This window comes from Ursus maritimus, unplaced genomic scaffold, assembly GCF_017311325.1.
Source record: "Ursus maritimus isolate PB19 unplaced genomic scaffold, ASM1731132v1 scaffold_30, whole genome shotgun sequence".
NCBI classification, from domain to species: Eukaryota; Metazoa; Chordata; class Mammalia; order Carnivora; family Ursidae; genus Ursus; species Ursus maritimus.
This window is the reverse complement of record NW_024425564.1, coordinates 15202127-15274215: the sequence shown is the minus strand read 5'-3', so window position 1 is coordinate 15274215 and position 72089 is coordinate 15202127. Positions and strand designations below refer to the sequence as shown.

At 46.1% G+C, this 72089-nt stretch overlaps 1 long non-coding RNA gene across 1 annotated transcript; it reads left to right on the top strand.

Moving 5' to 3' along the window:
• The first annotated feature begins 38144 nt into the window (after positions 1 to 38144).
• On the top strand, positions 38145 to 52983 carry LOC103664959. Its single transcript, XR_569186.2, has 4 exons — positions 38145 to 39496; positions 39699 to 39819; positions 42978 to 43063; positions 52711 to 52983. It is a non-coding gene; the product is annotated as an uncharacterized LOC103664959 (long non-coding RNA).
• Positions 52984 to 72089: the final 19106 nt, after the last annotated feature.

Here is a 72089-nt window from a genome sequence, read left to right as displayed (position 1 = left end):
GTTGGGAAAACTGGACAGGAACATGCAAAAGAATGAAATGGGACCACTTTCTTACACCATACACAATTACTCAAAATAAATGGAAGATCTAAATGTGAGATCTGAAACCATAAAAATCCTAGAAGAGAACACAGGCAGTAATTTCTCGGACTTCTGCAGTAGCAACACTTCTTTAGATATGTGTCCCGAGGCAAGGGAAATAAAAGCAAAAATAAACTGTTAGAACTACATCAAAATAAGAACCTTCTGCACAGTGAAGAAAACAATCAACACAACTAAAAGGCAACCCACTGAATGGGAGAAGATATTTACAAATGACATATCCAATAAAGGGTTTGTATCCAGAATATATGAAGAACTTATACAACTCAACACCCAAAAAACAACTAATCCAATTTAAAAATGGGCAGAAGACATGAACAGACATTTGTCCAAAGAAGACATCCAGATGGCCAACGGGCACATGAAAAGATGCTCAGCATCACTCATCATCAGGGAAATGGGAATCAATACCACAATGAGATACCACCTCATACCGTCAGAATGGCTCAAATTAAAAACACAAGGAACAACAGGAGTTAGCAAGGATATAGAGGAAAATGGAACCCTTGTGTACTATCAGTGGGAATGCAGACTGCTGCAGCCACTGTGGAAAACAGTACGGAGGTTCCTCAAAAAATTAAAAATAGAACTACCCTACGGTCCAGCAATTGCACTGCTGCACATTTACCCAAAGAATAAGAAAACACTAATTCAAAGGGATACATGCACCCCGATTTTATTGCAGCATTATTTATAATAACCAAATTATGGAAGCAGCCTGTGTATCCATCAAGAGATGAATAAATAAAGAAGAAGTGGTATATTCATACAACAAAATATTATTCAGCCTTAAAAAAAAAAAGAATGAAACCTTGCCATTTGCAATAACATGGATGGAGTTAGAGAGTATAATGCTAAGAGAAATAAGTCAGTCAGAGAAAGACAAATACCATATGATTTCACTCATATGTGAAATTTAAGAAACAAAAGCCATAAGCAAAGGAGAAAAAGAGAGAGAAAGAGAGAAATCAAGAAACAGACTCTGTAGAGAACAATGTGTTGGTTACCAAAGGGGAGGTCAATGGGGGGATGAGTGAAACAGGTGAAGGGGATTAAGAGGACACTTGTCATGATGAGCATTGAGTAATGTTAGAATTGTTGAATCACTATATTGTACACCTGAAACTAATATAACACTGTAAATATGCTGGAATTAAAATTAGAAAAATTTTAATTAAAAAAAAAAAAGAAGAGTTAATATCTAGTCTTCTCAAACTATTCCAAAAAATAGAAGAGAACAGAAAGCTTCCAAATTCATTCTATGGGACCAGTGTTACCCTGATACCAAAACCAGGAAAGACACTACAAAAAAAGAAAACTATAGACCAACATCTCTGATGAACATAGATGCAAAAATCCTCAATAAAATATTAGTAAACTGAATTCAACAATACATTAAAAAAATTATTCACCATGAACAAGCAGAATTTATGCCAGAAACGCAAGGATGGTTCAATATTGCAAACCAATCAATTTGATATATCAATTTGATATATATCTCATTTGGAGACATGCCGATTCATGTCCTTGACCTATTTTTTAATGGGCCTTTTGAACTTTTGTTGTTGAGTTGTAAGAGTTCTTGATATATTCTGGACACTAGACACTTATTAAATATAAAGTTTGCAAATATTTTCTCTTCTCACCTTCTTGATAATGTCCTTTAATGAACTGTATTGTTAATTTTGATAAAGTCCAGTTTATCTATATTTAAAACTTTTTGCTCATGCTTTTGCTGTCCTATCTAGAAAACCATTGTCAAATCCAAGGTCATAAAGATTTACTCCTGTTTCCTTTTAAGAGTTTTATAGTTTTAGTTTTTATATTCCAATAGTCGATCCATTTGGAATTAATTTTTGTAAATGGTGTGAGGAAGGGGTCAAATTTCACTCTTTTTCATGCAGATTTCCAGTTGTCCTAGCACTGTTGTCCTGTTGGAAAGACTCTTCCCTCACAAATGAATGGTCTTGGTACCCTAGTCAAAATCAACTGGCTATGGACACATAGGTTTATTTCTGGACACAATTTGATTCCATTGATCTATAGTCTATTACATCAGTACCACACTGTTTTGGTTACTGTAGCTTTGTAGTAAGCTTTCAAATTGGGAAACATAAATTTTCCAACTTTGTTCTTTTTTTGATATTGTTTTGGCTATTCGGGACCCCTTGCAATTTAATCTGAGGATTAGTTTTTCTAATTCTGCAAAAGCCTGTTGGAATTTTGATAGGATTGTTTGAATCTGTAAATTGTTTAACGTAGTTTTGCCATCTTGAAAATATTAAATCTTCCAATTCATGAACATGGAATGTTTTTCCATTTTTTTAGGTCTTCTTCAATTTCTTTCAGCAAGGCTGCATAGTTTTCAGTGTACAATTTCTACACTTCCTCGATTAAATTTATTCCTAAGTATTTTATTATCTTAAATGCTATCGTAATTGAAATTGTTCTCTTAATTTTTTTACATCGTTTATTGCTGGTGATTTTTGTATATTGATCTTGTGCCCTGCAACTCTGCAGACTTCACTGGCTCAAGTAGTTGTGTGTGTATTCTTCAGCAATTTCTACATATAGGATAATGTCATCAGCATATAGAGATTATTTTACTTCCTCCCTCCTAATTTAGATGCCTCTTATTTGTTTGTTTGTTTCTTTCTTTCCTTCTTTGTTTTCCTTGCCTAATTTTTCTGGCTACAACTTTCAATACACTGTTGAATAGCAGTGATGAAAGCAGGAATCCTTGTCTTCATCTTGGAAGATAAAATTCATTCTTTACCATTGAGTATGATGTTAGCTGTGAGTTTTTCATAAATATATTATTTTGTCAAGGAGGTTTCATTCTATTCTTGATTTTTTATATGTTTTTATCATGAAAAGTATTGGATTTTGTTAGATGCCTTTTCTCTAACAACTAAGATAGCCATGTAGGTTTTTTTCATTTATTCTATTAACATGGTATGTTATAATAACTGATTTCAACATGCTAAGCCAGCATTGCTTTCTTAGGATAAATACCATTTGGTCATGATGTATAACCCTATTAATAAGCTACTGAATTTGGTTTGCTAGTATCTTGTTGAGAATTTTTGCATCTACATTCATAAAGGATACTGGTCTGTAATTTACTTTTTTTGTAGAGTCTTTGTATAGCTTTGATATCTGGGTAATGCTGTCCTCATAGAATGAGTTAGGAACTAGTCTCTTCTATTTTTTTGGAAGAGTTTGAGAAAAACTGGTATTAATTCTTCAAATGCTTGGTAGAAATCACCTGTGAAGCCATCTGGCCCTGTGCTTTCCTTTGAGGGAAATTTTAAATTACTGATTCAATGTCTTATTTGTTATGCAAATCCTCAGATTATATATTTCTTCTTGAATCTATCCAGGAGATTTTAACAGAAACTAGAGCCTTATAATGTAATATTCAAAATGTCCAGGATTCAATCCAAAATTAAGTGACACAGAAAGATACAGAAAAATGTGTCCAGTTCCCTGGGGAAAAGACAATCAATAGCAGCAACCCTAAGATGACCCAAATATTAGAATTACCAAAGTCTTTAAAACAGCTATTGTAACTATACTTGGTGAGGTAAAAATGAACACTCTACACAAATGGGAAAATAGAAAATCTCAGCAATAAACAGAGATCAAAGAAGAACCAAATGGAATTTTTAAAACTGAAAAAATTATAACGTCTCCAATTAATATATCCTGTGTGGGCTCAATGGCAGAATGCATATGACAAATGAAAAAGTCAGTGACATTGAACATAAACAGAAATTATACAGTCTGAAAAATAGAGAAGAATATTGAAGAAAATGAACAAAGCATCAGGGACCTGTGGGACAACATTAAGTGATCTAACATTTGTGTTATTGTCCCAGGGGCGATGAGAAAAAGATTGAAGGAAAAAAAATGTTTTAAGGAAATATTAGCAAATTTTCCAAATTTGTAGAAGACATAAATTTTAAGATTCAAGAAGTGCAGCAAAATGCAATATGAAGGAAACCATACCCAGACTCATCTAATGAAATTCTGAAACCCAACAATAAAGAAAATGTCTTGAACACAGCCAAAGGAAAGCAACACATTACGTGCAAAAGAACAACAATTTGAATTACTCTGGATTTTTCATCAAAAAATCATGGAGGCTAGAAGACATTGGAGCATATCTTTAGAGTGCTAAAATTAGATATTCATCAATCGAGAATTCTATATCAAGTGCAATATCTTCAGGGATTAATATGAAATATATTCCCAGTGACTAAAAACTAAAACGATTTGTCATCAAGAAGCATCAACTAGAAGGATGCTAAGTTAAGTTCTATAGGCTGGATGAAAAGTCTGAACTTAAGGAAGCAAGGAAAGGCAATCAGGTTGGCAAAGATCTAGATAAATATTAAATTACTTTTCTCTCAAACGCGCGACATCCCTGGGCATCAGGGAAATACAAATCAAATCAATGAGATACCACCTCACACCTGTCAGAATGGCTAAAATTAACAACACATGAAACAACAGATGTTAGGGAGGATGCAGAGAAAGGGGAACCCTCTTACGCTATTGGTGGGAATGCAAACTGGTGCAGTCACTGTGGAAAACAGTATGGAGTTTCCTCAGAAAGTTAAAAATAGAGCTACCCTATGACCCAGCAATTGTACTACTAGGTATTTATTGAAAGGATACAAACATAGCCATTCAAAGGGACACATGCACCCCAATGTTTATAGCATCAATGTCCACAATAGCCAAAATATGGAAAGAGCCCAGAGGTCCATCAACAGATGAATGGATAAAGAAGATGTGGTCTATATGCACAATGGAATATGACTCAGCCACCAAAAAAAATGAAACCTTTCCATTTGCAATGACATGGATGGAACTAGAGGGTATTATGCTAAGCAAAACACGTCAGTCAGAGAAAGACAAATACCATATGATTTCACTCATATGTGCAATTTAAGAAACAAAACAGATGAACATAGGGGAAGGGAAGGGAAGGAAAAATAAAATAAGATGAAAACAGAGAGGGAGCCAAACCATAAGAGACTCTTAACTCCAGTAAAGAAACTGAGGGCTGCTAGAGGGGAGGTAGGTGTGGGGATGGGGTAACTGGGTGATGGGCATTGAAGAGGGTACTTGATGTAATGAGCACTGGGTGTTATATGCAACTGATGAATCACTAAATTCTACCCTTACACTAATTTTTAAAAATAAAAATAAATAAATAAAATAAGATAAGATAAAATAAAATAAAATAGCTTCCTGAGGTGCCTGGCTGGCTCAGTTGGTAGAACATGAGACTCTTGATCTTGGGGTTCTGAGGTTTGAGCCTCACATTGGAGTAGAGATTGCAAAAATAAGAATAAAAATAAATAAATAAATCATCAAAATAACCAAAGTAAGTAAATAAATAAAATAAATTACTTTTCTCTCCTTATAGTCTTAAAATACGTATGACTACTGAAAACAAAAAATAGGACAATGTAAGGTGGGGTTTCCAGTTATAGAAAGGGTAATATGAACTATATAATTGTAAAGCTTCTATGTTATATTTTTAATAGTAAAAGTTGGTAATGGTAAATTGAATATTTTAAAAACGGTATGTATATTGTAATACCCAGAACAACCACTTAAAAATGCATAGATTAGGGCACCTGGGTGGGTCAGTCCATTCAGCATCCGACTCTTGATTTCAGTTCAGGTCATGATCTCTGGTCATGAGATCGAGCCCCGTGTCAGGCTCTGTGCTTAGTGCAAATGGAGACAGCTTAGGAGTCTCTCTCCCTCTCCCTCTGCCCCTCCCCTCTTCCTCTCTCTCTCACTCTCTCCTTTTTCCTGTCCTTCAAAAAGAAAAAATAAAAATAATAAAAATTCAAAGCAAGAGATAAACAAAAATGGAATACTGAAAAAAATTTCCGGTAGTCCAACGAAGCCAAGAAAAGGAGAACAGAAGAACAAAACAGGGCAGAGAGAAGACAAACCAGAAACAAATAACATAGTAAATAAAATAAAATGGCTCTCAAATGCACTCTGTGAAATGTAGAAAGCCTGACTAATGAGGTTACATACTACGTAATTCCATTTACATGACATTCTGGAAAAGGCAAAACCATAGGTATGGAGAAGAGATCAGTGCTTGCCAGCAACAGGGGTAGAGTTTGGTTTGTTTACAAAATGGCAAGACAAGGAATGTTTTCGGCGTGATGGAAGGGCTCTGCGTCTTCATTACGGTGGTGATTACAGAGATGTAAACATTTGTCAAAACCCAGAAACATTTTTAAAGATTTTATTTATTTATTTTTGTGAAAGACAGATCTAGAGAGAGAGAGAGGGAGGGAGGGAGAGAACACAAGCAGAGGCTAGGGGAAGAAGGAGAAGCAGACTCCCCGCTGAGCAGGGAGCCTGGCTCGGGGCTCAATCCCAGGACCCTGGGATCATGACCTGAGCTGAAGGTGATGCTTAACCAACTGAGCCATCGAGGTGCCCTAAAACTCATAAATTTTGCTATATGTAAATTTAAACTTTTTTTTTTTTTTAATCCTGAGAATGTGACTGTCCAAAACTGCATGCCTGCCTCTTTCCTATAGTCTGGATGTCTCCACCAGAGTCTGACTCGAGAGCTCCCTTATAAGGCAGCTACTGAAAAATTCTAACACTGTAATAAGCACTCATTATGTACACAGGATAGCCTATTTGAGGGGAAAAAATCTGTTTAGCCCATTAATTAGCAGGCCTATATTACTGATTATTCCAGAAAACCAAATCACTCTTTCTAAACACTGTTTTGAAAATCTACTATCCCTGGGACTTGGGATGCCAGGAATACACTTATCTTAGCACGGCCTTGGCAGTAAACCCTGAAGTCTTCTTACCCACTGCCCTCCTGGGAACCCAGACCTGGAGGTGTTCTAGGAGTTGCCAAGAGGACAAGGGATTTGCACTGACTGGGCTGCTGCTCCTAAGTGGTAGTAGCTTGTTCCAAATGCCTCTAGAGGATTTGGGGAAGCCTATATAAAGTAAGCAGAGTAACAAAATGTAGAGGAGAACAGCCATAGCAGGAAAAAATAACATGTGTTTACTTTCTAGATGGAGTCTGAGAATACAGGACTGTGTACATAGTAACATAGCTTATTTTTAACAGCATCCACAATGTACTGACTCTATAATAGTAATGTCATCCTCCTGCCTGTCTTGCCGTGAGTCTTCCCTGAATAAGTCTGTGCCTTGACTTGAATGCTCTCCCAGCCTGGGCATGACACCATCTTGAATGTCCTCCATGTGAAATACAGTGGAACTGTCCATTGACACTGCTTGGAAATATTGTTCCTGCTTGCACAATTAGAAATACATGACAATTAGCTTCTGAAGGCCATGTGTTGTTATCCGCTCCATTTTCAGTGGGTAATTTTTATCAAGGGCAATTCATTGGTAGAGATTTGTAGATACCATTGCCACCAATTGCCAGTGAGGAACCAGCAGGAGTGGCCATGGCATGACCAGGAAGAGGACAGGATGACCACTCAGGCTAATGAAGGGCAGCAACAAGCAGGCTGCCATTAAATTAGAACGACTGCTTGGACCGGCCATTAACTTAATTAAAATCTCTATTGTGCCTTTAAATGTAAATATCATACTTCTGACGAATTATTAAGCAGGACTTCTTGCCAATTACTGGCTTCCCTCTGTCTTCATGTTGTAAAACAGCCCAGCCCGTTATGACAGTGACAGCTGAGACTAACTGACCCTCCATTCCTTATCATCCCCATTATCTTCTCCCTCTGCTGGGAGCCCTGTGGGCCACCTGTCCTCCCGGTGCTGCCATCCCCAAGCAACTACCCCAACTTCTATCCACTTGATATGACACTATTTCCATATTCCCTACCCCCTCTTTGGGACCCTCTGGATTTTTGTCTCCTGAGATGTTTTAAACCCTCATCAAATGCTCGTTCCCTACTAAAATCTAGCTCTGTCCTGAGGACTTTGCCTCTCCAGCCCCTCCATCCACTTCTCCTAGCCCTCCTCATCCTCAGGGCAGTCCAAGCACTCCCATTACTCTCTGCAAACCAACACTCTTCCCCCGATGGCTCGTGCCACCAGCTCTGCTATACACCTCCCAGGTAAGTTCTACCCCCCTTTCCTGGGCTCCAGACAGTCTCCCGCTGTGTTCGCAGGGGCCCCTCATCCTCGGCAGGTCGCAGGGACTCTTCGCCTGTGTCCCAGACCCACCGCCCCTCCCAGCCTCTCCTTACCCAGTCTCCAGCCAACCGACTCATGCTGGTCCTTCCTCCTGGCTGCTCACTCATCCCTGTGACAAACTCCTGGTCAGCCTTTGAATCCAAGTTTGAGTCACCTCTATAAAAGAAACTCTATTCTCTACCTTCCAGGAGGTGTGAAGACCTCCCCCCTCTCTTCTATTAAACACTATACATTGTTGTAGTACAGTTATTGAATTGGTTAATGTAGTCTCTCTTGATTGACCCAGGACATACTGAGAGCATTCTTTTCCTCCTCCTCCTGTTCTTCCTCTTCCTCTACCTCCCTCTCTTCCTCCTTCTTATCTTTCTTCCCTTTTATATTTTATTTTTGTGCAGAGTTCTATATCTGGCTATGAGCCCTTGCTGAATAAAGAAATGAATAATTTGGTAGGATGCACAATGTCTGAATAATCTGCCTTCATTTAACAGATGAGAAAATCGAAAGTGAAGCCCGAAGAGCGGATATGATTTCTCAGAGTCACACAGCTTGTGTCCAACCCATGCTAGAACCCAGATGTTCTGAATCCTGGCCCTAGGGATAGCGTGCTACACTGCCATTCTGTACGTAGAGGTATTTCAGGTTTTTAGTTAGTGCTTTTGATCATTAAAAATTATAAATTTATACAGAAAGATACCTTTACTCTGTTAAAATATTTTGAAACACTTCTAAAAATGGTAATGATATCTATAATTTTTAAGAAAAGAAAAGAAAAAAACCTGCCAGACACATACAAAAAGGAATCATAAGAATCGTAACCACACTGAAACTAAGGAAACCTGTCATTTTTACCAATTTAAAAGACTATCAGTGAAAGGAGATGCAGTTTGGATTCAATTAAATCCATCTTTATTCACCAAAACACAACAATGTAATAAAAACGTTGAATGAATCATCTGGTGGAGAGGTGGGCTGGGCAGGGAGCCACTGGGATACCTCACAGACTCTCAAGCAAAGTAACTGGTTGCCCTCTTTGACTCTAGAACATTCTCCAGTTAGCGTCTTCACCAGGGTGGGAGGGGTGGTAAATCAGGATGCTCTTTTTTTTTTTTAAATGTTATTTATTTATTTGAGAGGGAGACAGAGAGTGCAAAAGCAAGCAGGGGTGGGGGGAGACAGAGGGAGAGAGAGAAGCAGACTCCCCACTGAGCAGGGAGCCAGGACCCCAGGATCGTGACCTGAGCCAAAGGCAGATGCTTAACCAACTGAGCCACCCAGCTGCCCCGATCTGGATGATCTTGAGAGAGAATTACACATTAACTTATCCTAAGTGCTGAGACAGTCCTACCAGCCCAGACTATAATTTAAAAATATGATAAAGCAAAGGTAATTTACTAGACTCTTGAGGAGAATGAGCAACGAGAAAAAATGACACTAAACTAGGCAACCAGCCCAAATGGCTCCCAATTAAAAAGATTTAATGCAAAGAATAGAAGATAATCCTTTATAAATTCTGAACAGTATTCACGGTAACATCCAAAGTCTCCTCTGAAAAAGAACGCACCAGAGACATAAAAAATAATTGTAGAAAAAACAATAATCAAATAAATATAACGTTTAATCAAGGAACTGAACCACAGAAAGAGCACCGTTAAAAATAAAATTTTACAACTGGTAAATGAGTGGAATAAACCCCCCCCCCAAACGTGATAAAACAGTAACGGGGATAGAAATTACAAAGCGAAGAAAGATAAAGAACTCAGAAGATAAGTCTGAGAGAGTCAATATCAACATCTTTTTAATAGCAGTTTCATAAATTGAAAGTGGACACACACAATGGCAAGACAATTACTAAGAAATACTAGATTATTGACCGTAAAAACTTTTATTTTCTTCTGAGTTGCCCCAACTCAACCCAAAACATTTGGTCCCATTCCAACGGGCCAGTGAGGATAATTCTAACTACCCACAATACTCTCTCCCAAACACTTGGGCATTCCACCCTGAAGCGCCCGCGTCGGGACACCACTGGTCCAAAACAGTCAGATCTGTGCCAAACCCACTTAATCCTTCTGCGTGAGGTGGAGAAAAATCAGCCTTGCATAAAACCCAGGTTATAGACCAACTTGATTCCTGAGTTAATGACTTGTAAGAAGAAGTACACACCAACAGTGATTTCCACCACAGGTGAGTCTTAATGCAGATTAAGAAATACCTACTGAACAAAATACTTCACATCTCAGTCTGAGTCAGCTGCCCTTGGATTAACTCAACCTTTCCCGTAATGAGTACTTTCTTACATGATCAAAGGGGTTCACAGAAATATACTTCACAGAATAAGGAGGGGTATACACTCCAAAATGATTTTCTTCTCCATCCTAAAATATTAAAACTACTGCAACTCCATAGTGCAATCACCACTATGCGTAACATTGCAAATTAATGAGTTCTAAACTGTTTTCTGAGGAATGAATGGGAGAAGGAGAAATAGGAATAAAATTCCAGATTATTTAATAAAAACCAGGTGATAAGGGGAAGAAAAGGAAAGTAAACGCATGTTAAAATTCTTGGCTGTATGAAGGTTATGAATAATGTTTAATTCCTAACTTTGATAGAGGAATGTAGGAAAAAATATGTTGGTGATAATTTAAGGGTAATCACTCTTAGAATAACATTTAGATGTAATATTTTATATCCCTGGAGCAGAGAAAAAAAAAAGACCACAAAAAATGATCAAACAAGGAAGAGGGAGGAAAGGTGAAAAAAGGAAGCAATAAGAAATCACAATGAACATAAAACATAAAATAAGATGGCAAGAGAAAGATTAAGTATATCATTCATTGCAATAAGTAACAATGTACATGGATAAAATTATTCTCCTTGCCATGTCTTATATTCAAAGAAAAAGCAGATTAAATTAAAAAGCAAAAAAAAAAAAAAAAACCCAGATAAATGCTATTTTTAAGGTGCTTATCTACAAAAAAATGATAAAGAATAAAGGTAGAAAATAAAGAAGTGAGCGAGAATAGCTCAGAACACTGTTAACAATTGCAAATGGCAAACATATCACACAGAGTACACTTTAAGGTCAAAGCATCAAATAAGGCTGAGAAGAATTTTCTTGATAAAAGCTACTATCTCTAAAGAAATTGTAAAACAGATGCACGCTAAACTATATTGTATGGAAATACTTGAAGCAAAAAATTTAGGAATTCAAGTTTATTTTAATAAGATCACAATCAGATTTATAAATTTATATCAAATCCAGTAGAAAAAGAATTAATATGATGAAAGCATATGATTTGCATGATATGCTTTATTTAATAGACAGATTATTTTGGTATAAAACAGAAAATCTTTTCAAGACATTCTTTGACTATTTACAGAAATTGTTTATAAACCGTGTCATAAAGAAAATCTTAACAAGTTCATATAGATAGATGATAGACAGACAGACAGATAGATAGCAATCAGACATACCCTGTTCTCTGACAACAAAACTAAAATAACCCACCAAAATACAGCCCCCCAAACTACCTACCTAGATATTTGAAAGTACTCATAAGTAACTCATGAATTAAAGATGAAATAATTATAGTAACAGATTAATTAGAAAATAACCACAAAAAGAACTCTACATTTCAAAACCTATAGAATGGGGTGAAGACACTCATCAAAAAAGGAAACATGCAAAAATACTCGAAAAGTGGTCTACTTATTGCTTAAGAGCATGGATTCTAGAGTCCAGTGATACAGGTTCAAATCCTGGCTCTTCTACTTACTTAATTTGTGTGATCGTGGAATCAGAATCTCACTCAATTTCCTCATTTGTAAAATGGGAAGAATAATAATACCTCTCTGCTAGGGTGTTGCAAAAAATGAAATGAAGTACTCCATGTGGTCTCCTTCCATAGGGGTGTCTGGGGAGATAGATAGATGATGGTGATAGATAGATAGATGATGATAGATAGATAGATAGATAGATAGATAGATAGATGATAGATAGATGATAGATACATAGATACATAGATATGGAGAGGGAGAGAGATTGAGAGGGAGAAAGGTTGAGATTGATTGGTTGAATGATTGATTAATTGATAGCGATTTCAACAGTGTCATGGGCTGAGTTTTATCCCCCTTCCCAAAACTCACACGTTGAAGTTCCGACCCCCAAGTATCTCGGAATGAGACTGTATTTAAAGATTGGCCCTTTAAGTGGTAATTAAAGCTAGTGAGGGTGGGCCTTAGTCCCATCTGACTGGTGACCTTATAAGAAGAGAAATTTGGACACACAAAGAAACTCCCTAGGGAAGACCAGGTCACATGTTAGCATCAGGAAGCCCATCGACAAGTCAAGGAGAGGAGCCGCTGAAGAAATCAACCTGCTGACACCTTGATCTTGGACTTCTAGCCTCCAGAACTCTGAGGACATAAATGTGTGTTGTGTCAGCCCCCCAGCCTGGGTGCTTTGTTATGGCCGCCCTAGCCGACTGATACAGGCGGTGCCAACAAGCCCGCCCACCGCAGGATGGGAAGGGGCAGGAGACAGAGTTCTGCCGTTCCCGAAAGTCTCAGCTGCAGGTTTCTGGTGGTGTGAGCCTCTCACTGAACTGTGTGTGGGTCTGCTGTTGAAGGTGTGTGTATCTCTTACCACACCACTCCTAAAGAAACCCATCCTCCTCCCGCAGTACCCAAGTGAGAGGAAAAGATTAGATCCAACAATGGAGGGAAAACTGTCTGTGTGGAGAGCTTGCTGCGCCCAGCACTCTGTCCCCTGCACTTTACAGTCAATTCAAGGGATTTTCCGCAGCAATTGTGTCTATGTGCAATTTTAGCCCCCACGGGCTCCTGTAGAGCTTAACCCTTAGCTAAGCAGTCCCTCCACAGGACAGCATGGTATCAAGTCTGGTGCTGACAGAGGCACAAAAAGATCACCAAAAGCAGAAGTGTGTGTGTGTGTGTGTGTGTGTGTGTGTGTGTGTAAGTGTGTGTGTGTGTATGTGAGTATGTGTGTGTGTGTGTTCACTGTGTGGAATGGGAGTTCCTAGCCCCATAACTCAACCCTCCTACTTGGAGTTTCCTCCCCAAAGAAGTTTGCATCCAACAGCTAAAGTGGCAACACAAAACAGCTCTTGGTAAATGAACAAGACTGAGGAATGAGTTGCCCCTTCTTGCCAGTGCACCATCAGTAGAGTCTTCTGGATGGAGTCTATGCAACCAGGGTCTGCTTCAGTGACTCACACACCTAGACCCTTTAGGACCACCTGTGAGCTGTTGGCCCATCCCCAGCAATCCTGACCCGCACGGTCAGAGGGGAGGCAGGGAGGAGAAGAGAAGAGAGAAAAGGCTGATTCAGCCCAGGCCGCTGCCCACAGGGGGCAGGAAGCCCAGAAGGGGAGGTGGGTCTGCGGGGTGGGCTGATCCCAGCAACAGAGCAAAGGGATGCCCATACATGAGCTCACCCGGCCTCAGATGTCACCCTATCAGCGTTTCCGGTGTCAAATCCTGTCCAATCATAAAACAAGACTTTTCCTCTTTGGAGGAGGAGCTACGAAGGGCAGTGAGGAGGGCAGGAGAATGAATGGAAATGAAGATGTCACCCACAGTGGTCTGCAGGAGTTCAGTCATGTGGTAGACGTGGCGTTTCACATAAGTGAGGGAAAGGTAGGGGCCTCATAAATGATGCTGGCACAATATGGAAAGTGGGAGGAAGAAATGTTAGATCCCCTCCTCCACTCCCAAACTTGCTACCATGAGGAAAATAAATTCCAGATAGCCACAGACTTAAATATTACCAAAAATAAATGAAATTATTTAAAAAATAAAAAACTCTTGGGGCGCCTGGGTGGCTCAGTCAGTTATGTGTCCAACTTCTGGTTTTAGCTCAGGTCATGATCTCCTGGGTCGTGGGATCAAGCCCTGCATCAGGCTCTGCACTCAGCGGGGAGTCTGCTTGAGATTCTCTCCCTCTGCCCCTCCCTCCACTCATGCACTTGCTCTCTCTCTCAAATAAATAAATCTTTAAAAAAATTAAATATAAAAAACGCTTTAATTATGTGGGGGGAAATTCTTTCTAAGCATGAGACAAAACCCACAAGTCATAAAAGAAAAAGAATTAAACTCACTGATAAAAACTGCATAGCTGCTAAAGTATTAGAGACTTAAAAATGAAATTAAATATTATCTGACGAACTAAAAAAATTTGCAACCTACATGACAGATGGGGGTAAAACAGTATTTTCAATATGTAACGAATTCTTGCAAATCTATAATGAAAAGACAAAATAATTGTTTTAATGAGCATGTGATGGGAAAAGAAAATCCACAGTAGAACAGAAATGGCCGCAGCGGCTCTTTCTGCCCACAGCTCCCGCCCCCATGCTTTAATAAAAATACCTTCAAAAAAAAAAAAAGAGAGAGAGAAATGGCCAAGAAGCATATGAAAAGAGACTTCACTATAAATAAGAAAAGACAAATTAGCACAGCAGGGAAATTCATTCATCCGAATTGCTAGACAACATTCAGTATCTGTGAAGGTGTGGGAGCTAGGCCTCTCACTCCTGGTGGGAGGTCAGTGGGTACTATTTGTCAGGAGGTATTAAAATTTGAAAGAAACTCCAGGAGAACACAGCTAGCCCAGGCTTGGGGCTCAGGTTAACAGGTGCCAGAGACACCCCCAGCTACTTCCTCCACTAAATCCCCTGGACCCTTTCACCCTGGGCCCAGGTGGGGGCAGGAACCAACAGAGGCTCCGAGGGTGGTGCTGGCTTCTCAGGACGCGGGTTTCCTTGTGCGCAGCAGGTGACATACCGGAGGGCAAGGAGCCAACTCCTCACTCCCCTGGCTCCTCCCTGGGCTTTGGGAATATTGCCAAGTCTCGGGCTTGTACCTTCCTTCCCCTCCTGCCCTCTACCCTCCGACCCCAAACTAGGCCCATCAATGTTAAGGCCCCATCACACTGGGGACCAGACACTTCCCGGGGTCAGGCCCTCAGCTACTCACCAAGCCACATCACCCATGTAGGGAAGCCATCTTGACTCTGACAACCCACTGTCCACACCTTTAAGGTCCCTGCCCTCCCACCTCCACACCCCACACTTGCAGACAGGCATGGCCTAACAGCTGTGTTGGGTCTAGATCTGGATCCCCTCAGTAGCCCCTGCATTGCATGGTCCCAGCACCTCAGCCTCAAGTCACCCAGTGGTGTCCTAAGACCCTTACACTCCACTCAGGCAGGCGGTCTTGGCATGCAGTCATCTGTGCCAGAGTAAGCCATTATGGTGTTTTGCAGATCAGTATTAAAAATGCTGTTAAAAGTTCAAGCTAGTGTGGGGCGCCTGGGTGGCGCAGCCGTTAAGCGTCTGCCTTCGGCTCAGGGCGTGATCCCGGCGTTATGGGATCGAGCCCCACATCGGGCTCCTCCGCTATGAGCCTGCTTCTTCTTCTCCCACTCCCCCTGCTTGTGTTCCCTCTCTCGCTGGCTGCCTCTGTCAAATAAATAAATAAAATCTTTAAAAAAAAAAAAAAGTTCAAGCTAGTGGACCCCCTTTGGGGTACCTACCCCAGAAAAAGCCAACACACCTGCAAAAGGAAGGGTGCTCATCTCAGCGTCGTTTGTAATGGCAATCTATCATAAACAACCTGAAATAGTCATCTGCAGGGGTGGTGTGCTGTGTCCATATTCTAAAGATTTTTTATTTATTTATTTGACAGAGAGAGAGACAGCCAGCGAGAGAGGGAACACAAGCAGGGGGAGTGGGAGAGGAAGAAGCAGGCTCCTAGAAGAGGAGCCTGACGTGGGGCTCAAACCCGGAACGCCGGGATCACGCCCTGAGCCGAAGGCAGACACTTTAACCGCTGTGCCACCCAGGCGCCCCCTGTGTCCATATTCTAAAACAGCGCCCTGTGTTTTAAAAGAAGAAAGCAACTCCATATGCACGATATGAAGGATAACCATATTTTTGAGTTAATCAATGACCTTCGGAATAATACATATAATATCATTCACTTACGAATATAAGTACACACGGATGCCCGCGGGTGTATTTATGTCTGTGCATGCCTGTGTGTGTGTGCGTGTGTGTGTGTGTGTGTAGGTAAAGCCACAGAACTATGTACTTATACAGAAACATATGTCTATGCAAGAGCATAGCTTACAAATCTGAAAGAACCCTCTGAGGAAAGGGTGGGTGGTCACAATAACATCTTGATTTTTCACAAGAAGAGAGTCCTTAATTTATTCATGCGTGTGTGTGTGTGTGTGTGTGTATACACACACATATATACGTATAAATAATTACATATATGGAAGTCACAGAATAAATAAAATCAGCCACGAAGCTTGTGAAAAGATGTTTAGCCTCACCCATAATTAAAGAATACTCTCATTTGTCAGTCTGGCAAAAAGTAAGCAGTCTGAGGACTTCAGCTGTGAGCAAAGGGATGGGTGCGAAGGGCACGTGAGACATCGTCATCCCCCCACACCCAGGGCCCCCCTTCAGTCCAACCGTTGCTATAGCAACCAGCAGCGAGGCGCAGCCCTCCGGCCCCCTCCCCTGTGCGCTTCAGTCTCTTGCTCTCTATTCTGGCCCCACCTCACCCCCCAGCTTCCTGGGCCGTTCTGGGCCTATGAGCCACACAATAAAAGTCCAGAGACAAGGTAAAGGTCCAGGGGTAACCCATCCTGGGGGCACCCTTGAGAGGAATTGAGACTATATGGACTCTCCTCTCCATTTCTCAGGGAGCGATTCTGAGCACATTCCACACGGTTCCTCAGAGGATCCCAAGAGCGAAGGCACCCTCGATGCCCACGCAGTGACCAGCTCGGTAATTGACCGCTGAATCGGCTTCCCTGTCCCCGGAATTGCTTCGCTAAGTTAACGACCCGCACACAGCCCCATCAGCTCCGCCTTCTGAGGAACTCTAGGACCGTCTGGGATTTGCGGGAGGACAGACCGATTAGTGCAACGTACTTGGAGCACAGTTTGGTGATTCGGAGTAAGGGTAAGTGTGCATAGCCCTGCTCCGCAGGTCCACCTACAGAAATTTACTCTGCAGCGAGCCTGTGACAAGAGCCAAAAGATACTTTCATTCATCCATTTATGATGAATCCACGTATTGCGTGTTCATCCATTTCTGTTCATCTGCTTATTCTGTTCTGTTCCAGGCACAGGGTGACTAAGGCAAACTCTTACTCTCCTGTTAGAAAGAGTTAGGCAGTAAGCAAGAGACAAACCCATAAATGTATCCTCACCTTCATTGTTCTTAATAGGAAAGAAAAAAATCACGGGAAAGGGGTTAAATAAATGCCACTGCCTCCATCCATACAATGGGTTAGTGTGGCATCAGTAAAAGAAACCGTTCTGTAGGTCCTGACAGGCGTGATGCAAAAGACCTACCTGTGAATAAAGCAGGTTGCAAGACTGCGTGGCTAGAGTGATTCTACTATTTTTTAAAGAATTTATTTATTTATTTATTTGACAGAGAGAGGGAGAGAGAGCACAAGCAGGAGGAAGGCAGGCAGAGGAGGGAGAAGCCGACTCCCCGCTGAGCAGGGAGCCCGATGCGATGCAGGACTTGATCCCAGGTCCCCGGGACCCTGAGCGGAAGGCAGACGCTTAACCCACTGAGCCACCCAAGTGTCCCTAGAGTGAGTCTACTTTTTAAAAGAGCTATTTATGTACACACTAATGCTCACACACACACACCAGGATTCAATCTCAAATATTACTAATGGATTTTCCACTTTTACCTAAGTACATAATCCATTAGCATCCTATCTGCCCAGAGATGATTCGCGTTCGGCGCAGGGAGAATCAAAAGAGAAAAGGTGGGCTCCCATGCAAAATAAGGCTCCGTGGTTGGACAGCTGGTAAACCTGGGTACTGTCTTGAAAGAGGATCTTCCGAACTGTTACTCCCCTCAGAGTTCTCTTACGTTGTATGGAGGAGGTACCTTTTCGCCCCTACGACGGCCTGAGTTCAGTGGCCAAGAAGGACTCGCTGCAGGAGAGGGGGCGGGAGGACAGGGAAGGATGACACCAGGCCCCAGGGTTAGCAGGGCAGGTCTTAACGCTGATTTGCTTCCGTCTTGGCTTCAGCCCAGAAAGAAGTGCCTGAGAGAAGCGAAGGAGCACTGAGAGCAGGGGGGGGTGCTTCTGCTCCCTGTCTTAGGCTCTGGAAAGCTCTCCTTGCGCCCCCAGCGGCTTCAGATGTGGCCACACCCACCTGGTGGCAGAGCCTCGCCAGGCAGAGGCAGCCCCAGGCTGGCCCCGTGTCAGCGGGGCGTGCACACTGCACTGACCCCCAAGGGCCAGCCGCGGGCCGGTTGTGTCGGTGCGCAGTGACCCCGCAGCAGAGGCCAGGATGAGCAAGGGAGCGGCCTGAGTGGAGGCCAAGGCAGGGAGAAGCTCAGGAGTCCACCCACAGTGGTGGCAGGCGATTCCGTCCGCCAGAGGCAGCCACGTGGGAGACCAGATCATGAGTGTCATGAAGCACGGTGTTCACTGCAAAGGCCAGAGAGAAACAGCAGTGCGGGCCTGGGACATTTCCAGTGGATGACCCGCCCGGCCTGCTAGGCCTTCCATGGGGCCAAGGCCACTGCCCACCCCCACTTTTCCACCCATTCAACAAGGAGGAAGGCAGGAAGGGGGAGGGGAGGGCAACCTGAAAGTCTGCACATACTTGCCTAGACAAAGTGAAATGATCTGCAGAAACTGTTTACATCTTCGGATCAAAACTTGAGCCCCTTTGGACATTAATTTATATTTTTGTCAGTTAAAAAATATAGCACGATGAAATATGGTCCCCCGGCTGAGCAGCCGGTAGGACTCAGAAGGAAGGCCGGATTCGACGTAGATACAGCCAAGAACCTTATTTTCTCTGCACTTCTGACTAGCAGTGTGAGTTCGGGGTCTAGGCAGATGCCCCCACCTCTAATTCTGGGAAGGGGCATGGGGCTGATGGAGATTTGCCCCCCGACTTCCATTCCTTAGCCTTGTGGGGTCATTTTACAAATCTGGAGGGTATAAAAAACAACACCTGACAAATATGTAGAAAGACAGCTTCTAAATCGTGGAAGGAGCCGAGATGCCCTGCAACAGATGACTGGATTAAGAAGTTGTGGTCCATATATACAATGGAATATTACTCAGCAATCAGAAAGAATGAGTTCTCAACATTTGCTACAACGTGGACGGCACTGGAGGAGATAATGCTAAGTGAAATAAGTCAAGCAGAGAAAGACAACTATCATATGATTTCTCTCATCTATGGAACATAAGAACTAGAATGATCAGTAGGGGAAGAAAGGGATAAAGAAAGGGGGGTAATCAGAAGGGGGAATGAAACATGAGAGACTATGGACTATGAGAAACAAACTGAGGGCTACAGAGGGGAGGGAGGTGGGGGAATGGGATAGGCTGGTGATGGGTAGTAAGGAGGGCACATATTGCATGGTGCACGGGGTGTTATACACAACTAATGAATCATCGAGCCTTACATCGGAAACCAGGGATGTACTGTATGGTGACTAACATAATATAATAAAAAATCATTATTAAAAAAAAAAAAAAAAGACAGCTTCTCTTTCCTACAGTGCCTCCACTCCCTACTTCCCAGAGTGCGGAGACCTCTCCCTGTTCTGCGCCCTTCCATTACTGCCCGCATTCGGCTTCTAGCTTTTCTCTCCGCGACTGGTCAGACCAGAAACTGCGACTTCTGTTTTCTTTTCGTTCTCTTTAAACTTTAATCTCCCTTCTGTTATAGTTTCAAAGTTTCTTTTAAAGTTTCTTTTGCCCAAGAAACATTACTTTGGCTTTCTTTTCCCACGACATTTCCTAAGGTCTATCAACCCCCCCCAAGTGGCAGCTGGGGGGGGGGCAGCAAGGCAGCAGCGTTGCCTTGTTTGCTCCCCACAGGTTTTTGCTCCTGGCGATCATTCACTTGGGGAGAAATCATATTTAAAAGATATTCTGGGAAAAGGACAAAAATAAATAAGCAGCAACTCCCTCCCCCCCAGCCTCCCTGCCCGGCCGCCTTGCCCTTCCCAGCAGCAACACCCCATTGTGGGGTTGAGGGTTCACTTCTTCATTGCAGCTTTGAGCAGGGTTCCCAGTTGCTGCTCATCTGGGGGCTTTGGGGTTCGCCTGGGGAATCACCCCAAGTAGAGCTGAGCAGGCTTCACCCGCCCCACAATGGGCACCTGAGGGACGGTGGAAACCTGTGGGCCCCGGGGGAAAAGGTGGGAAGGGAAGAGAGCCAGGAGAAGGGGAAAGAAGAGAAAGACACGTTTACTTCTCCCCTTCTGTGTGCAAGGTATTATGCTAGCTAAGTGCTTTCCCACAACGTATCTCAGCGCCTCACTAGGTCATGGATTCATCTACTCAACGTTTGGAACACTTCATTCACTCAACACAGATTTCCCGAGCTTCTGTTATACAGCAAAGTGCTCTTCTAGGCTCTTCATTCTGTGCATTCCACTAGATATTGTTTCAACAGAGAGGGTAGATATTAGGGAGACAAGATAGAGAAAATAAGACAACATATTTCCTCAAAAAGGCCAGGTAAGACTTCCGCACTAACCACTTGTATACACCCCGTAGTAAGAATGAGGAATGCTCTCCTGCTCTTGCCTTTGAAACAGGGAGCCAAGACCAAGACCTGAGGTTAGAACACGATCTTCCAGCCTAGCCCCTGAGTCTCCGGGCTGTGAGCAGTCAAGTTCACCGGCCACCGCTAATCGTGTGCGGGCAGCTTGTTCAGGGCTCTGGACCCCCCGGGTACAGTTAAAAGGGAAGCCTGCCACACAGCCCCTCTTCTGAAACACCCACTGAATACTACATGGGACCCTTCCGTGGTGGCTGGGCGCAGGAGCCCCATTTGTTACTACAGTTGTAAAAATCTCACGTTGAAAATAAGAAAATGTCATTAACATAACCACCAGCTCAAGCGCATGGTCTTTTCTACAGCTATTGTGTGCCATCGGTACTGATCTTGTAGCAACTCCCCTGCTCCTGGGACACCTCCACCCCCCAGAGAGGAGGGAGATAATAGTAACTTTGTGGGCTCCTTACCGCATGCCGGTCACGAGGTACTCAGCAACGACTAATTCATCGAATACTGAAACAACTTCCTGAGCTAGAAGCCACCACCATTCCCACATGAAACAGGATGAATCTGAGGCACAGAGAGGTTTGTTAACTTGCCTATGGGACCACAGCAGAGTCAGGATTCTAAGCCAGGTTGTGGAGCCCTGGCATTCTAGATGTGCCTCTAGAAAAGGAAAAAGAACACTTTATTCCCAGCCTTAGGCCCCTGCTAGGATCCTCATTGTGCCCCAATGACCTGGGAAGTTAGGTTAATGATAGAGTAAGGGGGTATATTTTGCAATTCAGCCTGTCGTTCTGACCTAAGAATTCAAAAAGTAGGTACTTTTCCTTAAATTCACTTCCCAACTAAATGGAGCCAAATTTCCTGTGATGCTACAACTTTGATATTTTATTCTAATTAATAAATTATAATCTCTTAGTATCGTACTGATGAGGTTGTGGGATACAGGTGAGGTTCAGTGGGGTGGAGTCCTGAGCCGACGACCAAGAAAGAATTCTCGAGACGTCTTGGTGCAAAATGGTGGTTTATGAAAGCACGGGGACAGGACCCGTGGGCAGAAAGAGCTGCTGCCCCGGGTTGTGAGGGGTGGCTGGTTATATACGATGGGGTTGGGGGAGGTGAGGAAAAAGGGAGGTTGAGAAAGAAGACTTGCAGGAGACTGGAGGCCTTGCTATTGTCAAGTTAAGGGTGTTTCCCCCTGTAAAGGTGTTAACAGTAAGGTAGTTGGGGGCTTCCTGGGAGAATGTTACTTTCCTCCTATCACATGTCCTCATCAACAGGCTGCAGGTTTAAAAGAAATTCCATTTTATTTACATTTCCTTCTGCCTCAGCCTCCCTCAATTTTATGGAGGGGATGGTCATGTTAGGGCTTCAGGAAACTGAATTATGGGTCTCTGGAAGTTAGGCTATTGATAAGAAAGCTTCTTCCTTGTAAATCACTAGGACGCGTAAACTGAGGGAGACTCAGGTCTTGCAGGATTGTGATCTCTGTTAACTATTTGTTTTTCCTTTCCTTAGCTTTAGGGCAGCCAGGGGTGCCTGAGGAATGTCACGTACATCCCATGAGGGGTGCGGGGTGTCAGTTTCTGCTTTGTCCTCAGCATGCCTTCTGTTCCCTCATCAATGCCACTTGAAATACTGTTTCACCCTCCCCACCCTTAAGAAATATAACATGGTTACTGACTAGATAGACTTTGCTGGGTCCTTTCTTGGGTCTCTGAAAGCTGGACAATTTCTGGGGACACTGATGATGGGCATATGTTTTGGGATATCCTACACCAAAGGTGGAGACAGCCTTGGGAATATTTCAGTCATCCCCTTCAAGGCTCTCCTTAACGTCTATTTGTCAATTTATTTAATCTGGAAAAAAAAAAAAAAAAAAAGATGGTGCAGGGTAATAACTCTACAGGCTGAGTGTCCCGGCTCAGAAACAGGGCTGGGCCTTCCACGAGGCACAGGTATACTCTCCGTGCACTGAGAAAAGGAAAGGAGGGTCCTGTGTGTGACCTAAGCCCCCCAGATCCGAACAAACGCAGCTTCCCCGCGCACTGGGGCCTCCTGCAGCTGGGTGAAGTGAGCGTCAAAGTTTGGTTCTTTACGCTCCAAACGGCGGTTGGCTTTTCTTCTGGGATTAGAATAATCAGAAAAGAAATGGTTCCCATTGAGCTCCACATTCATGCTTGTACAATGAAAGCTGAAAACAAAGCAAAACAGAACAAAACAAAAACCTTTCCTGCACTTAGTGGTTGGTCCGGACGAGCGTTGCTGTCATAACTTCTGGATGACTGGTAAGATCCCACAAGATGATGAAAGATCAGCAAAGAGGGCTCGCCTCTCCCTGCTTGGCACAGGGGGGACTGCATCCTGTTGCTAGAATAAAAATCCCTGGGGATTATTCATCCCTTTATCAAGATCCACGCTGAGGAAAAGCGGGACACACCTGCAGTCTAATTGCCTCTCTAAGTCCTCGCCACCATGAGGAAGGTTCGGAACCAACGTGGGGAAGGCCTAGTTCCTCTGAGATAAAACAAATGAAGACTATAAATGTAAGATGATTGAGTGTGGTGCCTGCCGATAGAACTGGGACCCCACGGGGCGGGGGCAGCAAACCCACAATGCTCACGGAAGCCGAGCGAACGCACTGCGGCTCCATTGGCCTTCTGTGCCTTTGCTGGCCTCCCATCCCTGTTGATACTGACCATGAAATGAACGAACTCTTGAAGCCTCTCAGCTGCCACGGCTTTGCAGCCATTGTTGTGTTCAGATCTTGCCACCTGGCCGCAAGAATTGGCTTCTCGCCCTTACCGAGCTGCCTTCCCGGTGGTGGGGAGCGTGGCAGCTGGTGGCTGTCCGTGGAGAGGAATTGCCTCTGCAGAGAGAGCGACCGTGCCCTGAGGTCACACCCCTGTGCAGACAGCACACCCGGTGCTGGTCACAAGAGCGGGTGGCCTCCCCTCCGAGGCAATGGCTCTGAAGGCCCCTTCTGCTCTAGAGGTCCCTGTTAGAATGAATCATTCTGTTGGCCAAACTAGCCAGGCTCCTCTGACCCCACTTCTCAACTAGGCTTCCACCTTGGCCTAGAACAAAACGCTGACATGGTTTCTAACAGCTCAAGGCCACATTCCTCTGATAACCCTAGCGCCCCTCAAAGTGCTTACCTGAGAAAACTCGAGGCTGCCAAAGGAATTGAATCGTTTGCTCCAGCTGACACCGGAAGACAGGGTCCCCTCTCCCAGCCTCTGTGGAAGGGTAGGAACCTAACATGGACCAGAGCCTCCTCAACCCTGCCTCTTGGAATTTTGCTCTTCTCTGACTCTAATGAACCTCACTCATCCCTCCTCTCTCCCCTCATTCTCCCTTTGAAACACCTGGTTGCCTCTGTACAAACCAAAGTTGAGTTCACAATGAACCCTTTCTCAAGATCCAGGAAGAACTGGTGTTTCAGTTCGAGTCTGAAAGCAGGAAAAAGCTGATGTCCCAGTTCAAAGGCAGCCAGGGAGGAGGAATTTTCTCGTGCTCAGGGGAGGTCAGCCTTTTTGTTCTATGCAGGCCTTCGACTGATTGGATGAGGCCCACCCACACTAGGGTGGGCAATCTGCTTTACTTGGTTTACCAGCTTAAATGGTAACCTCATCTAACATGGTAATCCTGCAGGATAACGTGAGACCAAATATCTTGGCCTTCCATGGCCCAGTCAAAGTGACACAGAAAATTATCCATCACAGATGGTTAAAACTAAGTAAGACTCAGTAAGGCTGTTGTTTGAGCTGCCTGGTCTGTGGTAAACACAAGGCACACCTAGCAAACTAATACAGATTTGGGTACTGGGAAATGGGGTGCTACTGTACCAAATACCTAAAAATGGGGAAGTATCTTTAGAATCGGGGAATGGGTAGAAGCGTGGAGAAGTTTTGAGGTACATGTTAGAAAAACCGAGATTGCCTTGAGAAATTGTTGGTAGAAATATGGGTGTTAAAGACAGTGCTGGTGAAGGTCTAGAAAGAAAAGAGGAGAGCTGTAGAGAAAATGCCCATTGTCTTAGAGAAGACATACAGCATCATGAACAGGATGTTGCTAGAAACATGAGTATACTCGTGCTTCTGGTGAGCTCTCAACCAGAAATGAGGAACGGATTATAAGGAACGGTCAGAAAGGTGACCCTTATTATGAAGTAGCAGAGGGCTTGGCCCGATTGTGTTCTACTGCTCTGTGGAAAGTAGAACGTGGGGCGCCTGGGTGGCGCAGTCGTTAAGCGTCTGCCTTCGGCTCAGGGCGTGATCCTGGCATTATGGGATCGAGCCCCACATCAGGCTCCTCCGCTAAGAGCCTGCTTCTTCCTCTCACACTCCTCCTGCTGTGTTCCCTCTCTCGCTGGCTGTCTCTCTGTCAAATAAATAAATAAAATCTTAAAAAAAAAAAAAAAAGTAGAACGTGTAAGCAATGAACTTGGATAGCTAGCTGAGGAGATTACCAAGCCTTGGGTCGAAGGTGCATCCTGTTTTCTATTGTCTAAGCCACCCGGTCTATGGTCCATGTTATGATAACCCTAGAGAAGTAATACAGTAGGGAAACACCTGGCTGGACCAGGAAACACCTTTGCTCACCTGTCAGTGAGAGCATGAGGCCTTTTGGAGGGGAAGCAGGAGCAGGGAAAGTCAGATCCCAAAGCAGGGTTGGGCTGTGGAGGGCTTTCACTGTCTGGTGTCTGTGAACCAGAACCAGGAGGCACAGTGATGGCTCCCACCCTACCTCATGGCATGGATTCCATGGCTTCTGGTCAGGCCCGGGCCCACGTGGCCTCCAAGGCTGAGCTTCTGTCTAGAACCTAACCTCTGTGCAGAAGGAGAACTTGGTAGAGAAATGGGGGGGGGGGGTGGATTTCAGCCAAGCGAAACTGCCTTTCACTCACCTTGCCTTCCCTCGATGGACAAACAGTTCCCCCAAGAATGCAATGGGGCCGCCATGCTAAGAAGCCATGTTGTTGGTCAGTGGCAACGTTGAGTGGCCAGGACTGCCCTGGGAGAAGTGCCTCATCAAGAATTCTATCTGCAGAGAGAGGAAGGAAGAATGTGCAGGGCGCATTTGCCCCCCTCCTTTGGAGTTTTGAACAGTGGGGCTCCGTGTCCGGGACCTGCCAAACACACAATTTACTAGCATTGCACGGAGGTGAGGCGGGCCACAAAGCCTGACACGCGTCCTCCTCTATCACTGGCCGAGAGGAATGTGGAGCTCCCTCGGGCCTGCGGCTCACTCAGCCAGTTAACCAGCTCACTTCATTTTGCCTAATGTTTTGGAGCCTGACTCAGGGGCAAAGACTCTCACACGGCAAATGTCACTGGCCTCCCCACCAGGGGTCTTAGAGCAGCTGGTGGAGGTGCCGGCAGGGTGCCGTCAGAGCCCGATCACCTCTAAGGATCCTTTAGACTCTGACATGACTTCTGACATGCGTGCCAATCAAATCGGTTGCAATGTAAATTTTGGTTGAGCGAACCTGATTCTCCATTGGCCTGAAACAAACAGAAATGATCCCCCATAGACTGAAACGAAGGCATGGATGAGAAAATCTTTATCAAGCAATTAGCCTATCCAGGAGGCCTTGACCATGGACACTCTCCCTCGGGGGCCGCCTTCTCCTCCCTGCCGATGGGAGAGCTGGCTCTTTGCCCATCTTCTGCAGCACCTCCTCCCTGCTGGCCAGCTTGCTCTCACCCAGAAGCCTGACTTCATCTCCCCATCGTGGTTATCACCCCCCCTCTCCACCTTGGGTTCCCCAAGGCCCATTTGACCCTAAATCCAAGTTTGGCTCCATGCCCATTCCTGCACCTTCAGAGGTCTCAAACCCATCTGAGAAAGACGGCCGACCATCAACATAGATTTACTAGTCTCTGCCAATTTCAGCTCCTGGGTCGCTGGATTGCAGGCATTTCTCCCATGTCTGCTGGCGTCACCTCGTCTGGCCACCATCCCCTGTCCCCTCCTGGATCGCTGCACAGTGTCCCTAACCACATCCCTCCAGTCCTTCCTCTGCAGCCCAGGTAGATGCGTTTCCCTCTACATGCCAATCCAATCATATCGCTTTTCTCCATCATCCTGTGGAAAAGAAAACCACAAGAAAAAAACAGACTCTTAATACTAGAGAACTGGTGGTTACCAGAATGGAGGTGGGGGTGGGGTGAGGAGGGGTGAAATAGGTGATAGGGATTAAGAGGACAATTATCTCAATGAGCACCGAGAAATGTGTAGAATTGTTGAATCACTGTTGTACACGTGACACTAATATAACACTGTCTGTTAACTCAACTGGAATTTAAAAAGAAATAAGAAAACCCCTGGCCCAAAATGGTATCATTTTGACCAAGCCACCAATCTGAGGCTTACTACCTAATCTAATTACGGCTTCAACCACCCTGAGAAATGCAGTTCTTCAGCAGTCAGTCAGGAATTTTCTGGTCAGCACCAATGATACAATCTTGTCACCAGGGGCCCTCTCCATCCCCCAGAGGAAGATGAAGCAATCCACCTACTAAGACCCCTGCCCTCTCCCACTAAGGGAAGGTCACCTTGCCTGGAACAGTTCTTTCTTCTGCTAACAACTCTCTGGCCACATCCTTCTTCCTGTAAACCCCTCTTTTCATACGCCTCCTCAGAGCGCCCTAATATTTCCCAGATGAGGATGAGGGGCTGGCTGGCTCATGAATCGCGTCACAAAGCCAATTAGATCTTCAGGTTTCCTCAGCTGAATTTTTGTTCTGGGTTAGGTTTGGTTTGGTTCCACGGCTCCCTGGACCCTACATGGTTCAGCCTCTCCCTTCTCTCCAGCTAACTGCTCATGGCTTGTTCCAGAATTCAAGGCTTTTCTGTTTCTCAGATTCTCTGTTTCTTCTTCATCAGGACGATCCCTTTTCTCCTCTCCCAGATCTCGATCTCCTGGACAGCCTGGCCCATTCTTAGCCTTCCTTCCAGCTACAACTCTGAGGCCACTTCCTCCAGGACCTGTCAAGTCTAGTGGGGAGAGTCCCTCTCTGCTCTCACACCTGAAATGACCCCCATCCAGGGCTTTTCATACCTCAGTGTCAAGGCCTGTTCATTGCTCTGTACCTTCCACTAGGCCTGATTATAAGCTTTAGGAAGAGAGGAACTATGCCTTTTGTTACCCATTTGTTGGCACCGACCACAGTGCTCTGCACAGAGAAGATGATCACCAAAACTCTTCTAAGGGAGTGAACGCCCATTGAGAGGATTCCACAAGACACTGTGTCTGAAAGAACATACTCTCATTCAAGTACCTGCAGTCCAAATCAGGCCCTCATCCTGTGTTTGCAAATAAAGTTTTATTGGCACACAAGCACCCCCCCCCCCCCCCCGTTGTTTTGCTGTTGTCATGGCTGCTTTCCTGCTTCCGTGGCAGAGTTGAGTTGTGGCAGAGGCCATCTGGCCTGCAAACCCTAAAATATTTCCCATCTAGCCTTTTACGGGAAAAAGTTTGCTTTTTCATCTAGATGTCAGCATAAATGGGTCTGACTCCAAAATAAGGGAAAAAATGTTTATTAGCCAGCGCTCCACCGTGGGTAATTGAGGTAACTGAAAAGTTGTCCAGTTAATTCACTCCCCCAGCAAGGATTTCTTTTATCTTTATTGTCCTGATAATCTTATCAACTATCCCCTGCCTGAGATCCTTGGTAGTAAATACCTCACTAAGTGGAGTTAATTAACTCTTTCAGGCTCCACAACGACATTGAGAATCCCCTTGTCTGGGAATCTAATTGCCCTCTGGGGGCCATAATAGGTCTAATTCACCCTTAAAACAAAATCGACCTACTCCAGTGTCAGCAGGGCTGAATCACCAGGTCAGGTGAATGAACTCACAGTCCTTTCCCCAGGGATTCCTGCAGGCCTTGGGAGTGGGAGCCTCCGGTGAACTCGCAGCAGACGGCAGGTGAAGAGAAGTCAGCCTCGGCCCCTGGACGCCCAGGAGCTGCTGGACAGTCCCTGCCCCAGGAGCCGCAGGTGCATCCTGTTTCTGGCTTCGTGGCCGTCCCCACCTGTGGAACGCTAAGGAAGCCGTGTTCCCAGTCAAAGGCCCAGGAGGATATCCAGATTTCCCTCTGCAGAAAGAAGTCTGCCCTCTGGAAGTTTGGCTTAATAACATGACCGAGCCCTCTTCAGCAGGACAGTGACCGTTGGGCTAGGATTCTTCAAATAGGCTGCCGCGAGCTAAGTAAATGTCACGGGCAGAGCGTGCCGTGCGCGTCCCCTTGCATATCTGTCCAGGGCAGGGCGAAGTCTTTGTGGACAGCAAGGACGCTGTTGATGCAAAGATGAAGGAGTCCCCGCCTGACCTCTGTGCGCAAAAAGGACAAAGACTCCGGGGCGATTCCACTGTTACTGAAGTTCAAGAAGCCAGGTTTCCCCAGATCTGGGCTACGGGGCATCACGCGCTGGAGCCAAAGCAGTTACGCTCGGGTTCTGCGTGGGGAGGGAGAATTAATTTCAAAGTACCAAGCGGCTCCTTTAAGAATGCCTTTTGTTTGTTTGTGTTACTATTTGCCTATTTCTGATTTACCAAGACCGCTTCATTTTGGCAGTTGGTGTTTTTCCCCATGGATAGTTTCAGATAGTTAAAATATTAATTAAGACACTATTTCTGGGGATAACAAAATGTCAGGGGGCAGGAAAGCCTATGCGGTCCCTTCAGCAGTCGATGGAATGGTCCCCATGAGATGGAGATAACGGGCAAGAGCGCATGCTCCCTTAGGGCCACGAGCTGTGCCAAATGCCTTACCCGGTCACCTCAGTAATCCCTGCAGGGATCCTTGAAGAGCCTATTAGTGACACAGACACACACACCCCAAAACACAGGACCGAGAAGACTGTCGCGCACCTAAGATGCACGAGGTCGCTTTCTTAGTCTGGGCTCCCTTTGAAGCAGAGCCTGAGAAGGACAGGCACAGACAGTACCAGCTGGTAACTTGGAAGTTGATCCCAGGAAGTCTGGGGCGGGGAGTGCGGGGAGGGCAGGGTAGGGGAGAAGGAAGTCAACAGAAGCGTGTGTTCTCACAGCAGGTGCAGAAGGCCGCCCAACAGTGTGCAACTCAAGGGGAGCGTTACCTCTCCGGGGCAGAAAGCAGGCAGTTCTGCGGTTCACTCTGGACGCAGGAGACTCTCAGGTGCTCCTGAGCTGCCATCCGGGGGCTGGGGGGGTGGGGGCGGGGAGGGGAGGGGATGCAAGAGCCAGGAGTGCCTGTTGCAGTAACAACGTAGGCAGAATTCAGAGAGTCTCTCTGACTCTGGAACCATCCTCTGCACACCCTCTTCCCATTCAGCCCTGGGCTGCCAGAGCACAGGATTGCTGGGCTTACCTCCCTCCCTCCCTGCAACTTGCTTCCAACCACGTGCAGTGAGGAAAATGGGTCCCTGTGCCATGTGGGAAGAGTGTGCCCCACTGGCCCGAAGGTAGTCTGCTTTGATGGCACTAGACATGTGAGGGCCCAAAGCCCCAAATGCTGCAAGCCGTGCACTGTCATGCTCCGGGGCACACTGATCCCGGTGCGGTCCCAGTCGAGGGTTGTGCAGGTTGCGCAGAGAACAAGCGGGGCGACGGTATACAGTGGCCCCGGCCCCAGCCCCTTACTGTCATCGGTTTCCAACCCTGCATCCGCTCTCAGGCGCTCTAGGCCGCATGCGCTCTGGCAGGGTCTAGCCGCAGGACCCCTGTGCCGTGGCCCCCACCCAGCCGACCAGGGGGTGTTGTACCACCGACACTCTCAGTCCTTCCTTAAGTCTCAGTTGCCCCCTGGGGCCCCTCAGTAGTTGGTGCTCCATTCCCAAGTGGGCTCGATCACCCATTTACCTCCCATGCCCCGCTGAGCAAACTTGGGTCACTTCTGAAAGAAAGTTAGAGAAGATGAGCTCTGCCCCTGAAGACCGTCTGCCGCGGAGGAGCCCTTGTCAGAAGGACTGTGGTGGCTTCCAGGCCCAGTGGGATTCAAGTCAGCTTTGCATGAAGCAGCCCGTTGTGAATAGGAGCCAGCTGCCCCTTTCTTAGAAACTGGCTCCATTGTCACGAAGGGGAGGGGGAGTGAGGAAGCCAGGGGACAGCACAGCGCTCTCCGATGTCTGTACTTCTCTGTAACCCTGGTCTGACCTTCTGCCTTCTTCTCTCAGAAACATGACAATGACGGTCCAAGATCCATCTAGGATTTTATAGAAACCTAATTATACTCAGAATGCCAAATTGCTTTTTCCTTTCCCTGCAAAATTGCAGTTGAGCAATCTACGTGAGCTGGCTGGTATGGAATAAAAGCCTGTAGGCTCCCAACTCAGCCACACAGCCAAACCTTTTCCTGGACCCCCATGCCTCACGGATGAAAGCATCGTCCTAAAAGCACTCAGCGAATTTGTGAGTGTTCATTCTCATGTAAAAGGATATTCACTCATTTACTCCTCCAAGGCCAGGCGCTGTCCTGACGCACAGGTGAAGAGACACGATTCCCATCCATAGAGTCTCACCCTTGGGAGCAGAAGACAAATGGTATATGAGAGTTACAACACAGCGAGACAAGCACCGTAATAGAAGAGAGATTTCTTTTGTTTTAAGTGCAATAGAAACCCAGAAGAGGGACCACATTGATGCTGCCTGGGTAAATCAGGAAAACAATGAGTCATTGAGGGAATTTTCAGTTGGGTCTTGAAGGATGAGTAAGAGTTTTCCAGGGGAGTGTGGAACGAGGTAGAAGGGGTCATTGCAACCAGAGCAAGAGGTACATGCAAAAGTTTAGGGGTTTAGAACACTGTGGCATATTCAGAGGCTTAAATAGTATGGGGTATAAGAGGCAAGGGAGGAGAATTTGTAGGAGGGCTGCATGAGCTGAGGCTGGAAATTTTGTCGGGACCCCATTACAATGAAAGCTTCAGGCTGCTCCTCCCGGGGACTCTGGCAGCTGCGTTCATTATTCTATGGAAGTCAGAATTAAACTAAATGGAGTGCTTAGATTAACCAAAAATGCAGTCTTTCTCTCCTTAACAATAAAAGAAGGTAGCAGTCTCTCACTTGATGAAATTTGAAAAACGAGGCACTCTTTGCCCAATATCCTCTCTCCCAAACTGACCCAAGACTGGAAATGTCACCGTCTGAGTGCCATCCCTTTGGATCAGAAAGGTGTTTTGGTTTTCAACGTCCCTGAATAAAAACACAAAGAGCCTGGGCTGAGAGAGCAGCCTGAACCCTGTGAGTTATTACACCCTCCCGAGGACTGATCCGGTGAGCAGCTGGTCATTTTGTTATTGGCCACTCAGGGTTCCACTTCTGTGAAACACATAGTCCGTGCTTTCCCTAATTTTTCTATTGAGTTATTTCTTACTGATTTATAGCAATTCTTTATGTTCTCTGGTTATTAATCCTTTATCGGTTACATGTGTGGCAAATATCTTCTCCTAATTCAGTGGCTTGTCTTCTATTTTATGACCCCCTGCATATGTCTGCTAACACCTCACCTGGGATCATGGAGTTTTGGGCCTGACAGATGGTAGAGAGCTGGGTTGGAACCCAGTACAGAGTCCCTGGCCTGGGAAGAAAAGGCTAGACACACCAAAGACAAGAAAACGTCCAAGAGCCAGACTCAGCCTTCAGTGTATGAGGACTTCAGACTTGACACCTGCTCATTTCTCTTGCCACGCTGGGCTCCTCGCCCAAAAGTTCGGGCCACAGTACACCGTTCGGATCTCTGAATGAGGCACTCTCTCTCTGCCTCAGCGCCTTTTCCCCATGCTAGTCCCTCTACCAGAGCTCGTTCCTAACTCCTCCCCCATCCCACTCCGCCCAGAAAGTTCTAATGCCCTGTCAGTTCTCACCTGCTTGTCCTCTCCTAGTCATACTAGGACCCAGCTAGATCCCCTCCAAGAGGCTCCTCAGGGACACGGACTCACCCCTGCTGAGACTCTCACTTTTTTTTTTCAATCTAATAGTTGGGGTATTAAAATTAAATTAAACATTTATGTTTTCCTCCAAAAACATAGAAACTACACCACCTCTTAATGCATTACGAGCAATGAGGCAGGGAAAAGAGCAAATCCATGGCTGAAACAATTTCTTTTCCTCTGTCAGGGCAGACGGTAGGAAAACTGGTCCCGCTTCTAGGTTTAAACAAAAATTATACCTTAGCTGAAGCAATGCTAATACTGTCACGTGACAAAGTTCTGACTGTGATACAGATATGTACATTTTCTTTTTCCTTTTTTCCCTTTTTCAGAACCATCGGCACATGATTTAGGCAAAATATGGTACACAGAAAAATGACTGAGTTTTTGGTCAAGCCAAACAACAACCACCACCAAGTAAACACAATAGGACCACCTTAGCCCACCCCCCCCCAGCCTCCCACCTACAAAAAAGTTATCCTCGCAACTGTGTCTTTCACATTTTATAAATACTAACTTCTTAAACCTGCACCTTCTTCTTTGACCACATATTGTCACATTATAAAAAAAGAAATGTCAATTAAATACATTGCTAGCGTTACTGTATTGAGTCTGCTCCCTGCTTCGGCAAACTGCTGGTGAGACCCCCATTGTACCCCTCCTTGTGCCTACTTCCAACAAAACCAATGGCATGTTCATAGTCTCCAACTTCAGCTACCCACAAGGCAGAAGACTCTCACTTTTCACTCAGTCCCAAACTATCCCTTTATCCACCCCCCCCCCAATAGATTGCTAACTGTTGTGGGCGATGCGTTCCACTTCTCTTGCATTCCACACATGGTTTAGCACAAGGCTCAATCACCATTACCTATTGAATACTTTTTTTTAACGAACAAAATGACCTGATAAAGATGATTTGGAATGTAATCACACTTTTAATTAGGCTTCCCTGATCACAAGCACAAATACAGTTTTTTAAGTCAGTATTTGTATTGTAAGTCTAGCATTTTGTAGAAGACGCAAGTCAGTTTCAATTGACGTTAGAACTTTCATCACCCATATTTGACTAGAAGTGGGACCTTCTGTAGGAACTACCTGTGGGTGGGACAGTGACCGAACAGCCCAGACCCTGCAGGAGAGGCACCCCAGACCTACACTGCACTAGGACATAATGGCAAAATAAACCAGTATTGCGTTAAGCCTTTACAGTAGCCAGTGTACCTTAATTTCCCTGACCCCCCCCCCCAAATCTCCTTTTGGTATTGCCTTTGAAATATACTTGGAACATCCTCAGTGCTATCAAACCATTATTCTTTGACTGTGAATGGATTCGTTGATCTAAGTCAGTTGAACAAGTCTGTATTGAGCACCTAGTCTGTTCAGGATAGAATGACAAAGGCTGGGACAGAGAGCAAGCTAAGTCACAACATGGCACACACAGGGACACCTCTGCACCCACCTAGACCTCTGAAGCCGAGTGGAAGGTGTGGCTGGGAAGACACCACGGAGAGGACTTGAGTTTTAAGTCATGAAACTGTTTCCTTGGAAACACCATACTGAGATGAGAGTACCTGCACCTGCCATCCTGGTGACTGGAACCACATGTAAGATCCATGGCCAAACAACGTCAGTTAGCCTTACTCTCTACCCGGGGAGTCCTGCTTCCTAGCCGTGGGTGGGTGGTGAGGAGTCCACCGGAGAGGCAGTGTGGTTGCAAGGAGACATGATGGGCTGGAGACTTCCCGTCTCAGGAGGTGATCTCCAGGTTGAGTTGTTCAGTTGTTGAGTGTCTCTTGGTAAGCAATTGACCACCTTTGTGCCTCCATTTCCCCACAGATGACCCAAAGAAGGGGAGAAGCCCCTTTGTGCTGCCTCATCGGGTCATGTGAGGATAAGGAGGGAATGCATGGTGAGGGCCTTACGCTCAGAAGTTTTGTTGTGATGAATAAATCATGCTGAGTATTGACACCATGATTGATGATGGCTGGGCTCCCACAGCACTCACCTAATTGCTTTTTTAAAATTCCTCCCCAAAAGGGCATATTTGGTTAAAGGGAAAGATAAGACTCATGGAGAAAGGGGGGGAATGTGAAGACTGCCCCTTTGGGATGAATACAGCAGTTCACACCAGTGGAGTAATCAGACAGCAAGGGTCCAAGCACCTGACTGATTTCATATCCTCCTTCAGATGCTGCCCATGGCAGCCCCAGCCATGGACTGGACTCATCAGTGAGCTGACCAAGGTGACCTGCAAGGGAGAGAATGACTGAGAGTCTCGCAGTATATCTCCTATTTCCATTCCGGGCACCACGCACAAACTCCATTACCTTACCGTCTCCTCAGAGACAGGTGAGCTAGTCTGGGCTCCAGTTTCATCGTTCCCGTATAATCTGTAAGAAAAGATCAGATGGACTCGGCAATGGCTTCCAGCCCAAGTGTTCTTAATTCCAATCACAAACCTCAGAGCCTTACCACCTTCCATCCTTGCAACTAGCCCTCGAGGTAGTTCTCTTTTCATTCCCGTCTCATGGATGAGGGAGCTATGGCACGGAGACGGGAAGTCGCCTAAAATAAGGTCACACAGCATGTATAGCAGAGCCCAAAATTCAGATCTGTGTCTCCCTGACTCCAGGATCTGAATTCTTAGCTAACATGCTGAATACTGCCTGCAATGGTTGATTTTATGTGTCAACTTGACAGGGTCACAAGATGCCCGGACATCTGGTTAAACGTTGTTTTATCTGTCTCTGTGAAGGTTTTCCAGAAGACATTAGCATTGGAATCCACAGACTGATGGAAGCAGATTGCCCTCCCCAGGGTGGGTGGGCTCCATCCATCTGTTGGATTAGATGGAATAAACAGAACAACTGTTGTGTCAAATAGAACAAAAAGGTGGAGGAATGGGGAGTTCTCCATCTTTCTGCCTGACTATGAAGCTGGGACATTGATCTTCTCCTGTCTTGGGACTTAGACCTGGACTGACACCACTGGTTTCTCTGGTGGTCAGGCGTCCAGGCTCAAAATGGAGCTGTACCCATGCTCTTCTGGGTCTCCGCTCTTGCATACAGACTGCGAAACTTCTCAGGCCCCATAATCACATGAGCCAATTCCTCATAATAAATCTCTCTATATAGATAATAAGTTAGATACACATACAGATACAAATGGATCCTATTGGTTTTGTCTTCCTGGAGAACCCTCTCCAGAACAAGCAAAACTCATCTTTTGTGGTTCTTTTCTTTTTGTCAATTCCCTGGGATATGGATGATGAAATTAGGGGCAACTGGGGGGCTCCATTGGTTACGTATCTGCCTTCAACTCAGGTCATGATCCTGCGGTCCTGGGATGGAGCCTTGTGTTGGGCTCCCCGCTCAGTGGGGAGCCTGCTTCTCCCTCTGCCTCTCTCCCCCTTGTGCTCTCTCTTTCTCTCTCCCTCACAAATAAATAAATAGAATCTTTAAAAAAAAAAAAAAGAGGGGCTGATGAAATTAGAAGTCTGAGTGACAGTATTATCACCCATCTCCCTAGTCAACAGTGGTTGCTATTATGTTAAACCACTTCAGCATAAGTTCATTATTGTTAGTAGTGAACTTCTGAGTTAAGGTGGTTTTACAGAATTTCTCTTCCCAATGCTCAATAAAAGTAAGGGGAAAAAATTACACTGGCAAAAAAAAAAAAAAAAAGGAATTTTCTAATAGCAACCAAGGGGGAAATGAGGAAGAATGTGGCATGGAGGACAGGCGGTCAGGCAGCTGCCACACTGCTCCCAGAGCCATAATTGTGGTTCCCCTAAATCCTGAGAACCAAGCTAGGAGGAGAGCTGTCTCTCTCTCCTCTTCTGACAGAGGAGTAGTGGAATCATTCGTGGGGTAAAATGGGTAAAACAGGGAAGTGGGTGAAGCAGGGCCTGACCTAAGGCCTGGGGGAGTGCACATTGTTTTGGGGAAATAATCTGAAACCCTTAGCACAGTTCCTGTGGGAGTGGGGTTGGCCCTACAGCTGGGTGGAGAAGGGCCCGTCACCAGATATGAACGAAATTTCCTTTCATGAAAGAAAGTCTAGACAGTCCAACAAACGTACCGGCTCACGTCAGTTGAATTCCTTCTTCTACACCTGCGATTCTCTAAGGCAACAGAAAGGGAAATACTCAGGCTTCAAACTGCTCATAGAGAAAAACAACTTGGTCTCAGAGAAGGAAGGAGTAATGCCAAGTTACCATCTTTGATTCAGAGCAAACAGAAGGTCTGCAGAGAGCTACTCAGGCTTGCGTCAGATGAAAGAAAGCGCTGGGCAGCTAAGCAAACACATAGCACAAAGAACAGGGCAAAGGAAGGGGGGCGAGGGGTGGGGAGGGAATTCACCAAGAGTTCAAAGCCGAGAAGACCAAACGACAAGGCAAGAGGAAAGGGAGACCGCACGCCTAAAGAAACAGCTAATGAACAATGAATCTATGTCATCATAAAACACACGGTCACACACAAGTAAGAGTTACAGTTACCAGGGCGCCCGGGGGGCTCAGTCAGTTAAGCGTCTGCCTTCTGCTCAGGTCATGATCCCAGGGTCCTGGGATCGAGCCCTTGCTTCTCCCTCTCCCTCTGCTGCTCCCACTTCTTGTGCTTCCTCTCCCTCCCTCTCTCTCTCTGTGTCAAATAAATAAAATCTTAAAAAAAAAAATAGTTACGGTTACCAAACAGAACGTGACTGATAGACAACGGAAACTGGGACGATGCAAAAATATAAGTATCCATTTGCTGGGGCTGCCCTAGAAGTGTCACCGGCCGGGGGGTTCACACAACAGAAACTGATTCCGCCACAGTGCTGGAGGTCACCAGTCCAAATCAAGATGTTGACAGGGTGGGTTCTTTCTGGAGGCTGAAGGAAAGAGTGTTGCAGGCCTCTCTCCTAACTTCCGGTGGTTGCCAGCAACGCGGGGCATTCCACGGTGTAGACTGCACCACTCCGATCTTTATCTTAGCACAGCTGTCTTTCTGCTGTGTGTCTGTGTCAGAATTTCCTGCTCCTTATAAGGACACCAGTCACTCGCCGCCTTAGGGCCCACTGCAATCCAGTACGACCTCATTAACTTTATTACATCTGCAAAGACCCTATTTCCAAATAGAGTCACATTCACAAGTACCAGGGGTTAGGACTTGAGCATATCTTTTAAGGGAACTCAATTCAACCAGAATTAAGGGTATAACTGAATAGAATTAAGAGGAACAGACATGGAAGCACTATGAGAATGCCAATATTTTCATCTTCATTTGGAAAGAGACAACCAATAATGTTCTAAAACCCAGACACAGAGCATCGATGTGTCTCTGTGTGCATACAGATATAAACCCCAAACTGCGAATTTTTCTGTAAACTCTTATATTTAGAGAATATGCGGTAAAGAAACATTTACGTAAGGTTCAACAACTTCAGTTTATTTTTGTTCTTTTATAAAATAAGTAAAATTTAAATGGAATGCTTTTTGGTCTTTCATTCTAGTGACTACTTACGAGGTTGTTCCATGAAGCATTTCCAATACCAACTTCCTCCCCGACAACCATCAAAGCCATGAGAAAGCATATGACTAAGTCAGTCTTAGTCATGTTTGAAGCCCCCCAGCTAGCAGCATGCCTGCTACATAGTTGCCATATAAATGCTTGCTAAACTGGCTCTTTTGTTGCTAATTATGCGGACGGTTGTACCGGATAACGTACAGCAAAACCACTGGGGACATGCCCCCTGGACTCTTGCACCATACAGGCACGCGGTGTCCAGTGTTCGAAGACTACATTTTTCATTTCCTTTTTGCACCCAACGGTCTAAGTATGGGAGATTCATTCGGGACACAGCTGAGGGGGAGACGGCATGGTTGTCCTCCGATGGGCTGACCCTGCACTCAAAGGGAATTGAAGCCCTTCTTTCTGTCTGGAACGTATTTCGTGCTCCCTGCTCCGAAGTCCTGTTCTCTGACAACACAGTCGTTTCATCCATGGACAACAGAATCTGCTGGTAAAAAGCCAAGGATGAATGGGTCAGCTCCCTGGGCTCAGTGCCTTCCCGGCAGAGGCGTGATTACCGCTGAAGAACGGAGCCTGGGTCCGGGAGCAGATGTGGCTTCTGACAGAAGCGGCCAGGTGTGCGGCCTTGCACACCCACTCTTGCGTCAGCTCACCCCCAGCTTATCTGGAAGGCAGCAGAGGGCTACTCAGGGCTTAAGGAAGCTACAGCAGGCACGTGTGGAACTGACCTTAGCTGCTAGAAGCAGGCTCTCGGGAAGGAAAACCAGGGCCGGATGCCTCTCACCTCTCTATCTGCATCTGTCTGGTGTAAACGGCTCTCTCTCCCTCCCTATCCTTCTTGCTCTCTCCTGTGCGCCCCAGTGCAATCAATATTCTGCTCCATCGCAGCTTCGGGACCTGACAGGCTGTGTTTGCCATTCCTGTGCTGACTCATCCATGGAGCCCATCACGGGCCAAGTGCTCCCTCTGGCCAGAAATGCTCCTCAGTCAGATCTCCAACTCTGGCTTATCTTTGCTCCAATCGGTTTCCTTTTTCCTTTTCCCCAGAATGTCATTTCGGTTTCCTGTGCCCTGCCAGCCTGGGAGTCCCAGAGAGGCATCAACACAGGCTCGGGGGGCTGCAGGACACTGATGGAAGTTGGGCGCGGGAGAGCGTTGTCCCTCGTAAGTATCAAGAAGCAGCAGCTAAAAAAGAAGGAAGCCCACACGCTGGTGACCAAGGGCGAGGTCTGGGGCCGAATGACACCTAGAAATAGCCGCAGAAGGGCATACTCTGTGGCCAGGTTTGGTTAGATTTCCTAATTTTGTAACCTAAGAAGGACAACGGGGTGGAGAAAAATAAACTCTCGTTTAAATTCTTTCCTAGAATGTCAGCTGTCAGGTGATAGAGATTTCCAGCTGGCGGAACCTCAGAGATGACTGCTTTCAACGTTCCCCAGCCACAGAGGTGGAGCCAGAGGGATGCCAAGACGGGCTACGTCTCCAAGGTCAGACAGGGGCCAGGGGCCCGCGTTTCAGTGCAGGGCTGTTTTCCTGCCTTCAAGTGTGAGCTCTTTGCGTCGCGCCATCGGAGTGCTCCTGCTGTCAAGGGCTTTACTCGGCAAGGTCTGGGCTTTGAAACAGCTGGCAGAGAGCGATTCCAACAGAGGCCTGCTCAGGGATGGAAAGTGTGCTTGCAGCCGGTGGTGCTGGAAGACGGCGCTGCAGCCAGGGGCTCCGGGTGTGGGCAGGGGTAGCGGCAGGATAGACTGGGACCGGCTTCAGCACGGAGGGTTCCCCAGAGATTACAGGAGCGGGGGCTCTCATCGGCCTCTGTATTACACTTTGGGGGCAGAGGACAGACAAAATGGCCTCACCTGGAACTTCTGAGGAAGGTAGTGAGCAATTCTGCGTCTTTAGGTCATCAAGCAGCAGGATGTCCTGAAAAGTCCTCCTTGCAGCCTGTGGCCATCTCTGCAGAGAGAGTGCTTGGCTCCCATCTACTCGGCTCCCTTGGTCTGCAGTGAAGGGAGGGCGGGGGGCAGGGGGACGATCATAGGGAATACTGGGGGATGAAGGGTAACAAGGTGGGGAGATAGGAGGAGAGAGCGAGGGGATGGGAAGTTGGTGGGGGACCTGATGGGGTATGAGGACATAATGCGAAGAGAAGAAGCCAGGTCTGGCTGCTGCACTGTGACCCCCACAGGCTTGCTCCAGCTAAAGCTCGGGGCTCCCAGGGCTGCTGGCCCACAGACTAAGGGGAGAAAGCAGGGACCAGCAGGGACTGATCAGGCCCAGCTGCTACTCCAGGGTCAGGGTCTGTCAGCTCAGGGTTCTCCCAAAGGAGCCCGTGCATAGGCTGTTTTGATGCAATTGTGGGCAGGAAGTAATAAAGTGAGGGAGGGGAAAGAAGACCCCCAAGGTACCTTCTTTAAGGCTGTGAAATCCCAGGATCAAAGACTCAGAGTTGAGAGTCACCTTCGAGGCCATAGGCGCATTGGTGCACCCCGTGTAAGACTGTCTCCTCAATCAGCCTTCTTCGAACCATCCCGAGAGCGCGCTCGTCTCCTTGCAGATTAACCATTCCATTCGCGTTGCTGCCTAGCTGCTAAGACATTCATCATTATACGGAGTCAGAACAGGCTCCCTATAGCCTCTAGCTTTTTTTTTTTTAATCGTCTAGCCTTTATTCTAATCTTTCCACATGATTCTCAGAAGTCAAATTATTACAGCTTTGTAACACAGTTCAGAGGTTGGGTGTGTGTGTGTGTGTGTGTGTGTGTGTGTGTGTGTGTGTGTGTAGAGAGGGGGGAGTTCCCACATTGTTTGTATGTATGATCTTGGCAATTACAAGCAATTAGCAAGCAATCCAGTGATTTGTTCAGTTAGACGTTATCAATGACTAATTCAAAAATCATATTTTTGTTTTATAAGTCGATTTGAATTTATGAATCCTAAAACAATCCATAAAAACCCAAGCTCAACCAACTTTCCAAATGTGATGCTGGAAATATTAAAACAAACCTCAGGCTTTTCCCAAGATGCACCTCCCATCTTCAATAATGATGGATTCTGCCAGGTCACTGAGCCCAGAACCTTCCAGTCTTCTTGCTGCCTCCTTTTCTCCCACCCTGGTGCCAAGTTTGCTGGACCCGTCAGCACCGAGAGCCTGCCCTGCCTTCCGTGAGCAGCACAGGTCTTCCTTCGCCCCCAGCCCACCCCTGCTCCAGGCTCCAGCTCCTCAGGCTGCCTGTCCTGCCCCCAGCACGGAGTCCAAACTCCCCGAGCTGCCGGTTCACGTCACCCGCCCAGGGGCCCCTCAACACCCCACCCTCTGCCTTAGCAGCCCCAGCTTCTCGCCATGCTCCCTCTTCTCTCAGTGCATTTGAACTTGGCACTGGACCCCTAGCCTGGGCCCCTCCAGGGCGCATGTGCCAGTCACATCTCAGCCTGCTCTCCCCAGCTCTCTGCTCCTGAAGAGACTCTATCCCCCTAGGCCCCTCAAAGGAGCTGGCTTTTGGTCTGAAACTATCTTTTTTGTGCATCAGCCAGCCCTTCTCTTTACCACTCACCTACCTAACTCCAGGTCCTAAGACCCCTCCCTGGAGCTGTTGGGCCATAGCCCCTCCTTGTGCGGCACTGGGGTACTGTGCATTTCTCTTCTCTTCCTCAGGGTGACCCCTCCCAGGTCTCCACGCATGGATGGCCTCCACCGCAGAGAGGCCCCACCTATGTCATTTGTGGCCACTTCTCCTGTACCCGGCACTGCGCCTGGCCTGCACGAAGTGCTCAGTGCATAGCCGTGAGGAGCGAGTGTCCCCGTCTACTGAATGCAGCTCAGATCCCCACAGAGCCCTATAACACTAATCCTAAAATCCCTTTCCATCCTCCTCTCCCACTCTGTGTCCTCGTACAGGCTACACGTAGCCGACTGGCTGCTCTTGTCTCCTCACATGGACTGGAACATTCCCACCATGAGACCCTTGCTCACAATAATAGGTACTATATATATATATATATATATATATACTATGTATATATAACATACTAACACATAATAATATCCAATTTTATACATTAACTTAATATACTAAATTAAATGGTAGTATTAATATGTGATGCTTAATAATTACTAAAAATATATTATTGTACATCATCTGTTAATATAACAATATAGCAATTAACATAAAGTGATATCATATACATAAGATATTGATATAATAATACATCACACATAAGATATTATATAATACTGTTATAATCTAATAATTTATTAGTGCCCATTACTGAGTATTCATATATTATAATTAAACAAAGTGGTATGCACAATTATACGTGTGTATGTGTATGCATAAGAACAATACTCACTACATCTTTTCTGGGCCAGCTACTGTCCCGGACGCTTTGCACTCATTATTTCATTAATTCTCAACAATGGCCCTATGAGTTCAGGTCGTCTGTCTGCACCTCACCCGCCCACCCCTACTACTCACTGAGTGTGGATCTATCCTTCCCTTCACGACATCAGTCCTTTCTTTACACCCCTTGGGTGCTGAGCATGCCCCAGGGTCTGTCCTCTCCTATATCTACTAGGACACAAGGGATACATGGGAAGCCCATCAAAAGCCAGAGGGTAGCCTGTCCCTTCCGTTTACCTCCAGCACAGGAGCTGGTCCATAGCTGCTCAGACTGGATTACACAGGGCTCCGACGACAAGCTAACGCTCCGTCTAGAGACTTGATACATAAACAGGTGAGTGATTCATACATTTGCTCATTGTGTTCTGCTGCAGACATTAGTTTGGCTGAACCTTTGGTATGTTTCTTAGACCCATTACTTGAACGGCATCTATTCTGTTAATTTGCTCATGATATGCAAGTTCCACCAAAATTCAGACTTAAAGCATAGGTCTGATGGGTGGTTGATGTGGGAGGGGCCAGGTGCTCTCTCCACCTGTTAAGGAACATCCCTATACTCTTCTCAGACTTACAGATGCAAAGTCATTGTCCAGGACTGCACCAGAACCCCCCCTCCAACGTGACTCATCCCACAGTCATGGAGGGTCACCTCTAGTCCCACCATCTGACTCCCTCAGGCTGCTGGGAAGGGCACCAGGAATACCCTGGTCTGTAGCCGCCGCCTCCTCCCTCGAGGACTTCAGGGCCACTGATGGCCCCTCATGCACGCCCCTCCCAACCCTGGCAGCCTCTGCCTTTCTCAGCTCCTTTTCAGAGAGCTCAGTCGAAAACCTGCCTCTTTCTCACCAGGAAGCAGGGGCAGCTGGAGGCCTATGGGTACCCCAAGAAACAAACATTTTAATGGAATTTAATACCATTCAATGTCCATTTCGAGGAGGAGCTGAGTGCTGCTGCAGCCCCCTTCCTTCCTATCCCCTCGGGGCAAAGCTCAAGCGCCACACCCTCACCCCAAACAATTCTGTTCAGCCCCCCCCCCCAGTTTATATATCTAGTCTGGAAGCCAGACGGACAAAGCCCGCCAGGAACTGGGGCTGCACTCTGTACAGGGCACTTCAGGCGGCACGTTGACGTGGGTGGGGCTCACCCCTCACACCGAGTAAATAGTCAGGGATTCTTCCCAAACACATTGGGCCGTGTCTCCCTGAGTCAAGTTCTGCAGGTAAATGTCATTTTTCTCTTCCCCGTTACATTTCTCGGAACGTGAGAGCGGTTGTCGGAGGCCAGATTCCCCAAAGCAGGGCCCGAGGCCAGGATTTGTGGGCATGTGACTTATTCAAGGTGGGACAGCAGAGCAGGAAATAGGAGGCAGCCACACACAGACCCATCCCGCAGATGAGTCTAGAGTGAAAATTACTCCTTGGACCTTGTCCTCTGTCAGAGCAAGGGACTGGGCTTTCACACTCCTTCCCCAGACAGCTGTTGCTAAAGCCCACCCCACCCCCCATGGGGATGTGACTCCCAGACACTTAAGGGACCACAAAGGCAGGCCACCCTCTCCAGCCAATCCAGGCGAAGGGACTGCCATCAGAAGCAAAGCTCAAGGACGCTGGGCTTAGGCACCCAAGAACCAGTGGGGCCATAGGGACCTGGGTAAAGTACCAAGAGTGGCCACTACAGTGGCCCCATATGGAGTGGCACTGGGGCCATTGTGGCCCAGCTGGGCCACTCCTTAATCGGGAGCTGCCAAGAATTGGGGATTAATAACCTAGTAGAATCCAGTTATAATCCTGGCATCGCCAGGTAACCAAGATGAACCTCCATGGTAGTCTCTCTGTGTGTGTGTGTGTGTGTGTGTGTGTGTGTGTGTGTGTTGTGGGGATTCATGTGTGCGTGCACACACACACACACACACACAGTGGCAGATGGAACACACGCGCACAAACTCTCCTGATAGCCTTCAGAGCACAGCGGAAGGGCAGTCAGTAAATGCAGGAGCTCATCTGCCCCTGGCTTGGAGAAGACTCACCCAGGTGGGAGCCCCCTCCATCCTGCTCGACATCCAGCGTCTCCCCGCGCGGCATCTCTGCCCCCGTGCTGCTTCTTCCTGCGCCCACCTCTCAGCGCTTCTGGGTCTGTTTGCAAAAGAGCATCTGTTTCCTGAATCCTGTCTCCTTTCGTCCCTGACCTTGTGTCTTCCTTTGCATCCACAGGATTTATTTGTGAATCCTTTCCTGGAGCACAGCTTGTATACAAACCCTTCTCAAACTGTTCTCACAGGGTCCTGGAGGCTGTGTCCTTGGCCCATAAGGATTCTGAGTCTTTGAAGCACTGGGCCACACTTTATAAGGCAAAGAGCTATCTGTTTCTAGTGATTATTATGGTTTCTCCCAATCTTACTGTGGCCAGAGCCTGCTGGCGGGGAGGAGGCCACCTCACAGCCCCCACCCTTGAGACTGCACCTGACGTGGGGCGTTGTGAAGATGCCACAGAGAATATAAGGAGCATATTCTAGAAGCAGATGGCCAGCTTTGAGTCCCATTCCTACCACTTGTTAGAGGGGGGTGTTAGCTCCCTTTCCCCATCTGTCAAATGGGGGTAATAATAGTAACTACCCACCAGGTTCTTCTAAGAAAACAAGATCATGCGAGATTAAGTGAACAAAATAAAGTCTGGAGCACTGTTAGCATTCCAGAAATTAGTGCTGGGAGGCACAGTCACAGCGGCCCCTGTTCTTATCGTTGCGGGGATGGACCCAAAGAAGAACATCTCAGAGATTTCCTCCAGTTTTGCAAACCGAAGTCAAATACCATTTGCTGGCCATTGGCACTAGGAACACCCAGATCCCAGGGGCAAGCTCGGCTCCCTTGCATGTTCTCTTGGTCCTGTGAGAAGGTGGTACTCGCCCCATGGCAAAGCCCAATACCGACTAACTCACTGGACCTGCTTCAGGCGGAAGGAATTTACGTGTGTGGCTGTGTGTGTGTGTTGCAATCAAAGCAGTGACTAGTTATGGGAATTGAAAATAAGATTGGCTAATATTGATTCACTTGATATTCCTCTGGGTTTTAAGACAACAACCGTTACAAGGCAGAATCAAGCTCAAATTGGCTAAAGGCAGGAAGGAGCTCATACCCTTCAGCATTATCTTCTCCCTAGCCACTCACCCAAACTTTCTTCTGTTTTAGCTTTTTACTTTTGAGTAATTTTAAATTTACAAAAGAGTTATAAGAATAGCACCAAGAATTCTTATCTATTTTCACCCAGGTATCAATTATTAACATTTTTCCATATTTACTTCATTACCCTTATCTCAATACATAGGAATATTATTTTTTTCCTGAGCAATTTGAAAGCAAACACCCTTTACCCCTAAATATTTCATTGTGCATTTTGTAAGAACAAGAACATCCTCTTACAAAACCACAGTGCAATTATCAAATTCAAGTAAATTGACATTGATACAATACTATGACCTAACTGACAATACATACCCAAGTTTCATGAGATGTTCCATTAACATCCTTAATGGATATTTTTCCCTGATCCAGGATCCAAACAGGACCACACAGCACCTGTAATTATCATGTCCTTTGTCTCTTTTCATCTAGAACAGGTCCTTACCCTTTAATGTCCTTCAAGATCCTGATTTTTTTTCAGCTTTATTGAGGCATAACTGATAATACTCATATTTTTGAATAGTATAGACCATCTTTTTTGGAAAATGCCCCCAGTTTGACTCTGTATAACACGTTCTCATGAGTAGGTTTAGGTTAGACATTTTTGGCAGGAACACTACTTGAGTGGTGTGTTCTGAATGCATCCCATAGGGAGGGACCTAATATCAGTCCCGTTATTGCAAATGGTAACATGCTCATTGGTAAAGTGGTATCTTCCAGGTTTCTTGACAAATCATTGTTTCAAAGAAGAAATCAACTGTGATTTAAAGATGTGAGTCAGCCATCAGTAAATTTATAAATTTAACATAATCCTCCGAAATGTACTAATAAATTTCCTTCCCTCGGAAGTAGACAAGCAGGTTCAGTCAAAATAAGTAAGCAAGCATAGCCCGGAAATCCAACCTAGAAAGTAAATGAGGAGGGACTGGTCTCCCCAGTTCTTAGAATCCATCGTAAGGCCTTGGTTAATTAATACAAAATGGCACATGAATAGCCACACAGCCTGATGGAACAGAAGAGAAAATCCAGAAATAGACCCAAGTGTACACAGGACATAAATATATGGCAAATATGGGTACCCTAATCACTGGGTGAAGGTGCACTTTGTAATAAACAGTGTTGGGACAAGTGGACAGCTGTTGGGGAAAAGGTAACGTTGGAACCGTACTACACCTAGTACACCAAGGTAAATTCTGATGGATCGAAGTTTTAAGTGTAAAAAACAAAACTATGGAAGTGTTACCAGTAGGCATTCTATAACTGTGCTGGACCTCCTCCACTTTCCACCCCCACCCCACAGAGTTCTGACCGACTCACCTGCTATTCCCTGCTGTGGAAGGCTGCTCACATGGTTGACACCAGTAGGATCCTGCACCCTCCGGCCAACGGGGAGCCATGACAGGACAGAGGAGGGCCTGAGGGAAATGAGGGCAGGGTATTCCCTTCCTGGCTTCCTCCTGCAGGCCACTGTTTCCCCAACAGACACGAGTGCTTTTCTCTACTTGGCCTGGTCTACACAGCTCTCTTTCCCTCCTGGAGGAGGGAAACCTGTCTGCCCCTCCCCTCCTGGAGCCCAAGGGTAATGACACCCCTGTTGCTCCGAGGCCCTGATTCTTGCACCGCCTTGGGGGGGCGGGGAGTGTCCCTAAATCTTGTCCACACTCTCTTGTAACTAATCCCTTTGTACATAAACTCCTCTTGAATTATCCTAATTGGGACTCTGATTAGGACTCTGACGGATACAATAACCTTGGAGTCGATTGGCATATCTATGTCTCAAACTCCAAAAGCAGAAAGAAAGAAAGAAAGAAAGAAAGAAAGAAAGAAAGAAAGAAAGAAAGAAAGAAAGAAAGAAAGAAAGAAAAAAAGAAAGACAGAAAAGCTCATCATTGTAACTGGAACCAATAGCAACCACTTCTACGGAGAAAACGTAATCAAAGCACACCACAGAGAACACAGACAGCAACTAGGGGAAACATCGGCAGCTCAGGACACAGAAGAGTGTCATCTCCAAAAGATGTAGGGAGCTCTGAAAGATAAAAAAGAGTAAGACCCCAAGACCAATAGAAAAATGGGCCAAGGTCACGAGCAGTTCACAGAATAAGAAAGCCAAATGGTCCCGCACACCTGTGAGCACTCATAATCACAGACGCGAAAATTGAAACTCCACTAGGACACCATTTTTCCTCGTTCAAACTGGAAAACTTCCAAAGGTTTGACAAAACCCCCCGCTGGCTCTGTGCGAGGGAAGCAGATGTTGGTCTTCCTCAGTGGAAGGACCAAACGACCCAAGCTCCTGGGGGTGCAGCCATCAAAATTTCAAACGCACTTTCCCTTGGACCCAGCGACCCTGCTCCTAGAGTTCTGTCTCATCAGGATGAACTGACATCGGAAAGATGATTCCTCACAGCGTCATTTGTGATAGTAAAACATCTGGAAACCACCCAAGGGTCCACGTCTGAGGAACTGGCTAAATAAACGTAGGATTTATTCACACGCTAGAATAGCCTGTCCCTGTAAAAAAAAAAAAAAAAAAAAAAAAAATTTTTTTTTTTTTTTAAATGAAGAAGCTTCCTGTGAACTAAAATCAAAATATCTCCTGGACCCATCACTAAGGGAAAACAGGGAAGTGTAAAAGTATGTTCTAATGCGGTATGCTAACTTTGGGGTAAGAAAGTAGGAAATAGGAACATCATTTCTGTGTTCCTGTGTTGGCGGAAAGACGCACTGAAAGGATACCAAAGAAACAAACGATGGCAGAGACTTGGGGTGGAGGCAGGAGCGCGTGGCTGGGCAGTGGGGGAGCAGGATTTCTCAGCGCCTACCTTCCCCGTTGGTTCCATTTTTGAACAATATGAATGCGGCGCCTGTTCCAAAAGATGAAGAAGATAAAAGAGGAGGGAGGAGGTGACGCAGAAGGCTTAGATGGAGAAAATGAAAAGAAGACCAGAAAGAAGACGAAGACAAAGGAGATGAGCGTGGAGATGGAGAAGGGGACCGCGGTGCTTGGGACGGAGGGCGGGGTGAGCTCTCGGCTCTGGAACGGTTTCTCGGGTTAGGAGAGCCACAGACAGAGAGGCAGAGGTAAAGCACAGGGGCTTGGGAATAAAAGGGACCTCGGTTTGACCTTGGGGCTTCTGCCTTCTTGCTGAACGGATGAGTCCCCCTCTCTGAGCCACAGTGTGTTGATGGGGAAGCAGAGAGAGTAGTACTGACTTCACGATGCTGTTGCAAGGACCCAATCAGGTTAATATACACCCATAGAAGGCGCTGACTCATAGGAAATATGAGATGTTCTTATTTTTATAGCTCTCAGGCAGCTATGTTGAAAGGTAAGAATTTAATTGCCCATGTAAACTCTTTTTACCGAAAACTCTCCCTGGAAAATGAAATTACGGTCTTCCAAATAAATACCGAGCCTTCTATTTCGAGTTGCATTGCTGAGGGCTCTTTGCTCTGCTGTGCTTCCATCATTTAATTAGCCTCCGTTAAGGATACAAAATGTCAAGGCACCTGCTTTACTCTCAACGAATGCAGTGTTGGGTTTTCCTCTGTCTTTCCATACTCCCTCCCCCTTGGTCTTCTCTCCTGTCTTCTCTCTCCCTTCTCCTCTTTATTCATCTCCGTTTTGTCTTCTACTTTCGCCTCCCTCCCTCTGGACCTCTGTCATCACAAATGATCAGGATGTTAAAAACGGAAGCGAATTAGGAGACCAACGGTTCTATCCGCTCTTGCTGCAAAAACAGGTGCAGAGAGAAGGAGTGTTCACCCACGGGCCACAAAGTGGAAAGAGGGGAGGGGGCAAGGAGGAGTCCACCCCTGCTGGTACCTACTTGTACTGCCCTCTCTCCAGCGCCTTGTCTCGGCCATCGATCTAGCTCTGAGGGGCAGGAGAGCCTGGCCGTCATCGGCTCTCTGCAGTGCGCTGTTTAGGGCATTCACTCTGTGCTTCAGAGCGTAACCTTTGTCAGCGCCCAGGAGCGTGTTCTTGCAAATCAGAAGCCTTTTCTCCCAAGACTACCATCTCTGAGTTTCCTTTCTCTTGGCCATGCCTTTTTTAAAAAGTATCAAACTGATACATGTGCACAATTAAAATCAAAAAGAGTAAGTCTCGTGATAAAAATGGTACCTTGAGCTCTTCGCTATTCTAGTCTTTGCAGCCCTGATTCTAAATAATGTCATTAGGTCATGATTTCTCAGTTTATTGATGTTAGACATTATCCGCTGATTTCATGTCGTGAAAACTGTGTTCTGCATCCCCTTGGCGCTCCCACTCTAGCTCCACCGCCTCCACCTTCTCCATATTCGCCGGATCGATCGTCGGCATTTACAATATTACGACCGGGAACTGTGATTTAATTCATTCCGTATACAAATTTTTAAGTTTATTCCCCTGGATCTAATCATAGCTATCATTTTTAGAGCCAATCATTTCTGTTTGCTTGCTTCGTCTCATTCTTCTTTTTTTTTTTTTTTTTAAGATTTTATTTATTTATTTAACAGAGAGAGAGACAGCCAGCGAGAGAGGGAACACAAGCAGGGGGAGTGGGAGAGGAAGAAGCAGGCTCACAGCGGAAGAGCCTGATGTGGGGCTCGATCCCATAAAGCCGGGATCACGCCCTGAGCTGAAGGCAGACGCTTAACCGCTGTGCCACCCAGGCGCACCTGTTTCATTCTTCTTAAAACCCTCAACAAATCATGGAAAACTTCTGAATGTTATTGCTCACCTGCGTGATCAAACATATCAGATATCTAACTTACCTATTTCAGTTTTTTTCTAGGCTACAACTCCCCTAAACCCTCAGTCTTCCGGCCTCAGGCTGGACCAGAAGCATCAGTGTGGTTTCAGATTCTCTTGTCTGGAGCTTACCACTTGCTCCTTGGTGCACCCTGTTTTCTGTAGCACATCCTCAAATAATTCCCATGAAATTGTGCATAAGAGGTCAGTATTTTTAGACCACACATATCTGGCAAATGTCCTTATTCTACCCTCCCTCTAGATCGATAAATCAGTAAGTTGAGAATCATTTCTCCCTGGTCCTCTGGCTTCTATTATGGTTTTGAGAAGCCCCCATAAAATCTGGATTCTTTTGCCTTCATATGGAACTTTCTCTTTTCTCCCCGTAAGCTTTTAGGATCTGCTCTCCTTACTGGTATTTTAGTATTTCTGCCATGTGCCTTAGTCAGGGAGTTTTTTTCATTCATTGTGTCGGCCACTTCGTGGACCTTTCCATCTAGAAAGTTATGTATTTTGTAGTTGAGCTGTACGCTTAAGATTTGTGTGCTTTATTTGTTCTACCTTAATCAAACTTCAAGAACAGGAAAGGAAGAGCCTATTTTGGAGCTCAGAAGCTAAAATGGGCACATCCTGGGGGTGCCTGGGTGGCTCAGTCTGTTAAATGTCTGACTCTTGATTTCAGCTCAGGTCATGATCTCAGGGTTCTGAGACTGAACCCCACATGGGGCTCCACACTCAGCTCAGAGTCAGCTTGTCCCTCTCCCTCTGTTCCTCCCCCCACTCTCCCTCTCTCTCTCAAATAAAGTCTTTAAATTAATTAATTAAATAAATAAAATAAAACGTGAATGCTTCGTGCCTGTATTCCCTCTCTTGAGGCTTCTAAAAGAGAGGGCAAAGGCAGTAACTCTGTTTACCAAACTCAGTATCACCGAATTCTGTCTCGCCTCCCTTACCTGGCTTGCGGATCCTTAGCCTCTCAGATGGGTGGGTGTTCTTATCCCCATTTCACTGATGAGAAAATCAAGACTCAGAACACGTAAGTAACATTCCCTAAAATCCCACTGCTAACTCACATTTCAACCTGACTTGGCATCTTGCTGACCCACAAAGAGGACGTTTGTTTTGTTTATTTATTTATTTATTTGTTTGTTTGTTTGTTTGGTGGAGGTTAAGCCTCCATTTGAGACCGTTAAGAAAATGCCAAAATTTCATAAATTTTCTACTCCCTATGTTAAATTCCTATCCATTTGGAAATATTTAATATCCTGAAAATAACATTTGTTGATATAAATAACTACGAAAGGTACCGTGGAGAAATAATAGTAAATTAAGGTGTTTCTGGAATTCAAAGAAATTCACTGGATATATTTTTTTCTGCCATTATGGTACATATGAGAAAATGCTAATCATTGAAGAAAACCAAATGAATCTACGTGAAACACTATAATCATGCATTTTATATGTTTATGTGTTTTTACAAATGAGGTTTGCAAAAGCACATAATTACATAAATTATAAATTATTATTTTGTTCTAAATGTAATTTATAAATTATAAATAAGCCGCAATTTTGGGAGACCATGAATCTTGGGGAGTAGATGATGCTTTTATTCCTAGTCTAATCTGTAATATTTAAAACAAAAATTAAAGGTAGACAGACATTCTTTGGACAGCCTCTGTCTATCCTGTGGACGTTCATATCGTCATCGGGATGTCTTTAAATCTCCTGAGGTGAGTTTTCATGGGTCGCTTCCAGATCCGCACCACGCCACCAATGGACAATTTGCCTTGCAATCCTCATGGACTCAATCTCTTCTGTACCATGTTGGCCGGATGCAGAACTCAGGCTCTCTCCTGCATTTCCACAGAGACCAGCTGCCAGGAGACATTTGTGAATTTGGCACATTTCCTCAAGTTTTGTAAAAGCTCGCATGGCAAAAACACTAAAAACCTTTGTTTGCATGATGTAACACAATCACTCCTTTCTTCATCTTTACCTACAACAAGCTCCTATTTGTATCTTTTTTTTAGTTAATCGAGGTGTAACTGACATATAACATTGTATCAGTTTCAGGTGGACGCCATCATGGTCGGTACATGTATGCGTTCTGCAGTGATCACCACAGTGAGGTCTCGTTAACGTTCATCACCTGCAGTTACAGTTATTTCCTGTGCTGAGACCTTTGAAGATCTACCCTCTTACAAACTTTCAAATATACAGTACTGTATTGTTAATTGTATATGTATTGTCACAGTGCTGTGCATGGCATCCCCAGGACTAACTTACTTTATAACTAGAAGTTTGTACCTTTCACTACCTTTGCCCTTTTCCCCCACCCCCCAGCCCTCACCTCTGGCAACCACCAATCTGTTCTCTGGGCTATGAGCTCAGTTTCTTAATTTTTCCTTTCTCCTTTTTTTTTTTTTTTTTTGGCCTCCGCATATAAGTGAGATCATACAGTATTTGTCTTTTTCTGTCTGGCTCATTTCACTTAGCACAATGCCCTCTAGGTCTATCTGTGTTGCTATCAATGGCAGGGTTTCCTTCATTTTTATGACTGAATAATATTCTGTTGTGTGAATATATATGATATGTTCCTTCTGTATTCATCCATTGGTTAATTAAAAGCTTCTGTTCTTAATTCCAATTCTGGAGTGCTCCCCTGGAGAAGCATAAAAGGGGTCAGGGAGGAACGAAGGAAGGAGAGGACACCAGCTGCTAAAAGGAGACGTCTGGGGGCAACTGAGTGGCTCAGCTGTTAAGCGTCTGCCTTCGGCTCAGGTCATGATCCCAGAGTCCAGGGATCGAGCCTGGAATCGGGCTCCCTGCTTGGTGGGAAACCTGCTTCTCCCTCTCACGCTCCCCTTGCTTGTGTTCCCTCTCTCGCTGTCTCTCCCTGTCAAATGAATAAATAGATAATTAAAAAATAAAAAATAAAAGGAGATGTCTGTGTGCAGCTGGTGTCACGCCCCAGACCTGAAATTATTTTGCTTCCATTTTCTCTCTTTCTGAACCTGTAGGGAGGTGGTGAATCTCTATCTCCCAGGTGGACTCCGATGAAAATCTAGGCTCCCTAAGGCTAGAGAAAAGTATTTTAAGGTTCTATGTTTTCTCCATAGAATACAGCAAAGATTAGTAATTTGTAGATTACCTTTTAATGGGCTAAAAGGTATGGCATTCTCTTGTCCATTTGATTCTAAGGCGATATTTTACATTTTTATAAATATATATACTATATTTTTAGAAATATATATGTGATATATTTATATTTTCTATTTTGGCACTGACCGCTCCTCCAATAACCACAGAGGCGGAAAGAGAGCTCCCTGTTGGATCTCCTTCCTTGAAAAGAACAGATTTCTTCTGGGGGGTGACGGGGCCCTCTCTCATGTAAACATGGAGAGTAAGCCAACAGCCAGCTGGATCCCCATGGGTTTTCCCCACCAGGTGCGCTGCAATCCTTCTAGCTGATTCCCACTTAGTCTACCTATTTCTTTTCCAATTCGGTGCTACAAAAGTCAATTAAGCATCGTGGTTTCTCTGGTGACACAAAGGCCTCAAATGAAGAAGGACTACTCATTGCTGTAATAGAAATCTGGAGAAAATGGAGGTAAATATTTCCCTGATAAATGAAATCTTCAATTGGGCTCTCGTTCCACAATTAAATTTGCTAGCTTAGCCTCCTGGTTTTGCCATGCAGTGATTAATGCATTAAACCAATTAAACTCTAAGTAACTCTTCACATTTGTTTGCCTATTTTTTAAGGCGCACACACAGAATTAGTCTGAACCAGAGGTGTAATTTATTTGTCTGCGATCTTGAGTCACTGAGTTCCCTCGGGGTATCTTTCCACTGGCTCTTTCTTAATCTCAACGGAGTGGTTTTTTTTTTTTTTTTCAAAACATGTGATTTATTTAGAAACCGGTTACCCAGCAAGAACCCAAGGTGTGCCGTGTTTCCTATTTCAGGATTTGCTCACATGACTTACGAAACATCAGGACTATGCGCTCTGTGCTTGTACCGCTCTGAATTGGTACGCAGCGGTGCGTGCTGTCACTGTGCTTGCTTCCTCCCAGAAACCGGAACTGGCCACGCTCCAGATGCACCTGTCACGAGTGCGAAGGGAAAGTGAGAATGCGTGAGTGACAGTCTTCACACACCCTTTCAAGTCTATTAAACTTCTTGTCAAAGTTTTTATTTTAATTCCAGTTCTCGTACAGTGCTGTCTTAGTTTCAGGTGTGCAATATAGTGACTCGACAGTTCCATACGTCACCCACTGCTCATCACAACACGCGTACTCTTTAATCCCCATCACCTATTGCACCCATCCCCCTCCTGCTCCCCTCTGGTGACCATCAGACTGATCTCTATAATTAAGAGTCTGTTTCTTGAGAAAGACAACTATCATATGATTTCTCTCATCTATGGAACATAAGAACTAGAATGATCAGTAGGGGAAGAAAGGGATAAAGAAAGGGGGGGTAATCAGAAGGGGGAATGAAACATGAGAGACTATGGACTATGAGAAACAAACTGAGGGCTACAGAGGGGAGTGGGGTGGGGGAATGGGATAGACCGGTGATGGGTAGTAAGGAGGGCACATATTGCATGGTGCACTGGGTGTTATACACAACTAATGAATCATCGAGCCTTACATCGAAAACCGGGGATGTACTGTATGGTGACTAACATAATATAATAAAAAATCATTAATAAAAAAAAAAAAAAGAAAGCACTGTGATAACAAGTAAGTCTACAAATAAAGTTTCAGTCTTATCTTCAAAAAAAAAAAAGAGTCTGTTTCTTGCTTTGTCTCTCTCTCTCTCTCCCTTGTTTTTCCTTTTGCTTGTTTGCTTTGCTTTTTAAATTCCACATATGAGTGAAGTCATATGGTATTTGTCTTTCTCTGTCTGACATATTTAATTTAGCATAATACTCTCTAGCTCCATCCATGTCCTTGCAAATGGCAAGATTTTGTTCTTTTTATGGCTGAGTGATATTCCATTGAATATATACGGCATCTTCTTTGTCCATTCCTCAGTTGATGGACACGTGGGCTGCTTGCATATCTTGCTGTAGTAAATAATGCTGCAATAAACACAGGGGTGCACGTGTCCCTTTGAGTTCGTATTCTTGCGTTCTTCGGGTAACTACCTAGTAGTTCAATTGCTGGATCCTAAGATAATTTTATTTTTAACTTTTTGAGAAACTCCATACTGTTTTCCACAGTAGCTGCACCAGTTTGCATTTCCACAAACAGTGCAAGAGGTTTCCTTTCTCTCCACATCCTCACCAACACTGTTGTTTCTTGTGTTGGTGATTTTAGCCATCCTGACAGGTGTGTGGTGATACCTCCTTGTAGATTTGGTTTGCATTTCCCTGATGATCAGTGGTGATGAGAACCTTCTCATGTGTCTGTTGGCCATCTGTATGTCTTCTTTGGAAAAATGTTTATTCATGTCTTCTGCCCATTCTTCAGTTGGATTATTTGGTGTTTTGGGTGTTGAGTTGTATAAGCTCTTTATGTATTTTGGATACTAATCCCTTATTGGATATGTCATTCGCAAATACCTTCTCCCATTCCGTAAGCCGCCTTTTAGTTTTGTTGGTTGTTTCCTTTGCTGTGCAGAAGCTTTTTATTTTGATGAAGTCCAAAGAGTTCATTTTTGCTTTTCTTTCCCTTGCCTCAGGAGACATTATCTAGGAAGAAGTTGCTGAGGCCAATGTCAAAGAAGTTACTGCCTCTGTTCTCTTCTAGGATTTTTATGGTTTCACATCTCACATTTAGGTCTTTAATCCATTTTGAGTTTATTTTTGTGTATGGTGTAGGAAGTGGTCTAGTTTCATTCTTTTGCATGTAGCCGTCCAGTTTCCCCAACACCATTTGTTGGTGAGTCTGTTTTTTTCCCATTGCATATTCTTGCTTCCTTTTTCAAAGATTAATTGACTATGTAATTGTGGGTTTATATCGGGGTTTTCTGTCCTGTTCTATTGATCTATGTGTCCATTTTTGTGCTAGTCTGTGCCTATTTTAATCACTACAGCTTTGTAATACAGCTTGAAGTCCGGAATCGTGATGCCTCCAGCTCTGCTTTTTTGTTTCAAGATAACTTTGACTATTTGAGGTCCTCTGTGGTTCCACACAAATTTTAGAGGAATGTTTGTTCCAGCTCCGTGAAAAATGCTCATGGTATTTTGATAGGGATTGCATTAAATGTGTAGATTGCTTTGGGTAGTATAGATATTTTAACAATATTTGTTCTTCCAACCCATAAACATGGAATATATTTCCATTTCTTTGTGTCCTCTTCAATTTCCTGCATCAGTGTTTTATGATTTTCAGTGTACAGATCTTTCACTTCTTTGGTTAGGTTTATTCTTAGGTATCTTATTATTTTGGGTGTAATTGTAAATGGGATTGTTTTCTTAATGTCTCTTTCTGTTGCTTCATTCTTGGTGTATAGAAATGCAACAGGTTTCTGTACATTGTTTTTGTATCCTGAAACTTCACTGAATTTGTGTGTCTGTTCTAGCAGTTTTTAGGTAGAGTCTTTACGATTTTCTATGTAGAGTATCATGTCATCTGCAAATAGTGAAAGTTTTACTTCTTCCTTACTAATTTGGATGAATTTTATTTCTTTTAGTTGTCTGGTTGCTGCGGCTAGGACTTCCAGGACTATGTTGAATATAAGTGGTGAGAGTGGACATTCGTATCTTATTCCTGACCTTAGGGAAAAAGCTTTCAGGTTTTCCCCATTAAGGATGATGTTGTGGGTTTTAAGTCTATTAAATTTTACGGCACTGCAGCATTAGATAATATGTTATCTAAAGTTCAAAAGAAGTTTTCTTGCTAAACGTTTACTTAGCTTTTGGCCTTAAGCTAAAAGAAAATCAAAGATGCACATAATTATTAGAACCCAGCTAGATACAAGACTACAGTTTTTTTCCAGACTGACAACTCTTCTAGAACATTCATGAAACTCTATGGTGCATGGCCATGAAGACACCAGTCCTCAAGCTTCAGGTCTGCTACTACTTACCATGTAACCGTGGGTGAGAGACTTACCCTCTCTGGGCCTCAGTTCCCTGATGTATGAAATGGGATTAACACCTGGTCGGCCCAACTCACAAAGTTGTGTTTGGATTCAAATGATTTCAAGCCTGTGGAAGTCCTTTGCAGTGTGTGAGGTCGGCCTGCCACAGAGCATTGTTGGTGGCTTTTTATTATTGTTCTCAACGACTCCTCAGAGAGGTCTACAAAAGGACCATGTGGTGCAGGGAGAAATTATCAGAGTGCCTACATTTTACTCTTAACTTCTCATTTCTCTTTCTGTGCGTGGTTGTGGAGTCTGCGACGTGTGTGTGTTTGATGGGAGACTCGCTTGCTCAGCATCAGGTCCAACGCTGTGGTTTGTCTTCCTGACTGCGAAGCCTGGAAAGCTGCAGAACACTGCCCAGCTCCCTCGTGGCCCAGGCTCCACAGCGTTTGAGCTCTGTGTATCGACCGTGTTTCTCGCTGCTGTAAACTTGACTCTTGCACATCTGCCCTACATGCATAGACTGACCGAGCCATAGCCTGGACAACCCAGTGATCTGCCTGTGCCATCTTGTCTCGGTCTCCTGCCTCTGTTGTCATGCCCCCCCCCACCTTCCCCTCACACACCAGGAGGAGTCTTCCTGGGGTGGGGGGCACTTTCCAAATACAAACCAACCAATCAGAGCCCATACCCCCAACCACCCACCTCCTCTATGGGCTGTTACATTCCAGCCACTGTCTACCTGCTCTGATCACCCCAGGGCCAGGGGCAGACAACCAGGAACAGCTCCCATGCCCCCGGGTCTGCAAAAAATTTCCAAACTAGCCCATCCTAAGCCTGCTTACCCCACTTCANNNTCTTTCCCAAAGAAACCACAAGAAAGACTCCTTTTTTAAAAAATGATTATTTATTTGAGGGAGAGAGAGAGAGAACAAGCAGGGGTAACAGCAGAGAGGGAGCAGGGAGCCCAATGCGGGGCTTGATCCCAGGACCCAAGATCATGACCTGAGCTGAAGGCAGACGCTTAACCGACTGAGCCACCCAGGTGCCCCACAAGAAAGGCTCTTATTCATGTTTCCCTTCTCTTCCTCTGCCTCCTGGATGACCCCCGTGCTTCCCGTGTGGTCCTATGTGGTATGCGCTTCTCTTGGGATCAGTGAGAAATAAGCTATCCTTTCAACGACAATCATTTCCTGATCTGTTGGCCTCACCCACCTCCAACTTTCTATTAATACACTGAATTGTAAAACATCTGCGAATCAGCTGCACTCCCAGGAGACTTGGAGTTGGAAGGTTAAGCGGAGAGTAGGTGGGCCATCGACTTGCCGGGTCACCCAGGTGCAGCGTGGCTCTGGAGCTCCAAGTTCAGGACCAACTTCCTGCCCTCTGCTTGGCTGCTAAGGCTCTCTGTTCCCAGAGCCAAGGGATCCTGCGTTTGTGCTTCCTGACCCCACAATGCCCTGAGTGGCAGAGGTAGGGCTCCGTTGTCAGGCTTGGTCTGCAGTGTGATCCTGGGGGCCTTGGCCATGTCCAAGTCTAGACTATATTCCTCTAGCTCTTTGTAAACACCTGATTCTCCAGATTAAATCTCTGTTTAGACTTTCTATTATCTGTAACACAGCCCTGCCTGATTCAATATTTCTTGGTAAATGTATCACATAGGATCCGGTCAGGAGACAGAAGCCACAGGACTCACGTGGACAGAGAAAGTTTAATATGTAGAATTATTGAGTAATACAGGATTCACTCCTAAGAGGGGTAGAAAAAACACTGAAAATACAGCAGTAGCCAACGCAGGTGGCAGCCACTGCTTCTGTGATGGAGGGAGCACATCCCAAGGAAGCGACACGGTTGGACAGGGTTTCCCTCCTCTCCCCATGGCTGAGATCCGGACCTCATTGCAAGGTGTGGCTGAGCTCGCCAAGGGTCACGGACTGGTGTAGGACGCAGCTCGCCTTGGTGCCAGCAAAAATGGCTAGAAAGGCTCCCGCTGGGGTGCACCCTCAGGGTGTCAGCAAGACCCGCTGTGAAGTCACCTGGGCCACCCACAGAACAGCCGGAGGGAAGGTGTTTTGCCCTGTGCCGCTGGTGGGGAAGCTTCCCGAGGGCAGCCAGGGCGTAGGTGCAAGAGGAAAAGGCCATGGATCCAGGGAGAGAAGCCCCTTCCTTTTGCAAGCCTATCCCTCTGGGTCCATTCAGGACAAAGAAACCGCACGGTGATGTGAAACAGGCAAACTTCTATAAAAGGAATTATTAGCCGTATGGGGGATGGGAATAACGAGGGAGAGGCTAGTGAGACACAAAGAGAACTCTGAAAACTACAGGAAGCACAGATAGAAGAAGGAGCGATAGCTCTGGGACTAAAAGAGAGCTCCCCGAGGAAGCAAGCACACCCCACCGAGCGCTGCGCTCCGCACCCTGCTGGTGACGTCACAGCTGCACCTGGGTCAACAGCAGATGTGTTGCTCTGGTGCCTCACCCGCAGAACTTGCTGGAAATCTGTCCTCTAAAGTACCCCCAGAAAGCTGTTCATGGGAGGTGTCTCAGTGGACTTCCTCCGCTGCAAACCTCATGAAGGGCATGCGGGGGGGGGGCCTTCAGTTGCTGTTGGCGGCCGTGCCCTGCAGGACACAGATGCAGCTCCAGAATCACAAAGCAGCTCAGAGCAGGGAAGATTTGGTGATACGAAGCACTAAATTGATCCCTGATAACAGTCTACCCCTTGGCTACTTGGCTTCTAGATGCATTCTTTTACACACATTTGAACTTTTGTGCTCACCCCTTCCCCCCATGAGGAGGCGCAATCGCCGTCATCACCCCTCCTGTTCAGTCATGGTGCCACCGAATATTCTGTCACCTAAAGACTAAGTGATAAAGTTAATTCATATATGAAATAATAATGGAAGGAGAACAGAGAAGATGACACACAAAGATACACATCTAAGCAAAGAGAAAAGAGGCCAGCTGCTTCAGGTCTCCTTTATGTCACTGGACACAGGGCTGTAACTGGTACCCATGGCTTCCTTCTTTCACCTCCCGTTCCGTATTTCCCTTGCCTTCAGCCAGAACCGCAACGGGTCGCTTAGGTCATAACCTGGTAAAATGACCTGAAACTTCATTGGCAAAATGGTCTGAATCCTAACTAGTTCTTCTCCCCTTTTTTGTGTGGGCGGGGGAGAGGTCTGTAGTTTCCTATAAACCTCCACTACGAGGCATGGAAATATTTGGAGTTACCCGAGGAATCCCCTGGGTTCCCCTCGCGTATCGGGACTGATCACTCCAGCCGTCAGAGGGACCTCTCCCTCTACCCAGTGGTTAGTGGCATAATAAGCCCGAAATAGCCTGGTGGCCGTCTCTACCACACCACTCAGTGAAACCGTCACTGTGTCCAACACTGGAAGCACTAGCCCTTGGACTGTGATCTCCAAACCAGCAGAGCTCAGAGATGCTGGGACAAGAAGCACACTCTCTGCGAGCGAGTTACTAGTGACGATGGCGAGAAGAGCAGCTCTACTTCCATTTCTTGATTCCTAGATCCGTGGATCTTAGCAAAAGAGAAACATCCTTTAAGACAGAATCCCGTTCTTTGGTGTGCTGTGTCCCAACTGGCATTCCAACTGAGTCTTCACGAAGACATGCCCCCTTCCAGCTCGGCCAGCCGGCTGCTTCCCGCTGAGGGAGTATACGGCTAATTTCATGGCAGGAGACCATCACCGCACTTCCTTCGCTGTGAAGTGATTTCCTTGATCAGAAGCCATGCTGTGCAGAATACCACGACCGTGAACGAGGCATTCCAGAGTCCACAGTGGCAGCCCTGCCAGAGACAATACAGAGAAGTGAGGCATAGCTGTATCCTGAACATGCGGTCCAGTCCTGTGAGGATGCCCTCTGTCCCCTCCATGATGGAAGAGCGCCAGCGTAACCACTCTGCCCCAGGTGGCTGGCTCGTCTCCACAGGGAATGGTGCCATCCTGGGGACTCAGGGTTGGTCTCTGCTGCTGGTAGATTAGGCCCTCAGAAAAGATCCAGGCTGTCTAACCTAGAGCCAAGAGATCCAGTGGAGTTCTCCTGATCCCACAACTGCTTGGCTGAGATAGAGGTAGACACCCCCTTGCCAGATTCATCCTATAGCGTTTTTCTAGGAATCACTTCTAGGATCTTAGAGCCTATTCTTCCAGATCTTTCTCAGCATTGAATTTCTTGTATTAAATCCTTTCTGTTTAAATTTTCTCTCTTCTGCAATTAAACCTTGTGTGTTATAGTGTTTTATAATTAACTATTTGTACAATAGTACAATCGTATGTGAATATATTTGATATGCCTGATTAGTTTTTTTAACCAATGGATATGCATGATTTAAAATTTTTTAGAGACTTTTACCTAGAGAGCATGCAGTGGTCCCTCGTGGGCATAAAGATTTACGGGACTTCTGGAACACTGTAATAGTTATTAACGGGTTATTTGAACCGAGCTCAAATTTGCTCTAGGCTCGTGAAGCATGGAGCATGGCTCTCTGCCATGGCCACATGCTCGTGTGACCCCTGACACAGGTGTGAGCAGTTGTTTGAACATGCTGCCCTCCTAGGGGAAAGTGGTTGCTGCTTCCTCCCCCTCCTCCCCCTCCTCCCCCATCACTCCTCCTCTCCTTTCCCTTTCCCCTCTTTCTTCTCCTCCTTCTTCTTCTTTTTCTTTCCAAATCACCCTTAGGTCAGATTCCTTTTCCTATGCCTGGACTATATATCTCAGACAGACGCCTTAACCTTTATGATTTTAATGGATGGTCTTATGGTACAAAAAGTTACGTTGGGTCTCAATCAAGCCTTTAAGGTCAGTTTTAGTCTTTCGCTGCTTTCCAACTTCACCTGACGTGGGTGCAGAGACACACAGTGGACAGGGAGCCACACGGCTGCTCGGCCATTTCTCTGCCACAAAGCTCCCCTCCACTCCACTCTCCCTGCCACCTCTAACTCCCAGAGTGGGCGGAGGGGAGAGAGGAGACTCAGGAAAATGACACGGGACATGTGCCAGTGTCATATCGGTGGCCTCTGGAAGTGGCCTTTCTCCCACAGGTGGCCTTGTGAGTCCCTTAGAGACCCCTCCTCCTAGGACCCTCCCAGTGCTCCACAGCCGGGGCAGGCTGTGTCCCCCCTGCTTGGCCATGGCCAGCATCCTCTCAGCTGCCACTCTCGGAGGCAGACCCCACTTCGACTCTGTCTCTCCTAGTGGCAGGTCCCTCGGGCACGGTCCCATCAGAACGGATCACTCTGGCTGCTTTCTCCACAGTCCATTCGCCTCCACTCCCCGGTCCTGCTGCTGCAGAAGCCGGCTCTCTTCCGTCGGCCATCGGGCAGCTCCAGCCACCTCTGCCTTGGGCTTCTTCAGGCACTGGGATTTGTGTCCATGTGAAGTTCTCTGAAGGTGCCCCTCCCCTGACCAGATGTGGATGGGAAGCCCACCCCTCCCGCCACACACAGCCTCCCACAGACCCTCCCCAGAAGCCCTCGTTCCCCACCAGGCTCTTCTGATCAGTCCCAACGTGGGCAGGAAGTGTGGCATGGACAGAGCTGGCAGGGCTGGAAAACATCTGTCTGCTCTACAAGGTTGGCTCTTCTCCTAAGAATGTGTCCCTAGTTTTTGTTGTTGTTTCTGTGTGTGTTGGGTTTTGGTTTGGGTTGTGCTTTTATTTTGTTGTTCTGGGTTTGGCCCAGAAAATAAGAAGACAGGAAAAGCGGCATCTCGACACGGGCTTACATTAGAATCTTCCTCTCTTGGCTCCAAGACACATTCGGGTTCTTCACGTGGGTATTGTTCTAAGAATTCTTAGAGGTCAGCAGGCTCACATGTTAGCATTATGCCTATTTTTCCACTAAGAAAACGAAGGCAAAGGAAACTAAGGGGCTTGCAGGGGCCACACAGGGAGTTATCCCCGGAGGCTCATTTGAATTCAGCATTTCCCCACATTATTTTAACAGTCTACACCCACCGAAGAGCATTGCCCTTCCATGTCCTAGCACATCCGTATAGTATCACAACGATATGAACCAGACTGGAAACAGGTTGTCAGCCAACGTTGCTCATAGACATAGACCTGGTATATGGGGAGCATTGCGGCTGGTTGCGACATTTCTCACTCATTTGTAACCCACGCCACCATCACCTTAACACCTAGATTACGTGGGCCTGAATCTCTACCCCAGAACTTGTCCAAGTTCAGTGCCATCGCCAGGGTTTCTCCTGGTTCCCTCTCGTCCCATGCACTCTGCAGGTGAATTCATTCTGCAGTGTATCCTTCCCCGGGCACATAGCCCTTCCTGGGCCCAGTGTGGGTCTGGCCCTTCCTGGATCTCCACCAACGAAACAGCACACACACGGAGCCTCTGTGTCCCCAACACATTTCCTGAGGACATGAGGAGAGGAAGGAAGTTTTCATCAGACTAAAGTCAACGCTCCTATTCCTGATGTTTTTCAGCTCCGAGACCAGGCAGTGCCCACCAGCCACACCCTCCCCGGCCTGCCCCCCAGCTGCACCAGCGCCCCAGGTCAGCTCAGCTCCTTTCTCCCCATTTACATCATTCCTTCCTCCATAATTGCTGCCGGGAGCTCTGAATTCCTCCCGTTCGATTTCATAGAGTAACTCTTCAGCTCTCCCCGCCCTGATGCCCAGATCAGCTCTGCACTCTTCTGGACAAATCCAGATCAAGAGGCTTGGCCGAAATAAAGGGGAGCTTTTTCATTAATGGCACAACATTCCGTGTTTACTTGCTAACACGTCCTTTAAGAGAATCCAACCTCCTCAAAAAACAGATGGATTTGATTTCAAACAGCAATTTGTTTCTTTTTTTTTTTTTTTAATATGCTATATTTATTGAAGGAGGGCCAGGGAGGCCCCCACTTGGTAAGACTTTATATTTCAAGCTGGTTAGATTGATGAGGGTATTTTAAATCATGTAAATGAGAATTTCCAATCCATGCGACCCCTGCTCCCGGCGATGAAGACAAAGTAGCAGAATTCACTTAACTACGTCACAGGTATCTTTCAGTCAAGATGGGACGGCTAAAATCAAATGACCCTGAAGGAGCAATGAAGATGTTCAGGGCAGATATAATAAAAGAAGCGGTGAAAGAAAGTAAATTTCTTGTGCCTCCATACCGCACGTGTGCCCAGGTCTCCCTTCCAGCGGATTCGGGCCCTGCGGATTGATCCCACGTCACGCGTCATTCCTTGTCTCACCCTCTGCCTCTCCGTAGACTTCCTGAACACTTCCTGCCGGGCATCCACGTCTCACAATCCAGAAACAGTTTCTTTTGTTGTCAGTCAGCCTACTCCCCAAAGCCCCCAAATGGGTTTCTCAAGTTGGCACATTTTAGGTGCCCGTTCTCCCAATAGACCCCAGGCCTCACTAATCTGCAATGGTCATTCCACAGGACAGATTTGCTTTCCTGTGTGACCATCAAAGCATTCCTTCTTCCCTTTCCAAAAAGAAAAAAAAAGTCAAATCGTGTCTAAGCCAACTAGTACACTGTTCCTTCTTTCCATTCCTGGTTTCTTTTCCCCCCTCAGTCAAGCATTTTATCTCTGCTCTTGAGGCTAATGGCCCCAAATTAGTACCAAGCGTCCTATTTAAGTCACTTTTAAAATAGCAATAATGAGGAGCGCCTGGGTGGCTTAGTCGTTAAGCGTCAGCCTTTGGCCCAGGGCGTGATCCCAGGGTCCTGGCATCGAGCCCCACATCAGGCTTCTCCACTGGGAGCCTGCTTCTTCCTCTCCCACTCCCCCTGCTTGTGTTCCCTCTCTCGCTGCCTCTCTCTCTCTCTTTCTGTCAAATAAACAAATAAAATCTTTTTAAATAAATAAATAAAATAAAATAGCAATAATGGAATTGGAATGTAGCTTTTACCAGGAGGAGGAGGAGGAAGAAGAGGAAGAAGAAGAGGAAGAGGAAGAAAGAGGAAAGAAAGAAAAAAGGAAAGGAAGGGAGGGAGGAAGGGAGGGAAGGAGGGATGGAGGAAAGAAGGAAGGAAGGAAGGAAGGAAGGAAGGAAGGAAGGAAGGAAGGGAGGGAGGAAGGAAGGGAGGAAGGAAATGTCAAGAAACTGGGCATTAAGGCAGGCCAGCTTTGAGTCACACCAGAGTCCTTTTTTCTCTCCCACAGACACAATTTCCATCCCGAAAGCCTTTCTCTGTCAGTGATCTATTGCTTTCAGGCTAGCTTTGTGTAGAAAGCAAGTAATTTAGGGGCACCATAAAAGCTTATTGATTACCAATGGTCCACTCTGTGGTACGTACTTAGGCAAGGAGAAAGAAGGAAAAATATACATAAGCCCCAAGTTTACCTCTGCAGAAATAAATGGACCAAATACCAATATGGCACCTTCCCAGCCCAGATCATTTCTTGCACTCATTAAAATTCAAAAGCAGTGATCCAAGTGTGTCCTGGAGGAAACTTCCCAGAGTCTCACTAATGGATCTCTCTAGCCTCCCTCTCCACCTCCAGCCAAGGCTCTCGGAGAGAAGAAGGGGAAGAAAGACAGCGGCTCTCACCTGGAGCAGGTCTCAGAATCACCTCCGAGGCCCGTGAAACCACAGCTCGCTCACCCCACCCTCCCAGGTCAGGGCCAGCCCAATAACTCGCATTTCTAACCAGTGCCTGGTAATGCTGGCGCTGCGGGCCCCTCCCTGAGAACCACCGGTTACGAAGCTGTCAACTATGGTGGTTAAGAACACAGACCCTGCAAGTCAGGCTGCCCGGATCCAAGCTCTTTCTCCACCCCCCTCACTGTGTGGCCCTGGGCAATTACTTGTTGGTGCCTCAGTGTACTCACCTGTAAAATGGGAATTAAGGCTACAGTCCTACTGCATAGCATTGTCAAGAGAATGAATGCACTTATGTGGATAAAGCACTTAGAACAAACCTGGCACATGGTAAGAATCATGTACACGCATTAGCTAATATTACATATTTTTAAATTTAGATGATCGCATTGTTTGTTCCGTGACCCCAGTCTGGCCCAGAGTAAGGAAACCCGGTCTGCCAAATGTCTTATAGGTGAGCCTGCATTCTCCTCTCAGCTGTTTGCTGTTAGACTGACTGAGACTAGTCAACCCATAACTGGGCCTCAGTTTCCTCACCCATGAAATGGGAGGGTTGGATAGTCAAGGTTCCTGTTAACATAGACACAAAGTGATTTCTGTAACTCTTTGAATGTCCCTGGGTTGTAAACTACACCCAGTCACACCTTCCTTTTGAACTTTCCAATGTGACGGGGGTCTGAGTCCCGTACCCGTTACACTGGCTGACGGTGTGCAAACTTGCTCTTCTGCTCCCCTTCTCTTTGCCGGGCGTATCTCCTGCCTCCCCATTTGGTTATGGAGGAAGGAAGGGAAAAGGAGCTGAGTCGGACGCTGTATGGGCACCTCCCGTAATCCTCAGGGCAGCTCTAGCGGGCAGGTGGCATAGCCCCATTTTGCAGATGAGGAAAGTGAGCCAAGGAAGATAGTAACCAGCACAGAATTATCCACCTGGGAGACAACGCCGCTGCAATCTGAGCCCTGGTCAGAGGCCTCAGGGAGACGCTCAGGGGTGGAGAGGCACGGGTACAAACAGACACAAACGAACACACCAGAATGCCCCCACGAAACAGAGTGGGCACTCTCAACACGTGGCTGCCAGACCAGTTCTCAGTGGCTATTTGACGCCATCATCCCAGATTCCACCATTCAGCAAGGGGTGGCCACACCCCTCATCTCTGCCCCAAAAGCTCCACAGGAGAACATGGGGTGACCAGCTGCCCCTCCCTGTAGTTCCTTCTGCTTGTGGTCAGGAAGCTTACCACTGCCTCTCCAAGTCTGCGCCCCACGGGGAATTATTCACGCATGAAGGCCTGGCCCCTCACCACCCCTCCAGGGGATTTCTGTGGCCTGCACCCCCCCATTCCCACACCCCACATGTTTCTACCACAGCATCTGAGACACTTTACAGCATGCTTTCCTTCCCCTCTCTGGCCCCCAGTATGGGCTAAATTGCATCCCACACACACAAATCACCTGAGAAACCCTAACCCCAAGAGGAAATGAGGGTTAAATGAAGTCATTAGCACGGGCACCAATCCAGCATGACAGGTGTTCTCATAAGAAGAGGGGGATCAGGACACAGACACGCAGAGTGAAGACCGTGTGGGGACGCAGGAAGAAGGTCATCTACGAGCCAAGGAGAATGGCCGCTGACACCTTGATCCTGGACTTCCAGCCTCTAGAACTTGAAGAACTGAATTTCTGTGGTATTTGTTACAGCAACCCCAGCAGACTAATACGCCCACCCCCAACAAATGTAATAAACAGCTTGTCATCTTAGAGATCAGCACTGTTCATCCCAGAAGGCCTCATGTCCGGGATAGTCCCTGGTTCCTAGGAGGCCTTCGGTAAATGGATATTGACTAAATCAATGGATGTGTCCGGATATACACAGGTATACATATATACACCGTATATACAAGGGCCTAATGTTTCAGTAAAGCCCTATTATGTCCCTCATATGTGAGGTAAACAGGCCCCTCACCCCTGCCCAGAGCTACGCTTGCAAAAACAACAAGCAAAGGGGATTGGCTGCAAACACGCAGGTTTTACTTTTGCTGAATGCAGAGACGATTTTAAAAGAGCAGTCCCTGACACCCAGATGCTGGCCTGGCCACGCTTTTCTCCTACTGAACGTAAGCCTTGGTTGGCACAGGACACCAACCTCAGATGTCAGTCTGAAACCACAATAAGATGAGACAAAGCAAGGCCACTTCATAATTTCATCTAAGCTCAGACAAAAACAAGGTCACTGTACCACCCACAAAAATACTGCCCCAAAGGGCCCTCTATGGGCTAAAATGAGTGACTGCTGCTTTGCCAATTACAGCTTCAGGTTGTGTTAGTCTCCCCTCCCCATAAAGATTTATTGAGGTGCCCAAAGAATTGTTCCCACTTTCTGACAGCACCCAACCTCCAACCAATCTCTAGAGCCAATCCTGGCTTCCTTATCATGCAACCCAACCCCCGGTCCTATAACAGGTCCTTTCTAACACCCTCCTACTGAGATCCCCAGGCTCCTCACGGTGAGGTTCTCACTGTAGCTAGTAATGAACCCTGCTTGTCCAAGTGCAAGGGTGCCTCTGTGGTCTCGGGACTGAGCCCTTGACAATGCTGTTCAGTTGGCTTTTGTTTGATGCAGCGGATATGTTAAAAAGCAAAATTATAAGAAGGGGTATTAAGAGGAAGATGAAGTAGAGCCATTAAAAATTAAGAAGAGAGCTTTGGCAATTTCCAAAGAGAGAGACAGGATTGGAAGGCATATTAAAGAAGGTTGCCTCCGTGGGGGCAACCCTTTCCTCCACCTCCCAATAAGACCTGCACTAGCATTAGTACCACTTGCTAAACTCTTGAAATTGGGTCTGGGATTGGGGCAGAGAAGGGCTGAGTCTTACAATACCCGACTGAAGAAACTGGACTATAAGCAGATACCCCAAGAGAGGTGAGTGGCCCCCAAAACTATCTATTGGGCTACCGAGCCTTCTTCTCCACCAGTCTGCAAAGTTCTATAGAGCAATTTGATAACGAGAATAATTTAGTCCCCACAGCGTCCTACACAGTGCTCTGGCCGTGGCGGGTGCTCAGGACTGATTAAGGGACTGGGTGACAGCGACATCTCTCTGACCATTCCAGGAAACCCTTCAGCCTTCTTAGAAAGCTGGTCAGGGGACCCACCACTACTCTACCCATGGCTGATGGAATGAGCACTGGGCTTCTGGACCCTGGGCAGCCAGTCCACGGGCTGGCTAGTGGTCCATGAAGGGGTCCTGATCCGAGGGTTCAGGGGACCAGGAATGACAGTGGTGGATGGATAGATTCTAGTCCTTTTGTGGGCAGGGTGTATGTAAAATAGATAGAAGACAGCATGGGTGAATTAGTTTTTTGTATGACTGCTGTAACAAAGTACATGGCTGGCTTCACAGAAATGTATTGTTGCTTCATCATGGAGACCAGAAATCTGAGATCAAGGTACTGATAGATTTGGTTCTTCCTGAGGGCTGTGAGGGAAAAATCTGCTCCAGGCTTCTCTCCTGGGCTTGCAGAAGGACATCCTCATGTTCATATGATGTTCTCTCTCTCTGTATGTCTCTGTGTCCAAATTTCCCCTCTTTGTAAGGACATCAGCCATATTGGATTAGCACCCACCTGGATGAGGTGGAAGGTCAACCAATCTAACTTGACTTCCTCTGTCAAGACCTGTCCCCAAATAAGGTCACACTCTGGGGTACCGGAAGTTAGGATTTTGGCATAGGAAGGTGGGGGGGGGGGTTCAATTCAGCTTGGAACAGTGAGTAACTGAGTGGATACCAAAGCAGATATTTGAAAAACATCATTTTGGAGGCACCGGGGGTGGCTCAGTTGGTTAAGCGTCTGACTCTTTTTTTTTTTAATGATTTTTTATTATATTATGTTAGTCACCATACAGTACATCCCCGGTTTAAGCGTCTGACTCTTGATTTCGGCTCACTTCGTGATCTCAGGGTCATGAGACCCAGCCCCAGGATAGGCTCTGCGCTCAGTGGGGAGTCTGCTTCTCCCTCCTCCTCTCCCTCTGCTTCTCCCCTGCTCACATGCACATGTTCTCTCTCTTCCCCTTAGATAAATAAGTAAATCTTTGAAAGACATTATTTGTGCAGTCCCTTTCAAACTGTAATATGCCCATGAGTCAACTGAATACCTTATTAAATACAGATTCAGATTTGGTCAATCTTGGGTGGGCCCTAGGATTCTGTATTTTTTTATTTTTATTTATTTTTTTTAAAGATTTTACTTATTTATTGAAGAGAGAGAGAGAGCATGAGCAGGGGAAGGGCAGAGGCAGAGCGAGAAGCAGACTCCCTGCTGAGCAGGGAGCCCAACTTGGGGCTCGATCCCAGGATCCCGAGATCACAACCTGAGCTGAAGGCAGATGCTCAACCCACGGAGCCACCCACGTGCCCAGGATTCTGTATTTTTAAAACAAATGGCAAGATGATGCTGATGCTGATGCCGGTGGTCTATGAACCACACTTTGAGTGTGGAGGGAATAGGACCTCTCCTAGGATCACTATTCTCCTTCTGAAGAGGACTCCTGATGCATGAGTAAGACTGGCCAGTTCTCCACGGTTCCTTGTGTTCTGTGAGCTCAGGGAAACAGTCCTCAACCTTCACAGCACATTGGACCCGCCTAGGGAGCTTGGGCAAAGTCTTCATGGTCCCACCTCCCAGAGATCCAGATTTGTCTGGGCTAAGCCTCAGGAGTTTTAGAAAGTCCCCCAGGTATTTCTTCCATTGCTTTCCAGGGTACCCTTTCCATGGGTCATATATTTATGTTTTAACAAGTGCATTTGTTCAGTAAGTGACCCTGCTTGTGAGGATTTCAACCACCAATTTCAACGGTGAGAAAGTAATTGTGGACAGACAAGTCTTTTGTTCTTCCAGTAACAGAATGAGGTCACGTTAGGGCTTCGTGAGATCGTCCTTGCCTCCGAGTATAGGGGGCTGAGACATAGGCTATCTTGTCAGGCCCCTGATTTAGAACAGAGACATTTACTCATTTTCCAAGAATTCACGGAGCTGTGCTCAGGGCAAGAACCAGCTCCCACCCTACACAACACCTGTAACCCTCAAAGGACAGGAAACTGTCTTTCTGTTGTTGGTGCTTTAGCAGAACGAGGATGTCTGGATGGAAGTGGGCCTTCTGCCCCGGGTTCTCTAGGGACCATGACCCAGTAGACTAGTCCCAAGACCAGGTGTTTGAAAAGCATCAGATATTAGCCTCTGTAGGCCTGTTAGTGTTGGCAGTGGAGGCAAGAAGCTGAGATCTGGGGAAATAGGAGAATGGCATTTCCGAGAAGAGTGGCTTTGAAAAATCATATAGAATTTGAAACAACAAAACAAACAAAAACAAAATGGGCCCCTGTTAGGTTCTTTGTCCAGGCGTACGACACCTGAGCGCTATGTCCTGAATACCATGTTATTCAGAATGCGTGCCCCACACTGTGCTGCTAACCGCCCCCTGACGACTGCCTCCCCCCTGACCATAAGTCCCCTCTTGTGAGGCCGTGTTATCTGCGTCAGAGAGTCTCCAGTATCCAGCACAAGGCCTAGCACGTGGCCGCATCACGTGCTAGGGGGGCAGGCTGTCCACAGGGTCCCTGCTCTATTCCAGTGCCCGGCGCATGGAGGAGTTCAGCAAGTATTGATGAATGAGCATCGGGTCACTGAGGACCCCAAGGTCAAGTTCTCACTATCCAGAGGCATGCCCTACCCTGTAACTTTTCATTTTTTTTTAAAAGATTTTATTTATTTATTCGACAGAGATAGAGACGGCCAGCGAGAGAGGGAACACAAGCAGG